At 37.2% G+C, this 72,089-nt stretch overlaps 1 protein-coding gene across 1 annotated transcript; it reads right to left on the bottom strand.

Moving 5' to 3' along the window:
* Window positions 1–25,910: 25,910 nt before the first annotated feature.
* Window positions 25,911–56,533, bottom strand: LOC131042967 (probable ribose-5-phosphate isomerase 3, chloroplastic). The gene is made up of 2 exons (XM_057976315.2): window positions 55,796–56,533; window positions 25,911–26,472 (listed from the first exon to the last, which is right to left on the bottom strand). The coding sequence occupies exons 1-2, from the start codon at window positions 56,369–56,371 to the stop codon at window positions 26,191–26,193; spliced, it is 858 nt and encodes a 285-aa protein (XP_057832298.1). The 5' UTR covers window positions 56,372–56,533; the 3' UTR covers window positions 25,911–26,190.
* Window positions 56,534–72,089: the final 15,556 nt, after the last annotated feature.

Below are 72,089 nucleotides of genomic sequence, written 5' to 3'. Positions count from 1 at the left end.
CGGTTACAAAGGAAAAGACTACCGAGAAAGGAATTCATACTACCGAGAGAGGAGAATCATCAAAGCAAGCTGGAAACAAGAATAACATCAAAAGAAAGAAGCCTATTTGCAACTACTGTGGAAATCAAGGTCACACTGCCAACATGTGTCAAATCAGAAAAGGTAAGCAACCGAATGTCACTAAGTCCAAAGGTTATTGTTACAAGTGCAATAAATATGGTCACACATCTAATCAATGTAGGAAAAAGTCTGTTAACAATTATCAGAAGGCAAAATTCAAAGATTTTTGTAAAAACTGCAATAGATATGGACATAGTACCGAGAAGTGTTGGCTTAAGCAAAAGAACTATATGTGGTCTACACACCAAGAAAATGCTAGAGGTTACCAAACTTACAGAAATCCTTACCGACAATATTCTACAGTACCATGGGATTACAATACAAGGATATGGTGTGAATGTTGTGGAAGATATGGACATATAAGTGCCAACTATTTTATAAGGTTTAGAATGAACAACCGAAGATCATGGAGAAATCCTGGTATGGCATGTTTTCATTGTCACAAAGTTGGACACTTAGCTGGAGATTGCAGAGATCAACCTAGAAAAGACACTGAAGAAATAAAAGAAAAATTGAAGACGATTTGGAAAAAGAAGGAAATTGTGTCAAATGAAGAAGCACCTTACCTACCAAGTTAGGTGCACCTATTCCAAATTAATTGGTAAAGGTATGAAGGGACTGCATTCTCTCAAGGTTAAATCTTAACAATTCCTATTTTATCATGTACTTAATTCAAATCTACATAATTAAGATGTAATAGTAAAGTTTGAAATTATATCAAAGTCTTTTGAAGCACTATACAGGAAAACTATCAAGTCGGTGAATACAAGAAACTTGCCTAGTCGGTGAATGAAGGAAGTTTGGTTACTCGGTTAAAGTGGAAAAAGTGGAACCGAGTGCATTTAATGTTTTTGACCTAACCCGCATAGAGCCCGATAAGGCATATGGTGTACTTAAAAGCATTTTTGTGGTCATTTACACTCACCAAGTTTTCGAGAGAGAAGAGCAAAGCGAATCCAAGGCGATCAAAACCTCCTACAAAGCAAATTCAAGGTATTTACATCAATCTCAATGCATTGTTAAGCTAGTTTACTAATCTTATCTAGTTGCCATTATCTGCCAAGTATAAAGCATCAGTCGTTTGAAAATCCTAAAACCTTGAGGATTCTTTGTTATCTTTTATCTGAAATCTACAATGGTGCCCAAGATCCAAGATCCCATAGTTGTCAAGAATGTAGAGAAGCCCTCACTAAAATACTCTTTGACTCCCAAAGTTGCATCTGAACCAGATGACAAAACCGCCTTTTCACTCATCCCAGATAGAGTGTTGTTAGTCAAGGATGTGAGATTCTTCACCAAATGTCATGTTGAAGAACTCGGTCATGTTGAAATCAGAGACACCTATGATGAGCTATGCATAGATGGTAAATTGAATAGCAAGTATGAGAACATTAAGATCAAGGGATTAACTGAAGCCCTCACCTATCCCCATGTGTTCAAACCCCAGTGGGTCAAGTTTGTTCTGAGCAGAGTTCACGATGATTTCATGTGGCTAGAAGAGCAACCATTTAAGATTACCAAGGAAATCATTCATCTGATTACCGGTTACCCCATTTATGATCATGCTCGGGCCCAAAAGATGATATCACAGAAGGAATTGATTAGTTTAACCAGAGTGGAATTAGATTGCAGAGGATTTAAATTGAACAATGTCACAGATGAAGAACTAAAATTTTCCATTAGGGTAATGGGTTACTGTTTCTTCCAATCGGCAAGGGAAAATAGTGTACCCTATGTAGCAGTAGACCTGGCCTACAAAATTGTGAAAAAGGGAATGAAAATTGATCTATGTGAGGTGTTGCTAAAGAACCTATTTGAAAATTTGAACACCATCAAGAAGCCGAAGAAGAACAACTCGGCTAATACTCTAAAGTTTGGATCATTACTGGTATGCATGTTTTTCTATTTTGAAAAATTCTTTCCATCAGTCGGTAAAGTTGTTTGGGAACTACACCAACCAATCACCCATCAGATTAATGACTTCATTAAGAAGTTAGGTGATAATTTCAATGATATTATGGATGACTACTTTAGTAAATTTCAAGAGAAAATGCATAACAGGTACCAGATTCCACCCCAGCTAGTGGAGAAATACAAAAATGATATATGTTTTGAAGTTGACATCGATTACTATTATGTGAATGTTGTGGAACGGAGGACTTAATCTTTGTCACCGATGGGTTACGAGATTGATTTTGACATCAAACAACAGCAAATTGATGCATTTCTTACATTGCCAAGACATGCTACCGAGCTAAGGTATGGAACCTATGAGGAAGTAAAGGAAAAGGTAAAGATGAACATTGTAGTACCCAAAGCTACAAGAAAGGCAACAAAAATGATAAAGGCATTGTCAGAGAAATTTGAAGAAGACTCTTCCTCTACACCTATCAAAGGCACCATTGCCATTACCGAAGAGGAATCTAAAGCCCAAGAGGCAGCTATAACACTGAGCACTGAATTGCCTAAGGGTAAAGTGTTGAAGAGAAAGAAACAAGACGCATCAAAGGCCTCACCGACTCCACCTCCAAAGCGACCTAACACAAGAGCATCTGCAGCCTCATCGAGTAAGAAAACAAAAAGTGTTACTGCTCCCAAGGTAACAAAGACCTACAAGAAATCTACTTGGAGACTCATTTTGGCAAAAGAGTCTAGTGATATCGAATCAGAGGATGCAAGCAAATTTCAGATTGTCAAGAGCAAGAAGGTAAATATACATAGTGTTGAAAACTTCTATGCTAATCTAAAAGACTATGGAGGATTTGGATCATTTAGATATGTCAAGTATGAAACCAGAAATAATGATGAGAAGAGACAAATTGAAGAAGCTATCATCTGCACACTTCTAAAATTTGGGTTAGCTCCATTGGAACTAGCTAAGTCACTTCTGAATGAACTTTACTTGCATATTGATAATAGGTGGAAGTATGCAATGGACTCAGAGAAAGAAGTCTGGTTCATCTCTTTCCTGACATGTTAGTAGCTGAAATTAAAGAACATCTAACGACCTACAACTCAAAGTTTCTTGTCAAGCAGAGAGCCTTAAAACTGATGAATGAGTTGTATATTGAAGTGGAAAATGAGACAAAAGCAAAGTGGTAGGAATCTTTAAAGTCAAGGATGCCAGTGAGCAAGCTACAGTTGAAATTGTTGATGTCACCGAGCAAGATCCTGATGTTACTGAGAAAGACCCTGCTGACACCATTCAAATAGATAAAGATGTCATGGATATAGAGGCACCGGAATAGGAAATGATAGAAGGCAATGCATATGCAAAACTTGTATCTAGTGAATCAGTCTTGGAACAAGTTCAGCCTTATCCACTGGTCAAGCAACCTGTCTCAACTGAAACCCCTCATGACACGAAGCAAGGCACCAAAGGTCACAAGTCTACAACAGGAGAAGGTACTACTCAAGAACAAACATCTCAAGCACCTTCTAGCACTGAGAATTTTGCAACTGAGACACCGAGTACCAAGACACCAAAGGACTCTACAGAGGCTAAAGAAACTGATCAAAGTGTTGCCTCTACTGAGCAACCTACTGAGGGTCATCAAGCCTCACAAGCCCTTGTCTTAGTTCCATCGGTGAAAGGTAAAGAAAAGAGGATGAAAAAGCATAGTTTTAGAGTTGATTTGTCAAAACCAATAGTGTTGCCCAATGTAGACAAATCAAAATTAAAGGGGCAAGCACTCATTGATTTCGGTGAACTGTGCAAAGCAAAGGCAGAACAAGAGAAGCAAATGGCAATTCAAAAGAAAAATAAAGTACTCCAGAAGGTGAAAGCACTCTTAATAGATATGCTACCTAAAGCTTCAGTATCAACAGATGCAACCATCCACATTCAACTGGATGAACTCCTAACAAAGATAGAAACATCTGGAGTAGATGCATCAGAGTATTTGAGCAAGCTAAAAGACAAAGAGCTCACTGCAAAAATGATAGAAGAGGTACAGAAAGCTATAGATATTCGCAAAGTTAAACTTGTCATTTATTGCTGAGTTGACTCCTCAACTCAAGCATATTCTTTATTTATTTCAGAAACTCTGCACATTTTCTTTATTCATTAAAGACATTAAGAATAAAACAGATGCAATTGAGAAAGAGATCACCGATCTCTCAAGCAAGTTGACCACAAAGCCAAATTCAGTTCAGAATTTTTACACAAAGCTACAATAGCTCATGGCTCAACAATTGGACCTAAGAAATGAAGAACACAAGATCTGGATGGACATAATAACACTTCAGACATTATTCCTTCCCCATCTTTCATCCGTCCAAGAACAGATCAACTGAGCCACCTCCTTATCTACTACACAAGAGGGAAGCACTCTAGATGGCTTAATATCATTATTGGTTGATATTCAAGCACAAAATTCTTTAATGGACAGTGTAAAGAATGCACTCTTTGTTGCTCTCACCAAAGCCTGGATCAAGTACAAATCCATTTTTTATCAGTTACCACCCCCGAATGGTAATTAAGTTTTGATGTTTGTCAAAAAGGGGGAGTAATATGTTACAGTACTAGGGGAGTGATATAGCATTCAAAGCATCAAAGTGTAAAATCAAACAAAAGGAGTATAGTATACTGGAGGAGTATACCGAGTAGAGAAAGCAGAGTATCCAAGAGCAATGCATCGAGCAGTATACAGTACGGTAAGCAAAGCACACCGAACAGATCACCAAGCATGCAAAATCAGTGTTTTGTAAAGTATATTGATAAGGGGAGTATATCTGGATATATTATATTATTGACTATTGTATATACTATCAGTATAGTCAAATTTTGCAAGTATATAGATTATTGAGTTATAACTTTGAAAGTAGTTTTTGTCAAACATCTCAACTAATGTCAAAAGGGGAGATTGTTACTACTTATCAAGTTGCCATTAATTTCATGTCAAAGTTATTCTATATACTCTAGTCAGTTATCTCTACTGAGACATTCAGTCGGCATGCATAGTCTAGTCAGTTACAGAAGAAAGTTGTCTCAGAACATAGTATACACCGAGCTGTCTACCGAGTATCATTTCATATCTACCAAGTAGCAAAGATGACACACCGAGTTGATATACAGTGAGTGAAACATGTTACCAGATTCATTGAACGTGGACATACATATGAAAACATGTTACAAGATCGAGGAACATCTAACCATTATCACATTGGAAATTACACTTTAAGATTGTGTATGATTTTGAGGTCTTCTAGCCAATGAAATAATTTGCATGGTTATTCATTCAATAAATCATATTTGTAAGATCGAAGCAATGAATGGATCACCGTCATAAGAGATCTATTTATACAGCATGATTAAAGATTAAATAGGTGTGTGCATGAGTGTAAGAAGACTGTTACAGAGACACAGAGGTCACCGAGAAGGTTTTTACAAAACAATTAAATAACAGAGTAAACAGAAGGGTTTACCGAGTTACTATATGGGTTACCGAGGTATTCTATAAGCAAGGTAACTTATTCTGAGCACATAGAATCTGCTATAACATTCCAGATGTAAAGTTGCAGATATTTGTAATGATTTTATTATAATATTTTGAAGTTGTAAGAGAAACCTTTAACAGGGTAAAAGACTCTAATCAAGTCTATAAATTGTAAAGCCTCTAACCAGGTGCAACATTTAGTTTAAGTGTTGTAAAATCCTTTAGCAAGGTAGATCTAACAGATCTTGTTACTCCTAACAGGGTAAGCTATCAGAAATAGCTAAACATGTAGCTCTAACTGAGCACTCTTTATTATTGCAGTAGTGAAGTTGTGGGTGCCATCCCCACCATAGTTTTTTCTCTCTAACCAAGAGTTTCTACGTAACCAAAATATATGTGTTATGGAGTGAATCATGTATGATTGTTATCTATTTGTTTTAGCTTTATATTATGTTACTGCACTATTCAGTTTATGCATAACAGTAAAGTTATTATTGAAGAAAAGTTTTGGAGTACTGATTCACCCCTTCCCTCTTAGTACATTAGCTTTCCATATTGTGCCTAACAAGGATCACATAAGACCAAATAGTGTTGCAAGTGGTCTTGTGTGGTCCTAAGGGGTCACGCATGTGTTCTAACACATGGGTGACCCCTTAGGACCACTTAAGACCCCTTGCGACACATGTACACCCATTAGCATCTATTAGGACCACATAAGACCAAATGGTGTCACAAGGGGTCTTAAGTGGTCCTAAGGGGTCACGCATGTGTTCTAACACATGGGTGACCCCTTAGGATCACTTAAGACCCCTTGCGACACATGTGCACCCCTTAGGAACAATTAGGACCACATAAGACCAAATGGTGTCGCAAGGGGTCTTATGTGGTCCTAAAGGGTCACGCATGTGTTCTAACACATGGGTAACCCCTTAGAACCACTTAAGACCCCTTGGGACACATGTGCACCCCTTAGCACCTATTAGGACCACATAAGACCAAATGGTATCGCAAAGGGTCATATGTGGTCCTAAGGGGTCACGCATGTGTTAGAACACATGGGTGACCCCTTAGGGCCACACAAGGCCCCCTTACAACACAGGTGCACCCCTAAGGACCTATTAGGACCACATAAGACCAAATGGTGTCGCAAGGGGTCTTATGTGGTCCTGAGGGGTCACGCATGTGTTAGAACACATGCATGACCCCTCAGGACCACATAAGACGCCTTGCGACACATGTGCACCCCTTAGGACCTATTAGGACCATATAAGACCAAATGGTGTCGCAAGGGGTCATATGTGGTCCTAAGGAGTCACGCATGTGTTAGAACACATGGATGGCCCCTTAGGACCACACAAGGCCCCTTATGACACAGGTGCACCCCTTAGGACCTATTAGGACCACATAAGACCAAATGGTGTTGAAAGGGGTCTTATGTGGTCCTAAGGGGTCACACATGTGTTATAACACATGTGTGACCCCTTAGGACCACATAAGACCCCTTGCGACAAATGTGCACCCCTTAGGATCTATTAGGACCACATAAGACCAAATGGTGTCGCAAGGGGTCTTATGTGGTCCTAAGGGGTCACACATGTGTTCTAACACATGGGTGACCCCTTAGGACCACACAAGGCCCCTTGCAACACATGTGCACCCCTTAGGACCTATTAGGACCACATAAGACCAGATGGTGTCGTAAGGGGCCTTATGTGGTCCTAAGGGGTCACACATGTGTTAGAACACATGTGTGACTTCTTAGGACCACTTAAGGCCCCTTGTGACACACGTGCACCCCTTATGACCTATTAGGACCACATAAGACCAAATGGTGTCGCAAGGGGTCTTATGTGGTCCTAAGGGGTCACGTATGTGTTAGAACACATGTGTGACCCCTTAGGACCACTCAAGGCCCCTTGCGACACATGTGCACCCCTTAGGACCTATTAGGACCACATAAGACCAAATGGTGTCGCAAGGGGTCTTCAGTGGTCCTAAGGGGCCACGCATATGTTCTTACACATGGGTGACCCCTTAGGACCACTTAAGACCCCTTGCAACACATGTGCACCCCTTAGGACTTATTAGGACCACATAAGACCAAATGGTGTTGCAAGGGGTCTTATGTTGTCCTAAGTGGTCACACATGTGTTCTAAAACAAGTGTGACCCCTTAGGACCACACAAGGCCCCTTGCGACACATGTGCACCCCTTAGGACCTATTAGGACTACATCAGACCAAATGGTGTCGCAAGGGGTCTTTTGTGGTCCTAAGGGGTCACGCATGTGTTAGAACACATGCGTGACCCCTCTAACACATGTGTGACCCCTTCAGACCACACAAGACCAACAAATGCATGACCCCTTAGGACCACACAAGACCCCTTGCAACACATGTGCACCCCTTAGGATCTATTAGTACCACAAAAGACCAAATGGTGTCGAAAGGGGTCTTATGTGGTCCTAAGGGGTCACCCATGTTTTCTAACACATGCCTAACCCCTTAGGACCACTTAAGACCCCTTTTGACACATGTGCACCCTTTTGGACCTATTAGGACCACATAAGACCAAATGGTGTCGTGAGGGGTCTTATGTGGTCCTAAGGGGTCACGCATGTGTTAGAAGACATGTGTGACCCCTTACGACCACACAAGACCCCTTGTGACACATGTGCACCCCTTACCACCTATTAGGACCACATAAGACCAAATGGTGTCGTAAGGGGTCTTATGTGGTCGTAAGGGGTCACACATGTGTTCTAACACATGGGTGACCCCTTATGACCACTTAAGACCCCTTGCGACACATGTGCACCCCTTAGAACCTATTAGGACCACATAAGACCAAATGGTGTCGCAAGGGCTCTTTTGTGGTCCTAAGGGGCCACACATGTGTTAGAACACATGCATGACCCCTTAGGACCACACAAGATCCCTTACGACACATGTGTACCCCTTAAGACCTATTAGGACCACATAAGACCAAATGGTGTCGAAAGGGGTCTTATGTGGTCGTAAGGAGTCACACATGTGTTCTAACACATGGGTAACCCCTTAGGACTACTTAAGACACCTTGCGACACATGTGCACCCCTTAGGACCTATTAGGACCACATAAGACCAAATGGTGTCGAAAGGGATATTATATGGTCCTAAGGGGTCATGCATGTGTTCTAACACATGTGTGACACCTTAGGATCACTTAAGACCCCTTGTGATACATGTGCACCCCTTAGGACCTATTAGGACCACACAAGACCAAATGGTATCCAAAGGGGTCTTATGTGGTGCTAATAGGTCCTAAGGGGCGCACATGTATCGCAAGGGGTCTTAAGTGGTCCTAAGGGGTCACCCATGTGTTAGAACACATGCGTGACCCCTTAGGACCACATAAGACCCCTTGCGACACCATTTGGTCTTACATGGTCCTAATAGGTCCTAAGGGGTGCACATGTGTCGCAAGGGGTCTTAAGTGGTCCTAAGGGGTCACGCATGTGTTAGAACACATGCGTGACCCCTTAGGACCACTTAAGACCCCTTGCAGCACCATTTGGTCTTATGTGGTCCTAATAGGTCCTAAGAGGTGCACATGTGTCGCAAGGGGTCTTAAGTGGTCCTAAGGGGTAGAACACATACGTGACCCCTTAGGACCACATAAGACCCCTTGCGGCACCATTTGGTCTTATGTGATCCTAATAGGTCCTAAGGGGTGCACATGTGTCGCAAGGGGTCTTAAGTGGTCCTAGGGGTCACGCATGTGTTCTAACACATGCATGACCCCTTAGGACCACATAAGACCACTTGAGACACCATTTGGTCTTATGTGGTCCTAATAGGTCCTAAGGGGTGCACATAAGACCAAATTAGGACCTATTAATTAAATTGTATATGCAAAATTGTAAATTAATTTGACTTAACTTGGCATCTTAATTTGACTTAATTTGACTAATTTTCAAATTAATTATTGTATATACAAATATATGTAATTGTAAATTAGACATATATTGAAATTTAAAATTAAATTTATAGTTGTTTAAATTTCTTTTGTGCATAGATCTCTAGAAATTTATCTTAAATTTGTCTTTAATTATTGCTTAATGTGTATTGCATATATATATATATATATATATATATATATACACTACCCACTCACATCATGTCTGACGAGCTTCTTCATCATTAGGAGGATTAGAGGAATTACCCGTGTCCTTGTTAAAAAGGCCATTCAAATTAGGTTCCATCTCCTCAGTAATTAAACCTTGGAAAGACTTAATTCTACAGCTTCGTCTAACGGGAATAGTGTAAGTAGGGCTTATTGTTGTAAAACTCATGCACTAGAGAGGGAGAAGATTTTGAATTTAGAGGTAGCAAATTTCAATAAAATCAGCCAATCTCCTAGATTTAAGCTGTTAAATGCAATCACGACAATCTCCCGAAATTTCGAAAAAAATGTCAGGGACCGTGGCGAACAGAGTGCACACGGTCCTCGCAACTTTTTTCAAAATTTTCAGAGATGAAAGTTATGATGATTTTAAAGCTAATCTGAAAAAATTGAGTGATTTTATGATCCGTAGATAGGCCAAATTAAAGTTGCAATCTCAAAATTGAACCCTACCAAGATTGTTGAAAAATGCAAAATTTGAATTTTGAAAAAGAGAGAGAAACTGAAATTTTGAATTTTATGATTTTAGAGGGAATACTAAGAGCAATGCAAGCTTTGAAATTTAAAAGTTGACTCAATTTCACGCAAAATTCAATTTTGAAAGCAGAAATCAAAGTTGTTGCAATTAAACATTTAATTTCAAAAGTCACAAACTGCAAAAATTTGAATAAAGCACTGAAATTTTGAATGAATGCCAACACACTTTTCAGATTTAGGACAATAAGAACACAATTTCGACACAAAATTTCAATTTCAACGATTTTTGAATGATTAGGAGCCTTACTCCAAGCAATCACTAGACCAACTTTGACTTTAATTTTGAAAGTGTTAGAATTGAAGAAATCAGTCAAGATTCTGGATTTTAGCAGAAAAATACAGTAAGATCTAGCTCCCGAAATTTCGAAAAAAATGTCGGGGACGATGGCGCTCGGGGTGCACACGATCCTCGCAACTTTTTTCCAAATTTTCAGGGATGAAAGAGATTATGATTTTGTTGCGGAATCCAAAGTTACAGCCGATTTGGAGGTGTTTTGATCAGTGAAATTATTAGTCAAAGGTTGAATCAAGAGTGTTTTAAAAATTAGGGTTTTGACACTTAACCACTTAATTTTCAGAATTAAAGCACAAATATGAATTGATAGTTTGCAATAGAAGGGTAGATCTGAAACAAGCATTAATAATTAAACATTTCACAAGCTCAATTACTAAAAAGAAAATTTAGGGTTTTCATGCAATTAACCTCTAAAATTTGCAAAAGATCAAACATGGAAATGTAATTAAGGAAGCCAATTTTTCAGATCTAACCATGAATAATCAGAAAGGATGTTCACGTCGGGTTCACCAAAATGTAAAGCGAAAAATCGTGATCGAACCCTAAGTGTTTCCCCCACCACTCCAAGGAGAGAGAAAGGAGGTCACTAGGGTTGACGGTTTTCACTTAGGGGAGACTTTACATTCAAAAGAGGGGTTGAAACCCACAAGATCCAATCCCACACAATGCAAGATTGGATTCTAAATGAGTTTCAAGGGTTAAGACAGCAAGGCTACCCTCTTTTGTAAAGAATGTAGATAGAAGGATTGAGCTAGGAATGCATGTAAAGTGAGAAAGATTCGCTTATAAACAGAGATAGGAATATAGGATGAAGCTGCGGACCTAGAATTAGCAGTAAAATGTCGAGACGGTGCTGTCCTGCAAATTTGAGTGAAAGTTGACAGGACGATGGCGCCCGGCGTGCACACGGTCCTCCAAAAAATTCGCAAAACGAAGGGGGATCTATTCGTCTCTGCACAAGGATTCCAGATCTTCAATTACAGCCGCGTACCTGCAACCTACACACAGAAAAGAGAGGACGATTGGGGGGTTAGGGATTAGGGGTTTGCCTTTAGGTCAAACCCCGGTTTTGGAATTAACCAAGAAATGAGAATGTTGTAAATGTAAATGATTGTAATGTAAACAAGTACTGATACCTTGTTGCAAGAATGTTTTTATTCTTACATGCGAAGGTGTAAATGTTGTTGTATGTTGTATGTTGTATGTGGTATGTGATCTCCTCTTCAATGGTTGAATCCTTGTCTTGAATGCAACACTTAGCCTTGAATGGAGACTTAGAATGCTCAATTGCTTGAAGGAATGCTTGAATGCTTGAATGCTTGAATGTTTGAGTGTTTTAATATCGCTTCCGCGTCTTGCACACATATGTCCTTCCTCCTCTTTCTCCAAAATGGGAGAGGAAATGTAGTTTATATACTTGTCAACTAGGGTTGAAAGACTGATTTTTCCGACCTTAGGCTGACTTAGAAACCTTATTTTCCAATTTTCAAACTTAAAGACCCGAAGCCCCATAAGAGACCGGGCCCAAAATAGGGCCAGGGACCAAGGCGCTGGGTGCCATGGTCCTGAAGGACCAGGGTGTTGGGCGCCATGGTCCCACCTCTAGGGACAGCAGGGTGCAAGGAGGATCAGGCCAAGGTGCTGAAAAATGTAGTTTTTGATGTCATAAACAGGTTTCGGGGTCTCCATTTAGGTTCTGTGTTGCATCACCATCGTGAAGACCCAAATGCAGTCGAAATTGCAAGTGTCACAATTTTAGGACGTTACACTAGTGTATCCCAAATATACCACCTGGTGAAACTCTCTGTAAAGATGGGCCAACATACATGACCCCCATGCAAACCTGCATCATCATGTCCTCTAACACTAGTCCCCATCCCACGGCTAGTCCCTTCAACCTACGGTCGGGACACAAAAATCCACCTATGAACCTTGCTAGTATAGATGGCAGCGGAGCGTAGCCAAAATCCAAAAACTCCTACCATGGGATCTCATACCCATTGATCTGATCATCCTAGAAGATGTGACGGAGAGCCTTTGTCCCACCCTCCTCAGTTTTCTCATACGACAATTAGGCCCCAACTATAGGAATCCGCAGAATCCGATAACAGTCATTTGGTGTGACTGTCATCTCACCTGTAGCCAAGTGAAAGGTGTTCGTATCACTATGCCACCTCTCTACCAAAGCTGTCAACAAACCTCGGTTAATGATATACCGAAGCATGTCTAGTAAAGAGGACAACCTGCATCTCTCAATCACATCTTTGTCAGCCTGTGACAAGCGCATAATCAATGACCATGGTCTCGAAAATCGCTCTCAAGACTGGAGCACACCAAGCTCTTCCTACAAAACAACAAATGTCCATCATTAGTTCCCAAAATCTATCTGATATATCCAATCAAAGAAAATTCAACTTGAAACAACAAAACATCTCAAGAACACATCATACACATATTCACATCAATCCGTGAATAAATCAAATCAAAGAACCATATCAAAAATCAGAGACCCATAACGCAAGCATCAAATCACAGCCTCGTAACAAAAATCACATCAGGACCCATAACACAACCATCAAAACAAGACCCATATCGAGAAATCAATCAAATACTCATATCAAGAAATCCAGCAACATCAAGATCCATATTCGAAATGAAAGAATCAAAGATCTATTTCGAAACCAAATCAAGACTCATATCGAAAATCACATCAGGGCCCATATCGCAAGCAACATATCGAAAGTAACCTCAAATCCATATCACAAGCATCATATCAGGATTCATATCAAAAATCACATCAGGACTCATATCGAATATCAAACCAAACTCATATCAGAAAGAAAAATCAAGATCCATATCAAACTCAAAATTAGGATCCACATCAAAAATCAATCAGCTTGGTATTCCATATCGAAAGCAATTTATATCGACCGCAGCAGACTCAGATTATCCCACACTAGCATATCATAATAAGACATTATCACAAAGCAGGCCTCACATTGGTTTGGGAACCATAACAGAACAATCAACAAACACATATCGACATCTATGACATCTATCTAATCTATTCGACTCATGACGTGTTTTTCACAATCCCTTTTTCATCAACTTTGGACCCTTCATGCTAAACCAGGGCTCCTAAGCGCTAAGTTGCCACTCATGTGCTTTCCTTTTTCATCAAAGTGCTAGAAAGCATATGCTATGCACTAAAAGCCTACCACACGCTAACTGGAACCTCCTAAGCACTATCATGTTAACCCTATGCACTAACCAACCCTAAGCGCTACCCAACATACCCGTCATGCTTCTATTTAGACCCCTATGTGCTAGAACACTCTACGCGCTAACCTATCTTCTATTCGCGCTACCAAAGGCTACTCAAATGCTAACCTACCTAGGTTAACCCTATGCGCTAACATGTCTATCGTATGCACTATGCAATTTAACCTACGCACTAAAATGACAAATTCCGGTGCAAAAATTGAAAAACGTGATCAAAATGCACAAAATCAATCAAAAACGAGGAGAGATTTTGACCACTTACTAGTGGGCCATAAGCTGCGGGTCTCTGGTGTCACCTAACATGCTCAAATTAGTGTGAGTATGGAATCAGCATCATTGTCAGAGCTCCAAATGTCACAATCGCAAAGAGACAAGTGTGGAAATGATTTATCTAATTCACTTTTTACCTTTTTATAGGGTAAAATCAACAAGGTTAATAAGTGGGGCATGTATTTTCCTCCCTTTTTCATTTTTTTAACCTTATCAACATCATTTTTGGGAGATAAATCAATAACATACATTCAACGCAGTCTATATTCTCAAAATATAATTAATCCAAAAATGCTCATCAACTTGACAATTTCACTAAATTCTTGATTCATCTCCCGAGGGGGCATCATCAAATCTAGGGCATCACATCGATCAAATTTTGACAGCATATCCAACAAATTTTTTTTGAATCAACATGTGCACACACGTCACTTCAAAGAGGGGCAAAATGTAGACGTATAAATCTGACCACTTTCCTAAATGAATATTTAATATTTATTTTAACCCCTTTCCTCATATTAATTAAATTTTATTTAATTAATTCCTTCACATTCATCTATTTGATTAAATGAATTACTCAATTCATTTAATTAAATTCACCTAAGCCTTTTCTAACATTTAATTAAATAAATCATTTTATTTAATTAATTCCCCTTTCTCCCTTTTTAATTAAATTTACATTTAATTAAATTGATCCTTGCAAATTAATTAAATTTGCATTTAATTAAATCTCCCACTTGTATTTGTAGTCACATAAATATGTCCACTTAATTAAATGAATATTTACTATTTATTTGATTATTTAACCATCAATAATCAGCTAATTGAATTAACATTTAATTAATTCATCCTCAACTCTTCTCCTATTTATTAAATAAATTATTCAATTTATTTAAATTAATTCATTAAGCCACACTCTAAATCAATTAAATGAATAAAATATATTTATTTAATTTAAACCCCCTTTCCTCTTTTAAATAAATAATTAAAACATGTATTTAATCTGCCCCCCCCACTTGCATTCTCCTACAAATGCAAGTTGCAACCACAATTGAAATAAATTAATTTTATTTTAATTTAAATCCTATTTTCCCTCACCCACCAAACCCACTTGCAATCCTAAATCCCCTTCTAGATTCTTCTAACCACTTTCTAAATTCTTCTAATCATTCCTAATTAGCCTAAACTCATTTCCTAAATATTGTCACATTCCTAAGCAAATTGAAGTCACTTCTCAAAGCCTCCAAAGTCTTTGAAAAGCATTTAATGTTTTATGTATTCAACAAGTTAACCCCTAAAGTCTTCCAAACCACTAATGGCTCTTACATGACCATGACCATTTATGGCTCTTACATAACCATTTATGGTTAACTCAACTCACCCACATGGTTAGAGATTTTCCTTCTAACTCAACCTCTACTTAACCCATGGGTCTCTTCAAGCATTTATTGCTTTGACCATGGTTATCCTCACTAACTCTTGCACAAGAGTTTATCCATTGGATAAAGGCATTATTCATTGGATAATGGCTATATTCATTCAACTTAACACTAACCTTACCTCCCAAGCTAACCTTCATGTCTTCTCAAGCATCTAATGCTTCTTCCCTCTTCTCTCAAGCCATCTCATGTTGACATTTGTCATCTTGGGATTGGGTTGAAAGCCTTCACATGGATCATAAACCCATCAATCCTGATCCTTGTTGAGATTACTCAATCTCAACCATCCATTGCCATATTTTACCTATAAATAGAGCTCTCATTTATCATAATCATTATTATAATGATTTTAGAATTATAATAATAAATAAGAATTAAGATTAAAGTTATAATATAATTAAGAATTATAAATTAAGTTATAATCATTTATTTAAATTATAAACGTAAAATTAATAATAATAATCTTAATTTCAATTAATAATTATTTATGAAAGAAAATTAATATAATTATTAATAACATATTTATTATTATATATTTTTGGTAATGTTATTATTAATAAATTATTTATAATTAATATATTAATCTTTATACAATATTTTACATTATATTATTGCATTATATAGATTTAATATTATATAATAAGGATATATAATAATGTATTTCATTTATGTTATAAATATAATTTAGATTATAATTAAATATGTTAATAATATTTGTCAAAAAATGCATAATATTAAATTATTTATTAAAACCTTAATCTCTAATTTTCTTATATTTTAATAATTTAATATACTTAACCTTACTAATATATTATTATATATAATTTTATTATTCATTGATTATATAATTAACATATTTAATTTTGATTTTATTTTAATATAAAATATATATTTAGCTCTGATATAATAATTTTAATTATATATATATAGACTTATAGTATTTATAATATTTAAATTATTTAATTTTTTATCTAATATTTAATTTAATTATATACTATATAGAAAATATGTATAAGTCTATTTCGGGGCTATTTCGGATCGCTGCGTTCGCTGAGTTCAGAATGATCTTCTAGGGCTGCGTTCAGACTGAGTCCGCTTGGTATCCTGCTGCGTTCGCTTTAAATCAGACTGCGTTCGCTTGGTATTCAACCCTGACTGTGTTCGCTTTCTAGGGCAATGAAGGACGGCTCCAAATTTACGGACACAGGGCAATCCAAAATGGCAAATCTGGTGGCTCGCACAGACGAAGTACAAAATCTGGCTGTCGTTTTTTCCACCCCCGCAAACAGTGACAAGGTGGCACCTGTTGCTGCTATGGAGATCTCCCAAGATGTGCGTTGCAATACTCAAACAGGAGATACTGCTGGCGTCACCAGAAGCAATGGTAATTTTGATGATTCGGCGAATGGACAAGGAATCAGGTGTGATCCACCCTTAATCCCAAACCCTAAATTTAATATGCCTTCTAATTTTTTAGCTGTTTCAGTTCCCCGTAGCAGTAATGTGTCTGCTTCGAAATCAATTGATAACTCTGCTAATAATATGCCTAGACCTAGTTCAAACCCTGGCAACAAGCCGAGATCCTTTCTGGAGGTGATTGCAAATTCATCTCCTGCAATCGCTTCTGGTGCTCGCTTCGCCAAACCTACACAAGATGAAAACACAACAATCGGTAATCCTTCTGCATTTCATGTTACTCCTAACCCTGAAATGTTAAATGAGATTATTAAGGAAAAAGAAAGATTAAGAAATACCGCCATCTTCTTCTCTGCGGTTGAAATTGATAAAGTGCCTGCTAGGAAATTCTTAGATGACTGGTTTTATAATTATTGGAACTTAAAGCTTGGCTATCAAATTTCTTTTTGTAGGCAGATACAGAAAGGATTGTTTGTTGTGTTTTTTATCAATAATGAATCTCAACAGGCTGTGCTAAAAAAAGAATATTGGACAGTTGGAAACACCACATTCAGGGCTCTAGCTTGGAATGCGGAGGCTAACCTTGATGAGGTGGTTGCTCTCTCAGCTCCAAGATGGGTTCTCATTAAACAAATTCCCCCTTTTTTGTGGCGTTTTATTCCTCAGTTGGTTGAACCCCTAGGAAAATTCTTACGAATGGATGACTCTGCTCGTTTAGTCCCTCATTTAGATGCGAGAGTTCTTATTGCTTTGAAGCCTGGGCAGGATTTACCCAAAGAAATTAACATTTCTATAGTTAATGAGCAGGTCTCTTGCCCTGTTGAAACCCTAGGAGGTTTGAACACGTGTTTTTTATGTAGAAAAGAGGGGCATCTTAGGAAAGGTTGCCCGATTATCAGAAATAAAACCCAAAAGAATACTAATCCTTTTAACCTCCCCATTTCTACCCAGTCGGTTCCCCCTTCCTCTGCTAAAACTAATCCTATGCCTTCCCCACTTGCCCCCTCACAATCTCCCCCCTCTCCGCTTCAAGCACCGTTCTCTCAAAATGTATCATTTACTAGCATAGTGGATACAGATGGTTTTCAAACTGTTACAAAAAAAAGGAAAAATCGGTCGAGTAAAAAAGACTCGACTCCAAATATGCCTTTTGTATCCCCTCCTTCTGCAGCTAATATGACTACTAAAGACAATACTAAACCCTCTGTCCCCCCTCTATCTGCTTCTAAGGCTCCCACCAAACTCATTTCTTCAAAACAGAATCCCCCTGTGAAAGATTTTCAAGAGATCTCGGATGATTTCATAGTTGAAGTCATTCCGGCAACCCCTGCTGTTGTTAATAATCAGTCTTCGGTGCTGGAGGCTTCTTCCCCTTCTCTGTCTGATAATGAGGATATCCTCACTACTAGAAGGAAAGGAAGACCTCCGAGATCCAAGAACAAAAACAAGAACAGTAAGAAGCAGAATCAAACTGACTCTGAGGATGTTTCTCCTATGGAGGACATCGTGGGTGTTGAGGCGTCTAATTCTCTAATTCTATCTCAATGAATTGCGTCTCTTGGAATATTAGAGGACTGGAATGTCCTGATAGAAAGTTTGTTATTAAGAATTTTCTCAGCTCTCGAATTAATATTGATATGATTATGCTGCAAGAAATTAAGTCTACTGGATTCAATCTCGAATCCAATCTTAATTTTATCTGGAGAGATGCTATCAAATTCTCCACTAATCACCCTCAGGGTAGAGGGGGAGTGGCGATTTTACTCAGCCCCAAATGGGGACCTAAAATTAAAAGTTTCGGTTTTTCACCTTGTAATAGAGCTATTTGGTTGATCTTTAATCATAATGATATGGATTTTGGTATATGTTCTGTTTATGCTGCCAATGATTATACGGAAAGGAGTATGTTTTGGTCTTGGCTTAGCTCGCTTCCTGACATTCCCTGGATGTTTGGAGGTGATTTCAATATGATTGAGAATCAAGAAGATAAACTAGGAGGTCTCCCTTTCTCTTGGAAAGAGCAGGAAAGACTTACGTGGAATAACTTTAAAAGGACTAAATCCCTTTTTGATCCTTTAAGGGGAAGCAAGAATAATAACCCTGGCCTCTGGTTTACTTGGTGTAATTTTCAGAAGGGTCAGTATAGAATCTACTCTAGACTTGATAGATTCTATCTTGATAGCAATTTCTTTTCTGTGATTTCGGATAAGAATAATAACTTGGTGCTTGTCTCCCCTACCACTCTTTCAGATCACCACCCTATTTCTATATCTCTTAATCTCGGCTGCTCACCTATTTATAGCAATCATTCTAACCGTAAATTCATTCTCAACACTAGCCTTCTGGAGGATAATGACATTCTTGCTGCCATTTCCATTATTAGGCTCATCAATGAGTCTCATTTTCCCTCTTTATCCTATATCCATAGGTGGAGTCTAGATGTCTCTGCCTGGCAGAACTTTTTAAGAACTATTGGTCAAAAGAAGGCCAAAGATTATAGATTTAAGGAATCCTGGCTTAATGATAATCTTTATAATGCTGAAATTGATATCCAAAATAACCCGGATGATCCTTATCTCTGTCACCAGCTTGCCCATGCTAAGAATGCTCTCAGAAAACATCAACATCAAAAAGCTCTAGGGGCGAGAATTCGTTCAAGAGCCCATTGGTTACATTATGGAGATAGAGGTAGTAAATTTTTCTTTAATCTTATTAAACATAAGCAAGCTAAGGAATCTATTGATAAACTGCTTATTGACAATCAATTGATTACTGATATTGATATTATTAAGAGTGAATTTGCTGAATTTTATAAAAATCTTTTTACTTCGGAGGATTCTCAGGAGGCTAGGGCCCTTAGAGATCAATGTATGAATCTTATTCCTAAAAGGATCTCGGCTGAGGATGCTTCTATTCTTGAGCAGCCCTTGTCTCTTGAGGAAATTGAGAAATCTATCAATTCCCTTAATAATGATAGAGCTCCTGGGCCTGACGGGCTACCTGCGGAATTCTACAAGGCTAACAGTAAATGGATCAGCAAAGTCTTAATTAATATTTATAATGAAGCCATCGATACTGGAACCTTGGGTAGGGATATTAATTCTGGTATCATTAAACTCATCCCTAAGGAGGGTGATAAATCCCTTATTAAGAATTGGAGGCCTATAACTCTTTTAAATGTTTCTTATAAAATTTTGGCTAAGATTATGTCAACTAGGCTTGAAGCCATTCTCCCCAAATTTGTTTGCCCTACCCAAACTGGATTTGTGAAGGGTAGATATATATTAGAGAATCTTATTACTAGTTGGGAAGCTCTTAATTGGGCTAAGCATACTAATCAAAATGTTTCTATGTTTTTACTGGATTTTGAGAAGGCTTATGACAGAATTGAATGGAATTTTATTAATATGATGCTCGAGGCTTTTGGTTTCCCATCCTTCTTTTGTGGTATTGTGAAAATGCTTCTCAAGGATGCTCATGCTCAAATTGATGTTAACGGATCCCTGTCTACCATCTTCCCTTTGGGAAGATCGATTAGACAAGGGTGCCCTCTTGCTCCCGCTCTTTTTGTTATTGCTTCTGAAGCTCTTTTTTATATTCTTAGGGACAACACTTTATCCCCTGCTGTTAAAGGCAACATCCTTCCTAATAATAAGGAAATTATAAACTATCAGTTTCTGATGATACTTCTCTGTTTCATGAAGCCTCTGAAGAGAATTTTGTTGCCATGATCAATAAACTTAATTTCTTCTGTAAAATTTCTGGAGCTAGATTATCCCATGCCAAATCTATTTGTCTTGGTTGGGATGATCAACCTCCTGATTGGTTTAGTAAATTTGATTTCCAATGGGGTGGCCCCTCTAAAGTTGTCAGATATTTGGGTATCCCCTTTTCTGTTAATCCCTCTTTAAAAGAGATGTGGGGTTGGGTCAAGGATAAAATCCATAATAAGCTGAACAAGTGGCACAATAGGTCTCTATCTCTTGCTGGAAGAATCCAAGTTTGCCAAAAAATTATGTCTTCTTACAACATATATTATGCCTCTGCTTGGATGTTTAATGACTACCAAGTTTTGGAAATCCAGAAAGCTATTAGAAATTATCTCTGGTCTGATGGGAAGGGAAATAAAAAGCTGCACTCTGTCAATTGGAAATGGTGTCATGTTGATAAGCTCCTTGGGGGCCTAGGGTTGAAAGATCTAAGACTTTGCGGTCTTGCTTTGGCCTCCAAATGGATCTTTCATGCCTTAGAGGGAGATGATCCTTGGAAAGTTTTGATTCGTAATAATATTGAGAGGGGATGTCCTAAAAATGCTAAATTCTGGAAAAATCTTCCTCTCATTGATCTAATTTGTGGTGAATTTCCTATTATAGTTCAAGGCTCGGCGGTTTTTAAATCCATCTGGAAAGCCTGGAACCATGTTAGGCAATTCATCACTAACAAAGACTTCTATGATAATAAAACCCTCCATGGTGAAAGATCCATTTGGTGGAACCTTAAGCTTGGTAATAAACCCCTTGCTCTTACCCAAGGGTGCTCGGCTAAGTATTGGGCTAACCTTGGAATCAAGCAATTCATTGATATCTTTGAAATGGACAAACTTATCCCTTGGGATGAATTAAAGAATAAATTTAAGCTTCCTGATTCTCATAAAAAGACATATAGTATGATTGTTAAAGCTAGTAAAAACTTTCCTACCCTATGTCATGTGGACTCTAATAGTTATTTGAAGATAAAATGGCCTGATGGTATCACCATCTCCAAACTTAAAGCTAAGAATATTTATTCTGTTTTAAATTATAATGTTGACATCATCAATCATATTAACAATATTTGGAATACTGATTTGGATATTTCTTCTTGGAAGAAAGTTTTTAATTATCTTTGGAAAAGTTCTATTGATCCTAAAATTAAATATTTTAAATGGTTACTTATTCTCAATAAGCTGCCTATTAGGAACTCTTTTTCTGATATTAACTATTGCAGCATTTGCAGTACCCCAGAAACGGGGAAGCATATCTTCTTTGAGTGTAGTTTTTCCAAAGAGATTTGGCTAATGTTTGATATTTCTATCCCTTCTAATTTCAATTTTTTTGAAGTTATTACTGGTTTTATCTCTAAAGCTAGAAAAGATGTTAATATGTTTTGGGATATTACCTCATCTAACATTTTATGGCAAATTTGGAAGTGTAGAAATGAAGAAAGATTTCAAAATATCCCTAGAATGCTTACTGAGTCTTTTTGAAGTCTCACATACTTTAAAATTTTTTCGCAGATTCAGATGACCATGAAAATCAACAAGGCTAAATTCAAAAGGCTGCTCAAGGATGGTCATGCTACCTTTTTTACAAATGAGGTTAAAAATGGATATTTCTGGAGGCTGCACCTGGATAATATACATGCTTTCAATCAAACCTTCAGCAGAATTAGCAAGGAGATTAAAAGAAGACCTCACAATGCTAATAGTGAAATGGCTTACACGCTGAAACAAATCCAAGATCAGAAAAGCATGGTTTGGATGGATGGCTCCATGGGATGGGTGGCTTGGGTGGACACCTGAGATGAAGTGCTTTACTAGGTGTCTTGGTTTATGATTTTGTCCTACTGATTCGTTGTATATACTTCTTTTTTTGATGGTGTGAGGCTTGGCCTCTGAACTCTGATACTCTGTGATCTTTTGTATTTTTTATCTCCTTATTTCTAATACAAAAATATGTATTAATATATTTATCAAAAATATATTTTTTATATTATCAAATTGCTTGAAGAATTCGGTAACAAGATGCAAATTATTTGAGCCAATTAGATTGAAGAAAAACAATTTTTGTAATTCTTAACAATTTAAAAATTAAAACAAAACATCGAAAAATCCCTAGATATAATTGATGGAAGTTGAACCGATTGCAATAACAAAAATCAAGTACAACATATTACTAATAAAATTCAATATTTATATTTTATAAATTTATTCAATATAAACTATTTTTCAATTTTACTATAAAAAACATTCAACATTACCATAATATTCAATATTTATATTTTATTCAATATAAACTATTTTTCAATTTTACTATTAAAAACCTTCAGCATTACCATATAATGGTGTTCAACTCTTTTTCCAATTAATATATTTAATTTTATTTAACCATATCCACACAAATGGGAATATGGCCTCATTTTTTTTAATTATAAATTTATATTCAAAGGAGCATGATACCAACGGCAATAATACATTTATCCAATTGAATAATGTTTATCAATAGAAGACAAGCGTTTTACAATACGTGCTAGGTAGCCCCGTTTCCCTATTTTGTTTTAAATTAACACTCTCTATTGAACTACTAGGATATAAAGATTTCCACGGCGCAATTTAAGCATCGTGGCAGCGGCAATTCTGACAAGATTTACAGCCGTGTTAATAATTAATAATTATGACAACTAAATGTAAATGTGATATTTAATTTGATTTTAGAAGAGGGAAAATGACATTGAAGATGTTACAAATTAAAACTACAACTGCCCTTGTAGACATGTATGCAAAATGTCGAAGCATAGACAAGGCATGTTAAATTTGAAACCGCTGTGATCTTGCACAGGCCAAGAAACTATCCAATCAGCTTCTGACTTGAATGCTTTCATCTTTGAGGCCATTAACATTTAATTTTCTTTCAAAACCACGACACTAATGCTTCTCCGCCTTCTCTGGCCTTGAAACCATTGCAATCCTGCGCCGGTCGAAAAATTGGCAAATAAGCAGCTTCTATAAGACAAGCAATTAATATTTATTGCCAACACATCTTTTGTTTCCAGTGATAGCGGCAATAACACTATAAAAAAATTTGCCCAACTAAAAGACATGAAATTTGTTTATTAACATTCTTTAAAAATTGTTTACTTTCAACTATTTAAACATTACAAATCTGAAACTATACTTATGGAAAAAAAATTATGGTTGCAACCTGAAATAAAAAGTCTCTTGACAGCAACTAACAATGGCACTAACTTACACAGGGTCATCAACCAGGTTCAGTCAATAAAAATGGCAGACATGCAAAGGATCCCACAAATGGAACATCTTTATTCATCACAAATTTCTAAGATTTGCCATCTAATCTCATATTCCCATGTAACCCCTTAAAAGGAAAATTTGGAATGTTTTCTTACTTTTGGGGAGCAGCTATTGCTAAATAATTAAAAATGGGCTGTTAATTAAAAGAGGGGCTGGCAATAAACAGCAACTATTTATTAAGAAAAATGACATATGACTTCACCTTTTTTTTCTCTCTTTATTATTAGAAAATATGGGAAAAGTCAGAGAAACTAAATAGAAAATTTGATACGCAATACTATTGCTTCTCTACCTCTTCACATTCGTGCAATACATATATAGATGTTTTTCATAACTTATATTATAGGAAGGTTTTTCCACCTCCTATAACTGCTCCCCTATATGTGTGACTCACAAACAAACACTTATTATAGTTTAATATTACATTGTTTCTCAACAACTTAATATTAACTTACATAATTCTATATTATTAACCATATTAATAATGCTATCCATGTGACCACTAATTTCTAATATTTATTTGCCTTAATTTTAAAATTGGAGAAAATATTATTAAGAAATTCATTTAAAAATATAGGGGAAAGGACCAGTAGTTGAGCACATTCCAATTTTTGTGATAGTAGTTGATTTAGTACCCCCATACTTGCTGATTTAATGTCCAGTTTTTGTACAACATTGCACCAATAGTTGTGACTTTAAAGTTGTTATTGCTATGATGAGTACCAATAATTGAATGAAATATACCATTTGTTGTAAAAAACAACCAATCATGTGATGCCACATCAGCTGCACAAGTATTGGGTCCCTTTTGCACACCTCTTGGTCTCACCTTTTTTTGGGGCTGTTTTGGACACTTTGGCAAAAACCATGCTGATGTGGCGTCATATTTGATGGTGTGGTCTTGAAACCTTAGTTATAAGCAAGGCACTTGCCAAATAAGCTGCTGTAAAAAATTCAGAGTGATTTGAAATTTCCACGTAGGATTTTGAGAAGCACAAAGTTAGGGTGCACAACTACTAGGTCCTCTCCCTTAATTTGAGAGGATTGTTTAAAAACAAACAGCAATTTTTACATCCATGGGCCACCAGCTCCACAAATTACTGCTCAACAAGTGGAGCACCAGCTGCTAGCCAAAATAAGCTAAACAGCTGCATGGACCTGCCTAAGTCCTCCACAAATAGACCCCCTAGAGTATTTTGTTACAACGCTTGGAAACATGGTGAAGAATCCTGCAGCAACAACAACAAATACATTCACATTAAAGAATTAATGGTTAATACTCGGTTGAAAGTTTCACGTTTGATGTATCTCCCGCTTTATTTGAGTTAGTTTGGTGTCTTTCTCACTGCTTTTTAAAGGACATTTGGAGAGGCCATAGCTCTTCAACATCACCAACAACGAATCTAAACCATCTTACCACTCACATTGAGTTAAAACTTTTTAAATTTATAAACTTCTTATGATTGTTTAAATCCAAATTGTTTAGCAAAGAGGTTTGCTACTCATGTTCAGAACTCCAATTAGACTACATAAAGTTTTATTTTATTTAGCAAATGCATAAGAAAAACTTAGGCCCTGTATAACTAAATTAAAAAGAGACTAATTTTTTTAAATATTCCTCACCCTAAAAATGCTTTTGATGCACATAAAACTTTCCTATCATCACTTATATCCAAGTCCTCGTAGCAACTTCTACATAATAGGACTATCAACCAATCTACAAATCAGGATGCTTCTGATATATTTTCAAAGAAGGATGATAAATCAACCTTCAACGATAGATCCAAACATTGACTCGAAATTTAAATACATTTACACAGAAATCAGATTCATAATTGTCATGCAAAGCAGATGTTCTTCAAATATGGCTAATATAGAGGATTGATACACTCAAACAAACAAGTTTCATTTACAATCCACTAAAACTACATTGATAGTGATATATATTCAGTGTGTCCAATTCAATCTAGACCATGAAAACACCAAAAGTAGCCACAGAAGAAATTACATCACAGCAAATTTTCGCAATGGAAGACAAGACAAGTTATATGCTGTCATTCTGCCATCAACCAGCATTGCATCTGTCATTGCGATAAAAAATAGAAATACATAAACATTGACTGTGACATTAGAAGCCTGCAAAATATCTTTAGTTTCTCTCTCACTTTGATTTGACAGAGACACCATCAGATCCAGCAATAATGACAGCTGTAGCCATGTCAAGAAAAAGCCCATGCTCAACCACACCCTCAAATCCTAAAATTGCACGGCTGGCAGCCCTGGCATCCTTGATTGGGGTCTCAAAATACAAATCCACAATATAATTTGAATTATCTGTCACGTAAGGCTTTTCACCATCCATACGCAGCTTGGCCTGGCAACCCTCAGCATCAAAAAGTGCCTGGAGGCGCTGAGCATTGTACTTCCAGCAGAAGGGAACCACCTGTATAAAAGCATTGTGTATTAGGCACTTGACATAAATTAATAACTAGATTGAGTTCAGTGACAAAATCTTCAAACATGAAGAAAAAACATCATCAGACAGAAAAAACCTTTTGTTTTCCTATCAGAGGTAGGGTGTGAAAATTAAAGTCAGCCTGATGGCTTGCACACAAGGTGGTATTCCTCAGCTTTAAAATGGCTCACTCAACTATTATAAGACAGAAATTATTATGCAAACTAGGAGATTACACAGTTAACATGTAGAATAGGGATGGGATGACTGTTTTAGGAAGATCTAAACATCTTTTCCTGGATATACTATTAGTGTTGTACAATCAGAAGTAAAATTGCAATGTCCCCTTTTTGCTGAGCCAACACGTGTGAGACTCATTAGCCCATTTCTATGCTTCTCGATGGGGAAAGGATGATTGCTAGAAAAGTATAAATTGGTGAAGGTTAGTTCCATTGATTTGTCCCTGGTATTCTTATGAGTTTTGGACCATTTTCTATATTTTAGGGGCATTTCCTAAGTCTTAAGAGGTATTTTAATGAATTTTGTACCATTAGTCTCCTCATACAGGGATCACCCAAAGAAACCTCTATACTGTTTATATTTTTCATGCCCTATATGTGCCTTGGGGAAATCTTATTCATATTACTAGAGTTCTTCAGAGGGCTACGTGGACAAGATCATGCCATACAGCCTATTGTTCGGTATGCTTTCTATCTGAAGAAACACCCACACTTATACTGAGAGAGGGGGATGAATCGGTATAATATAACTTTTTCACTTATTTAAACTTTAGCAATCACAGAGCAATAATCAAAAGTAAGATGGAACACAAGATGCACACTTGATTTTACATGGAAACCCTTGCAGGAGAAAGCCATGGCAAAATATTGCTTAGATTTGAATCTTCTTACAACTTCATAAGCACCAACCCACATGACACACCAATCCCCTCCACTGAGCACTGAGTCAGCAAGAGACACAAATCTAAAAACCCTTGCGGGAGATAGCCATGGCAAAATATTGCTTATATTTGAATGTTATTACAATTTCATAGGCACCAACCCACATGACACACCAATCCCCTCCACTAAGCACTGAGTAAACAAGAGACAAATCTCTGTGAGTGCGAGGCACCAACCTTCCCTAAACCACCTTCAGAAATCTGCTCACTTATTCACAAAATTCTGCCTTAAAGCTTTTCTCTCAATTCTCCACTCAGATCTGCAATATAGTCTTCAATACATTCTCATAAATCTGAATTAAATCTTCACACAGATCTGCTATATATCTGCTCCAAGAATGTCTAATGTTTGTTCATAAATCTGCTCTTTTAAAGTCTGATTTTCACTCAAAAATATGCTCTTTTTCTGCTCTAGATGAAATTCTTGTTTTCTAATCCTCAAACAAACCTTCATTTATACCTTTCAAAATACCTCTTCATGAACGGTCATATCCCTTCAAGGTAGGTCGGCCAACAGCAGGTAATAAATATTTATTAATTTTTTATTGCTTTATTCCACCTTCCAAAGTGGGTTGTCCCTCTTGGGGTTATATCAAAAAAATATTTAAAAAACAATTTAAAGCCCTTTCCAAGGGTCAGCTCCTATGATGGGGTCATCACAAAATACAATATAACTTTTACATTTTTTATTTAACTTCAAGCATAACGCCATCATTAAATGCTTGTGCAATTTAAATAATAAATTGCCTTTCTCCTGATCAATGATATCTCAATCTTAGTGCCATATATTTGAAACACGGTAAAATCCACACGCCAATGATTGGCCCTTTGACATCAATGACAATAAATCCAACAATATCAGGTCTTTTGGGCAAGTGGTTCTCAAGTTATGATTAATATGCTAATGAGAGGTCAAGATTTATCAGCTACTTGGGCAATTTAAAGTTATTACACTAATGCCATGATATGTGAGAATTCATTATGAAGTGATATTAATGTCATCTCAAATGAAAATTATCTTTTTTATTTGACATTAAGCCTACACGTGCAGGGTTTGGAGCTTGCCAATGAGTGAATTGAAGCCAGCCAACATTGAAGGGATTATTCTATGCTTATTTCACATAATTGAGACCTAGAGAAAGTGGCTACATCAGGCAGCACTCATCTAACAATCTCATCCAAAGATCATAGGATGAAACCCCTTTTGTTTCTTGTAGGCAATCTCATCCAGGGTTGTATTGAGCTGAAAGCATTCTCTTGTCGTTTGGTAAACTGATTTTGGGGCATCTGGATCAGCAGTATATGATACTATCAGTTCAGATTTGGGAAATATTTTCCTCTATGTGCTTGAGTTCTAATTATTTCCATACTATTATATTGATGTAATCCAACAGGTTTTTTATTATTATTACTCCATTGATATATTCCAGAAGATTTATCAATAAATTACAGCTCTAGGGTAATTGTTAGGGTTTAGTTTGTTTGTGTAGTGCATTGCACCTTGTTGGATATTTTGTCATTGATGTCAAAGGATGATGATTCAAGGTAGGATTTCTCAAAGTAATAGATTGAGCTGCCTGGTTGTTTGCTTGAGGTGCTTGAGCTGTTTGGTTGTGTGTTTCAGCTGCTTGCTTGGTTGGTTGACCGTTGAGGTGCTTGCCTGCTTGGTTGAGCTACTTGCCTGCTTGGTTGAGCTACTTGCTTGCGAGTTTGAGCTACTTGCTTGACAAAGTTAGCGACTTGTTCATTCTTTGTGCCAAGTCATTGACACATCACCAGCTGAATTTCAATAATACGGTGGTCATAATTTAATATTATTTTCATGGTTTCAGATGTTGATGTGATATTAATATGGAATTGTAGAATCTTAAAAGAGTGGACAATACGTGGTATACTGGTGGTTACCTGTGAGAGTCCAGCTGCCTTTTAAAAGATAAAGATGGGATTCGTGTATTATATTCTTAGCAAACATGCAGACATGTTATTAATAGTGCAATACAAATATTGGAATGGAACGCATGGGAGTGATGATGAAAAAAAACGTCTTTCTAACCAAACGGATTTTCCTTTTTGAGAATACATGGGAGGCATGTAACGGTTCTGTTCTGATATATGATGGAAGTCAGATCCAAAATAGAAAAAGTCTCATATACCATCGCAGCTATTAAAGGCTGGGTGTAAAAAGATATCAGAACTTGGAGAGTAAATATTTTTTTTTTTTGCTGTGCTTGAATACATGTGTATGATACACCTTTTCTAGAAAGAAATATATGTACGTTGTGAATTTGAATCAGCTATGTGAGCTGAAGGTATTTTCTGTTTTAAAAGGGATTCTTACACACACCAGTTTGAGTAAAAATAGAAAGTTGCTCCGTTTGGACTCAAATTTTACTGGGAGGTCCTTTGAAGGGTCTTGATTCTAGTTGTATGTTCAGTTTTCCCAAAACCCTAACAGGAACCCCTAAAATCTAGGACAAAAGGCAGAAACCCTAAAAAGGGACAAAACAGGTCCTAGACTTCATAGAATTCGCTCGACAGAGAAACAAATCAACTCTAACTGACCCCCAAACATCCACACAGTGGAGAGATTGACGAGACTGCCACAAAAGACCCCAAAAACAAAGCCAAAAGACCGGAAGGGCCTAAAAAGCTAGGGGGTCCCTATCTGGGATGGGGTGATGTGTGATTAGGTCACAACAAGGTCCTTGATCACACTTGCATTTTTCCATCTTCATGTTTGGGAATCTTCCCTATTGTGATGCATTTCCACTTTCAACCTTTGATTCTTAAAATATTTCCTTCCCTGATGCTCTTCAATCTTGAAATTCCTTACCTTGGACTTGAATTCCCCAGTGGAGTTCTTGAATGTGGAAAATGTTGCAATCACCAAATATGTGTATTTTGACATTCTCTTTAAAGGAGGAACATATCCTTGACGTGATTGACTTTCTTTTAGCATTATCATCTCAATGGTAGCTTTGAATGTTTCTAATCTTGATCCTAGGGATCTTGGATTTCTAAAGGAGATTCAAGATGTTGTGATGTCTTGAGTATCTTGACGTTGTAGGTCTTTTCATCCTCCTTGTCTTGTAATGCAAGTCTTGAATGAGTGACCTTCTTGAACACTTGGACCTTGATGTTGTCCTTTGCACTCGCAATGTTGACATGTTCCTTCCTTGATGCCATATTTGGAACTATCTTGATGTGTTCCTTAGATTTGACTGCACATTTCATCTTCCTCATCGATTGAATGTGTTGATGTTGAACTCCTACATGAGCTTAAAACTTCATATCACCTCCATCTTTGTAGAATAATCCTTGTGCAGCCCTCTCTTCCACATATCTTTTCTTTCATCCTCATGCCCCATGCATTAGACCTGAAAAGAAAACATTTTGAACTTAAGATGATTGTAATAGCAATAAAATGAATTCAATACCATGAAAATAACACAAATTCTTCATCAATTAAATGTCAAAACTCCCCCTTTCAGATCTGGTAATGGATATTTAGGCCAGGAAATTATCCTTAATCAGGTCTGACCTATATCTCTCCTCAAATTCCATCAGATCTGCTCTTTCATATTTCGCCTTGAATTGGACCGGAGTGATGTTTGAAAGATCAAATTTGCCCATTGTTTTATAGGCCTCTCTACCTTTGAATTCAGCTAGGCTGACTTGCATCTTTAAATGTTTAAATTTGAATTCGATTGAATGCAAAATTAAGTTGGATGCCTAAGGATTGTTGATTTGTCTTTAAAAATTTTGAATTTCCCCTTAAAGAGGCCGACTTAGACAACATTCTCCTCTTGAGTGGGTTTTATAAGATCAAGCACACAAGGTAGGGTGCATATGAGATGGTATTGTGCAAAATGTAGGGAGTGCATTTTGATAGTGTTCTTGCAGAAAATATCTAGGGCGTAATTTCATGTATGAGGTGCCTTGTTGAAGGTCAGAATTTTCAAGATCTTGTGCATTGATTGAGGGGATAAGGTCAGGATTTGCAAGTGGTCATGCATAGATTGAAAGCACAATTCTAATGAATGCATGCATTAAACATACTTAGGGTGGAATTTCATCTTGTGTATGCACAAGTATGCCTTGGGTGGGTTTTAGAGGTTGACTTACACAAAGTTGAGTTATGAGTGCATTCATGCACAAGTGCATGTAGAGACCCCCTTGGATTGACACTAATGCATAACTTACCCCAATTGGTTTGACACTAATGCACAACTTACCCCCCTAGATAGACACTAATACATAACTTACCCGCCTTGGATTGACACTAATGCACATCTTACCCCCCTTGGTTTGACACAAAGACAGTTTTTTGGATCATGAGATCAGTTTGGAGGGGTAAAATTGCACAAACTAGAGCACATTTTGGAGTAAGTGTGCAACATACCTAGGTGCAATTCATAGGTGTACATGCACAATCTAGTGTAAGAAAGGGGGGCGAGGGGAGGGGTTGTTCAAGACTTTGGCAAATTATTAGGTTCCATCTCCTCATCCACCTTGAGCGCATCTAAGCTAGCCTGTTGCACAACCTTGCTTGGAGCAGGTTTCGAGGGTGTGCATACACAACTTGGTGTGGCCCTCCTACTTTGATAGAGACAAATTTTCCTCACTCCTACTCTGGAGCACACATTGCATGGTCCATTGCACAAATTTGAGTGCATGCACATGGTGCAAGGGGTTGACTCTTGACTTGGTCAAATTTTCATACTATTCCCCCACCTTGGTCTTGCACATATATGGACTTGAAGTTCATGACCTTAAGACATTGTGCTCCCAATTCCTAACGGAGTTACAAACAAACTTACCACTTCTTGCTCTTATATCTATTCCAAAGAACAAACCCTATGCACCCTGACACATTGTCATTCATTTCATGCAAACCCTACTTATCACTATTTCAAGCAATGACCCCGGATGGATAGGAGATCACCTAATTAGGAGCTAGGAAGCTGAAACTGACTACCAGCTATGCAACCTAAAGCAAACAAGGCCTAGCCTACAAGCAAAAAAGAGGGGTCCCCATTTGCAATGGGGCAGTGTGTGAAAACGTCACAACAGACCGCACTTGTGAGAGCATCACCATTTCCTTATCCTATTTTCAATTATGTTGTCATTACCACAAATATTAAGCTCAGCCCATATATTTATGGGTCAACTGCCAGAATGGCACCAAAAGCCTTTATTGCCATATAATGCGCTAAAACAAACAGTTGTCTTGCATACTGAACTCAGTAAACCTGATTACAAGTGGATTGCCAAGTCTCAGCATACCAAGGGAAGATTGATTACAATGCAAGACTATTTGATGAAACAATTATAAGGCTGCCTCAGCATCGATTTAACTGAGTTAACTATATGCAAACTAGTATGAGAATTGGACTTGGAAATCTTGACAACAGATTGTAAACTTCCACATGGCTGTGTTGAAGATTGTTTAGCAGCAATAACATGGCCTTCCAATGATGACCCTTTCAATATGCTCTTCAAAACCCTTCTAGCTGCTCATACAACTTGGATAATCTTTCACCATTAAGCTCGAACTTGACCTCTAGATGAAGCCAACAGTTAAGCAATCTTCAGCTGATATCTCACAACCTTAGAATGCTGATACAATGAAGAAGCTATGCCCTCCAATGCCGAATATGCAGAAACCCTAAGGTTCCTTCTCCAAGAGAAGAGCTCTCAAAACGTACAAGTATAATGTGATCGAATGATGCCTTTTTTTCATTTCTTTTTGTGCCTTTTATATTCATCTCCAATTAGGTCGATTTCTCTAGAAGGCTCTTTTAAATCATTTAAATGATATTTAATATTTGCCTTTCACTTTAATAAATGCTTTAATACATGGGCGCACAAATAATAATAATAATAAATGCTTTAATACATGGGCGCACAAATAATAATAATAATATTTAATGTACTTTAAATGACCAATTTGAGGGTCATGGCCACATTAGACAAAGTGAATTTAAAACTTAAAAATTGCACTTTATAATCAATTATTAATAAAGTAATCACTTTATTAATAATTAAATAACATAACTCCACAAATAATCATTATTTCTCAATTCCATCTCAACCTAGGAGTTAACCATTGTATCCTCTATGCAACCAACTACCTTACTAAAAATAATAAGGGTCCCTCTCTGACATCCACTGACTTACCATAAATAGTAAGTCCCTCAAAACCAAACCAAAGACCTCTGAATATCAATGCCTCAGAACATATGAAGGGTCTGGAGATGAAAACACCAACAATTGTCCTCTGGAGAGCCAAAAAAACTCCACAACAGGGTTCTCTAATCACCAATATTAGCCTACAAGGACCCAATGATAGGCTAAATCCATCAACTCTGATGCACACTCAAAATGGGGAAATTACAAAAACACCTTGGATTATGATAGCAATTGAAATCCTAAGTTAATGCAATGCAAGAAATTGATATGGAAATGAAAAGGAGAATCTTGCATTCTTAACTCATGTTATGACAATGAACCCAATGGACAAACTTGTGAAACCACACCACAATATCATCAATTCATAGAAATTGTTCTACAAAAGCCTTCCAAAATCTCAAAATAGCAATTTTCACTTGTAAAATCAAGTTTCAGGTCTAGAAATGCATAGTTTCAGGTCAAGCCTGATTGTAATCTGATGTGAATTTACTTGTGATCCGCCTTGTAACTTGCCTCCCTCTTATCAACTACCTGACTTTGAACCTGATTTTCGCCTCTGTTTTCTATGGATCTGATCTGAATTTGCATGTGATTCTGCCTTGATTCGCTTGTTTGTAATCTAAATTGGTTTGATGAAGAGATGATTTGATTATACATTTATATGCATTCTTGGGACTTTCATCCTAAAGAGGTCGGCAAGGTTTTCATTGCATTCTTCTTTTTTCTTCACCCTCAATCCTCTCTAAGTTGGCCAGCCTGATGCATTGAACGCTTGCATTTTATTTTACTTGTTTTGCACACGTTTTGCAAAGTTTTTTCCTTTTAGACCAAGCCGGCTTGCTTTAATTTCTCTCAACACATGCCTAAAATTTCCTACCAAGTCAGCCTTGCCCTATTCCTTGGCGGAATTGCAATGTATATTTTTCCTTTTGACCAAGTCGGCTTGCTTTGATTTCTCTCAACACGTGCCTAAAATTTCCTACCAAGTCAGCCTTGCCCTATTCCTTGGCGGAATTGCAATGTATATATACACCAAGTTTGAGCGCATTTCCACCTTTGTTCTGCATTGTGTGGTGCATTTTAGGGTCTGCCCTGCATTGTAGGGCGCGATTCTGCCTTGTGTATGCACAGCTGAGTGCATTTTGAGGGGTATGTTGCAATGCCGAGAACGAATTAGACCCTGTTCTGCATTGTAGAGCGTGTGTGAGGGGTCCTCCTGCATTGTGTGGCGCATTTGAGACCTATGCATGCATTAAATGGCACGTTTAAGAGGTTGTCTTGAAATTTCCAGTGCATATTAGGGGTTGCTTTGCAATTTTGGGCACAGATCTGACCTTGTTCTACATTGTAAGGCATGCATTTATCTTATGTTTGCTATTTCACTCAAAATTCAAACCTTAACCTTGTATTGCTGGGCGCAATTTATACCTCCTTCCACATTTCCAAGCGGATTTAGAGAGTTGTGCATTCTAGGTCAGAAATTTCACCTAGTCTTGCAATTTCTTAAAGTTGTCTGGACTATTGAATGGATTTTGAAGCTCAACGCAAACTTAAAACATATGTTCTCTTTATCTTGCATCACTTTCACACTTTCATACAAGTCAAGATTTCACACTTTCATCCCTCAATAACCCTCAGGAGTTGACACAATCGAAACTTCATTCCAAGGCTAGAGACTTAGAAATGTTGCCAAACTAAACTAACAAAGCAAAAACACTAAGCTACCAAGCAAAAAGTGGGGGTCCCCATTTGCAATGGGGCGTGTGTATTTAAAAAAGGGTCGGCCCACACTTTGTTCAATTTAATTACCTCAAAGTCAGCCTTTGTGTGATTGTAATTTGACCTAGTTTATCTCCTCTAATTATAATCGCTGCCTTCTATTTGTAATAATGAGGGGTCAGCCATATGAACTTATAAGTGAGTCGGCCATTTATCATATATAACTATATTTTATTATTCATGATATGTTCAGCCAAGAATTAGTTTTCTATATTATAAAGGAGGGCTCCAAAATATGGAAGGTCAGCAACATTTATTTTTTTATCAAACTCAAGTGCTTACATAAGGGAGTCAGCTAGATACAAGAAAATTGTGATGTCTTATAAATAAGACAATTTTCTTATCAGCAATGTATATCAGATTTAAGGAGGTATCAGGGCAGGGGCATGACACCATAGTCCATGCTCCACAAGGAGTAATAGTTAGATATAATATGTATTCAATGTTGATGCCCCTTCTCCTTACTCAATTTCTCTTAGATAACTTTTTCCTCCAATACACATAACCCTATCCTTCACATACCCCTTGATATTATTAATAATAAACTTTAATTATTATATTTTATCTTATTACTTAATCTTTACTTGGTCATAGATTTAGGTTGGCGAGGGGACATTATAGTGTTTGTCCCTATCCAGATTTGTTGTGGGGCCTTTGATGGAAGTGTTCGTCCCTATCTTGGTTCCATGGATAGATGTGTTTGTTTATATCCTTGGATAAAGTTCAATAAGGTGAATCCTACTAAAGAAGGGGAAATGAGTTACTATATTGTTTTATTATAAGTAGATGTAATGTCCCCTTTCTAGTACACGTCATAAGACGACGTCGTTAGCCTATTTCTCCATGGTCTCATAGGCTAACTAGGAAATTTAAGGCATCTTGAGGATATTTGGCCTAGGCAATTTCAGTTGTAAGTGAATCTAATGTGTTTTGACGTGTTTTTGAGATACTATTTATAGTAAGTCATTGGCCAAGCCAGTGATTCAGTATTTTCAGTAAATTCTTGGACGTCACTTATGTCGGTGGTAATGGTTTAATGTTGTTTATAACTAGGTAAGAGGGTTCGGATTGCCTTAAGGCAACATCCGAACCCTCATAGGACTAGGTCCTATCCATAAGGCAACGTGCCCCCCACATAGGACTGGGTCCTATCCTAAAAGGTAACATACCCCAAGGATAAGCCCAGCCCTATCCTAAATACCCCACGCTACAACAAATATTGGCGCCCAAATTAAAGGAGGCCGACTTGCAATAAAACAAAGTTAAAGATGCATATAAAGATAAGACACCTTGCAAGTCAATACAATGAATTCATCATTCAACGAAATAGCTCTGCAATTGAAGGTGCAAAATAAAGGAGCAAATATAGGAGAAGATTGGGCGAACCTGTTCAAGAAGATAGAAGGCATTTGGTATTCCTTGATGAAGACTTGGTGTATTTAGAAGGGCAAATCTGATATGATAAAAGGGATCAGATCAGAAGAGTCAAGCTAAGTATTGTATTTGTGGAATTGAGAGAATATATAATCTGACCTGTGGGTCTTTAATGCTGGGTTTTTTCCTCCTTGGAGGTTTTCCCAGGGTATTTGCATTTGTCTCTTGTTTACTTGTTTCATTTCTGATTTTACTGAATTATGTTGTAATAAAATATTACAGATCTGATTAACAAACCAAGGGCATAATCAAAAGTCATAAACTTGATTACTGATCTAGGGCACAATATTAACATGGTATTAGAGCTAGGTTATACTAACCCTCAGATTTCAGTAAGCTCTTACCTTCAGGTTTCTGTTCATCCTTTATTAAATGACAGGGGAGAAGTTAGAGGGCATCATCGGGTTCTCATCAAGGAGTCATTTTTTAATTCATTGTGGAAATTCGAGTGAAGAACCTCCTTTCAGATTTTCAGATCTCTGGAATGCAAAGTTTATACTGTGGAGTTATTACCTTATTCAGACCTTTAGAGTTGTTGATTTTCAGAATTGGTCTAAACCCTAGATTGCTGACTGTGCTAAGGCACATCAAGAGGAGATTGCGAATTATGGCTCTTGAAGATAGACTGCAAAGATAGTTTCTTTTGGGGAAGCCTTCGGTTCCAGTGTCAATGTTATCTAAACGTCAACAGGTGCATTTTCCTTAATTCTTTATTAACTTCGTGATGAGAGACTTTATAATAATTGAAGGTCAAGTATTCCTGTTAAGTAACTTTGTCAATTTGTTTACATGGGGTTCTTTGTCAAGTTGTAATTGTTGATAAAATTAAATGTTAAATTGGCCTTAAGGCCTTCAACATTTAATTATATATTAGTTAAGCCATAAACCGATTATAAGTGAATCGGTTTATTAGAAACCATCAGGACTCTTGAGAGTAAAGAGTCACAACTTCTCAAGAAGTCGTTTAGTATTATATATCAATATGATACGATGTCATTTGAACAAAGATTGATCATTAATTAATAGATGCAGCGAATGTAACAGGAGTTCAATCAAGTTCCTACAGCAATAAAGATAGAGTCGTGGTTCAACCATACATTAATCAAATCTACAGTTCAATCAGAATATGTCTAGGATTAGAGACAGTCTGTAACACTCGGAAGGATAAATAAATCAAATAATTATCTGTGCATACATCCATGATAGATTGAACCACATTCATCATCGGTGGTATACATTCAAAGGAAAGTGAACATTGACTATTCTCTGCTTGCTGTCTAGTCACTTTCATGGGAACATTGGAATAGTAAAACAGCATAAACTGTATACTCTACTGATAAAATTAAAGAAAACCATATTCCTCCATCTGATCACAAAATCAACTGCAAGTCGATGAGGTTGTTGTCTTTGACCATGAGCATGAGAGGAAAAAGACAACAAGAACATTTGAAGTAGGTCTATGACAGACAATATATGCAATGAACAAGAATGTAATGTTCCCATATAGAAATATAATAAATGCCCCTCTCACCTGCCATACAAAAGAAGATAGTCAGATTTATATCAGCAATACATAAAACAAGATAGATGTTAATTCTGATCCATAAATTTAACAGTAATAATAAGGGTTTCATTTGGGTTTGTGTTTACTTAGTTTTGTAAAACCCTTGTTGGTTTGTGTGAAAGGAAAATGATATTCTCTTTGAATTAACCCGTGTTGGGCCAATCATGTTTTGAGGTTCCTTGTGACAGGTGCTTATCCTTGTAGGTCTGCAAGCAAGTTTGTGCCTGTGTTATCCCGAGTTAACATCCTTAGATCATCCCTGTTGCATTTGAGCTCATTAAATGTTGTGACAAATGCAGTGTCAGTTATCTGTTAAAATAACTGCATGACAGGTTGCTTTCAGTTAAATGGTTATGACGATGCTCTTTCCTACATAGTAAAAGTTAGAATGTATTGTTGATTTCCTAGGATTTTCGATAACATTTATTGGCAATCTTGTTGTATAATCTCTTGATGGAATTTATCCCCATCTTATCTCAACAATTGTGCTATGGGTCCACCTAATTGAAAGATAGATGGACAGGATCCTTGAGATTAATATGAAAGATTGATTGTGCAGGAGGAGCACCTCCTTCTGAGTTGGTATACTCTAACCCATGTTGATTGATTACCTTTTATTATGAGTTTTAGCATGTAATTTTGTTCTTGAGTCAAGCATTTTCAATTTCATCATAGAGTATGATTTCCTATCCAGGAGTACAGCAAATTGATTGGATATTTCAGTGGCTTGGAATGCTTCTGAAACAGGGCACACTAAATCTTCAAGAGAAATTATTGGGATGAGCATACACTCAAAGGAAGTTCAAGTACTTTGGAAGCTGTGATTAGACACAGCTACTGCTGAGAGGGAGTTCCGGCTATTTTGATATGTCTTAAGGGGTTATGAGATTCAGGTGTGCAGATTGAAGAAGGCCCTGTATGGGCTCAAACAGGACTCTCGTGCTTGGTATGAAAGAATACTTGTTAAGTTTAGAATTTTGTAAAATGATGCTGACTCTACCTTAAGTCATCCAATGATGAAATGTTAATTATAGTTCGATATGTGTAAAGATGAACTTATCATTAGATGTAAGAAAGAACTAGCTTCAGAATTTGAAATGAAGAACTTAGGTTTGAATGCATTATTTTCTAGGTCTAGAAGTATGGCAAAGGTCTAACAAAATTTTCTAAGTCAAGGAAAGTATACTATTGATATTTTGAAAAAGATTTAGAATGATGGATTGTAAACCCATGTCTACTCCTATGGAATCTAACTTAAAGAAGTTAAGTGTTTTTGCAGCTAACTTTGATTTTGCAAATCCATCAGAGTACAGGCAGTTGATTGGATCACTGATGTATCTAGTTAACACTAAACTAGACATATGTCTTGCAGTGAATGCTCTCAGTCAGTTTATGAGCTTGCCCAAACATGTTTATCGTGTGGACTGAAGCTGCTTAAGTTCAGATTAGTCAAGAAGTGTTACGGACAAGGAAAACTCTTCAAGCATTCACCCACTGCGATCTCTTGGACCTACAGGGACAGTCTTCAGTGGCATTAAGTAGATAAATACATTGTTGCAAGTGTTGCATCAAGAGAAGCAGTGTGGTTTCTCAAAATTCTTGTTGTGTTATTTTGATTTATTATCAGGGTTATATATTGATGCCTGACAATTCAGTGTTTTATGGCAGGTCAATCCTGTGTTGCAGATGTTCTCTTGAAGCTTGAGATAGACTTGGAGCTGTGGAGAACACCGCCTTGGTTGAGAGGGATTCTCAAACTCTGTGATACATTGTGTTGTATCATCCTCTGCGAGTGATGAAAAGTGGATCCAGTCTATACTTTTGTTCGAGCTGGAAGACTATGTTATGTAGTTCCATTCTATGCTTGTGTGCAAGATGGAAGACTGCAATATTCTGAATATGTCTATTCCATTTCTTGCTTGTGTGCAAGATGGAAGATTATGGTGTTACATTCTTCTTTGAGAGAAGACTGAGGTAGTACAAGGTGGATATTATGGAATACTTGCTCTGATATTCTCTCAGGAGTATTTGAAGTTGTCAGCTAAGTTCGGATTACAACTTAAACATTGTATGTATTACTTAGGGCTAAGCCCTAATCTTGTAACCTGGTTGTAAGATTATCACTTCATTCGGGATATGGTGCAAAGAGGCACCATTTAGCTAAATTATATTAGCACAAATGAACAGGTTGCAGATATTCTTACCAAACCCTTATCCAGAGTGAAGTTCGAATACTTCAAGAGACAGACTTGGTATTGTGGAAAGTGAAACCCTGGTTGAGAGGGAGTTTCAATCTCAGTGACTCTACCTGCAGCGTTTTGATCGTTCTTTGCTTGTGTGCAAGAATGAGAAGTATCCAATCTATGCTTGTATGCTAGATGGAAAATTGTAAATATGTAAAGACCCACTTGTGTATTACACTTTCTATGCTTGTGTGCTAGAACCATCCTATGCTCGTGTGCTAGGTGGAAGATGTAATTCTATGCTTGTGTGCTAGATCCATTCTATGCTTGTGTGCTAGATGGAACTTTAAAGGTTCAGATTATGTATTCTCTTCTTCCCTAGTTAAGAGGGAGTGTTGTTTATAACTAGGTAAGAGGGTTCGGATTGCCTTAAGGCAACATCCGAACCCTCATAGGACTGGGTCCCATCCATAAGGCAATGTGACCCACACATAGAACTGGGTCCTATCCGAAAAGGTAACATACCCCAAGGATAAGCCCAGCCCTATCCTAAATGCCCCACGCTACAACAAATATTGGCGCCCAAATTAAAGGAGGCCGACTTGCAATAAAACAAAGTTAAAGATGCATATAAAGATAAGACACCTTGCAAGTCAATACAATGAATTCATCATTCAGCGAAAGAGCTCTGCAATTGAAGGTGCGAAATAAAGGAGCAAATATAGGAGAAGATTGGGCGAACCTGTTCAAGAAGATAGAAGGCATCTGGTATTCCTTGATGAAGACTTGGTGTATTTAGAAGGGCAAATCTGATATGATAAAAGGGATCAGATCAGAAGAGTCAAGCTAAGTATTGTATTTGTGCAATTGAGAGAATATATAATCTGACTTGTGGGTCTCTAATGCTGGGTTTTTTCCTCCTTGGAGGTTTTCCCAGGGTATTTGCGTTTGTCTCTTGTTTACTTGTTTCATTTTTGAGTTTACTGAATTATGGTGTAATAAAATATTACAGATCTGATTAACAAACCAAGGGCATAATCAAAAGTCATAAACCTGATTACTGATCAAGGGCACAAAATTAACATTTAATAGCAACTAAAAATTTAATAGTTATTTGGTGATATCTATTATTTAACAATAAAGTTGAGTTATAAAGTTAAAATTAAGTTATTAACATTATTGTTATTTAATAACTTTAGTAGGAGACATAAAGTTATGTGTTTTAAATATCAAATGTTCCCTTTCACTTAAAGTACATGGGCACCCATAAAAAGGAGATGAAAATATTAAAATAAAAGGGAACTTCATTTATCCCACATTTGCCAAGCAAGATGAGTCGACCTCTGTACGGTTCAGAAACAGTTTGTACGGCCAGCAAAGACCCAGCAATTACCACGACCAACAAGATAGCACTACAACTAGGGACAGCCAGCAAGTGCGGCGTCACTGTGATGTATAACCCAGCCAAGAAGGGAAGACGTCCAGCAAACAATATGAGCACAGTTGCAACCCCTTTATCACTCAAAATCAACCTTCCCAAACTGGAATAATGCAAAAATAAGCTCAATCGAAGCTGCACTCGCTGGGAATGGGGTCGTACAGTGCTGAGATGTGAAGGCAAGGGTTTATTATTGCTGTTGGTGTATTCTGTGAACATTGTTAAGTCTGGAACAGCATTTTTGTATGCAAATTCAATGTATTATTTCCTTATTTGAACATACTAAAGTAATTTGTTGTTAATGTTTTTCCAAGGCCATTGGTGTTAGAATAGAAGACATATTTGGTTAATATTGTTGTTGATAATATTGCAATCTGCAATACTGTTATTTGCGTCATATTTGTGTTTGTTAAATCTGTTGTACCTTTCCAAGCAAGTATAACTCAGAACCAAACCAAACAAGAAACCGAGTAACCAGCTTGCAAGCAAACTGTTTGACAAAATTACAGTGAGAGGAAAGACTAAGGTTAGCAAGGGGGCATATTACAATGGCATCAAAGTAGAAAATCCTGCCATCCTGAAGGGTTAAACATGAATAAACAATGACATGACTGATTGGAGTGTACAACCATTATCTCATCATTATAACACATGGAGAAATAGGGCTTTGCTTAATACTGGACCAGAAAAACATAGAACTGTAGAAGATTAGAATATTAACAATATGGGTGAAAGAAGGGATCCAGGTGAGGAGAGATTCTTCAATATGATGGAACAATTCATGCAGGGGCAGCAACAGGCGGACCAAAGAGCACAAGAATAGAACCAGCGGATGGACCTGATGTTACAGATGATGGCTAGGCAATTGGGTATTAAATTATTAATGTTAACGCTAATGTTGGGGATGGAAAAGATGGAGGTAATAACAGTGGACAAAATGGAAATGAGGGTAACAGAGGAGGAAATGTGGACAATAACTTTGGACATGTAGCTCAACCCACTATAATGGTGAGCTCTAGGCCTCTTCTACCTACCTTTGTACCTAGGGCACCAGCACAGCATGGGAATGAGCCTCAGATCACCGACTTGCAGGATCGGTTCAGAAGAGATTAGGAGAGTGGAGGACCAAATTTTCAAGCAGCTATATCCCTGCAGGATTACATTGATGTGAGGATGAGACATATGCCTTGTGTCAGAGATGGGAATCAAAATTTCGAATTACAGAAGAAAGTAGGGAAGTTGACTCTACCATATTTTGATGCTTCAAGGAAGACCACAACACGAGCTTGGGTTCAAAAGGTGGACACATATCTTCGACTTAGCCTTATGCCAGAAGAAGATGCCATCAAATACACGGCTATACACCTTAACGACATTGCACATGAGTGGTGGCACCATGGCATGGTTACTATGGAGCGTGACTAGATTACCTCTTATGTAGAATTTACTAAGAGTGATAGAGAGATTCGACAAAAAGGACCCAGAATTGCACTGCAAGGAACTAGCTCAACTCAAACAATGGGGACCACTGGAAACTTATATTTCAAAATTTCAAAGACTCTCGATGTTAGCTACTGACATATCACAAATAGTTATTGACATATCACAGAGGAGGCTCATGGTGTTGTTTATAGATGGTCTAGCTAATCCGTTGAGGGGATGGATTAAGGCTTTCAATCCACCTCCATTGCAGGAAGCCATTAAGAAGGCTAGGGACATGGAGGCTTCTAGTTCGAGGAAAAGGTTTCACTCTGTTGGTTAGCAGATTTGTCACTTAAGTTTTATACTCTCTTGCCCATATCAATGACAATCTGACCAACAGTTGAGTCACTTGCAATGGTATTTGCAAGTGCTCTCTGCTTATTTTACGAGGCACAACTACCTTCGAAAGATATAATCAATCCGTTGTTTCCATGCAAGGACATGCAGCCCTTGGATAATATTCCCTTGTTCACCATTTGGCCAATTTAAGTCAGGATTAACAACTGGCAACTGGTCATCACAAGGCAAAACAATTCTAACAGAGGAAATTCATTATCGATGTTAGTTCGCGTTACTTCAGGCAGCTCAAAGGGTGGTGCAATAAATTTCGTCTGCAAAAGGTGACAATATCAAATGCTATGACTCGTACTACCACCTTTACGTGCCTTCAGCCATTTAATCAACCATTAAAGAGGGTAATTGCAAATCTTCATTCAATTTGTTCCTTGGGAGTTGTGTAATATACAATAATCAGTTGACTTGGGAGTTTATGGAGCATGCAACAAAATAATTTTGAAATCTCCAATACTCCAACATCAGCTTATAAGGGAGTATCAATCATCGGGCATTTTGAGTAGTGCAGATTTTCGGTCGTCGCCCGATCACCCGATAGATAATGGCTCCTTTGGAATCGCAGCATCAAATCAATTTAGAACTCAAGGACTTTTAAGGTTTTACCGATGAAGGCATAACCAATAAAGAAGACCGCTAATAAAACGAAAGTCGAGATTTTAAGTTTGAAAATGGAGGGGGTGCTAACACACTCAAAGGGTTATCCAAAAAAGAAAGACAAAGACAAGAAGAATAACCAAAGTGATTCTCACCCACCCCGAAATGATTCAGGTAAACTTGATAATGACCAGTTGAATGAACTCAAGAGGAAGAAACTTTGTTTTCACCGCAGAGAACCATCGGATCCTTTCCATAAGTGTACTGTTAAAGCAAAGACAAAACAAATTGAGTATTTTTCTGCTGAAGAATCAGCCTCAGAGAAGTCAAAACAGCAATCTGATTCAAAAAGCAATGATGAAGAAAATACATCAAAAGGGAAGTTTGGAGAGGGTAAGACTATTGCACAACTTACTAGCGGCCAAAAGGCAATCACTTTCAAAGTGAGGGGTGTGATACAAGGACAATGAGTAATCTCTTTGATTGATACCAGAGCTACACATAATTTCATTGATGAGAGCTTGGTGACTCAAAAAGGATTGCAAATAGAAGAACATGATGGGTTCAAAGTGATGGTAGCTAGTGGACATAAGCTTCTTTGCACTCGTAAGATTGGATTTCCAATCTGCACATACAGTTGGGTGACTATGAGTTGGTAGATGACTTCTTTGTGGTAGGCATGGGTGATTATGATGTTATACTTGGCATGACATGGATGTCATCATTAGTAGAGTTCACCTTCAATTTGGAAAGGTTGGAAATGAAGTTCAAACATCAAGGAAGGAACGTGGTACTAAGTCACAAGGTTCGAGTTCGTGTTCATGTTCAGCAACAATAAAATTTGGATGAAGTTTGGCAAGGGCAAAAAGTTCGAAAAAAAACTCGTGATTAAATTTGCTTTATATAAATTTGATGTTTTTCAAATATAATTAATATATGTACAAAATTATCAAATACGGGTACCAGTTCATATATATATATATATATATGAACTGGTACCCGTATTTGATAATTTTGTACATATATTAATAAAATAACATCTACTATATATAAATAATAATAAAGAATTAAAGATAATATATAACATTTAAAATAATAGTATCTAAATATATAAAAAACACAATATAAATAAATAATATTAACACACTACAAATAAATAATCTGAATAACATATAAAAAATAACAAAGTTATAAAATAGTGATACACGGCTCAACAATTCTTATTCGATGAATAGATAAACCGTAGAACCCTCTGTTTTCTCCAGGCAAGACAATGCGAATCCTTTGTTCGATGGCACAATACTGGTCAATCCTTTGCTTGACAGCACAGCACATGAATCCTTTGCTCGACAGGTCATTTGTCTGTGGGTAGTCCTTCCCGCCCGTCTAAGAGATGGGAAAACACGACTAGCACAAAAAAGAAAGCGGAAAAAAACCTCTTTGTGCAGGGAACGAAAAATACACAAAAAACCCTAAAAACATTTCTTTTAAAAGACAACGCTATATGCATGTACGAATATTAGCCGAATTTAAACGAATTTTTAGTAGTGTTTTGAAATTCGCCGAATTTCAAACCTCATGGCCAAAATTCGGTGAACCCTGTGACTTAGGTTTCACTTAAGAGGATGGAACGGATATTTAGGCACAATCAAGTGGAGTGGGCAATGGAGTGTCTTGTTATGCCTACAGTTACTGAGCAGCAAGTTAAGAGTTACCACCCTAATATTGAGAAGGTAATATCCAGTCACACCAAAGTCTTTGACAGCATACCCCTTGGAGTCCTCTTGAGAGAAGAATAGAGCATGTCATAGAGTTGGAAGAAGGGGCCAAGCCAGTGATCACTACCCCTTGTCGCCATCCTAAAAAACACAAGGATGAGATTTAAAAGAGGCTATTAAAGAGTTGCTAGAAATGGTACATATTAGGCCAAGTAAGAGTCCTTTTGCTTCAGCAGTGGTATTGGTCCAAAAAAAGGACGGTACAATGAGGATGTGCATTGACTATAGGGCTCTAAATAAGAAAACAATCAAAAATAGATATCCCATTCTGAGGATAGATGAGATAATAGATGAGCTGCATGGAGCCTGTTATTTCTCTAAGATAGACCTGAGGTCAAGATACCATCAGATCAAGATGAGAGCAGAGGTTGTAGAGAAGACAGCATTCAAATGCCATTACGGCCACTTTGAGTTCTTGGTAATGCCATTTGGGCTTACCAACACCCCTACTACATTTCAAAGTTGCATGTGTTCAAGAGGCAATTGAGGAAGTTTTTGTTAATCTTCTTTGATGAAATCTTGGTATTTAGCAGAACTTGGGAGGAACACATGGAGGAGGTTCTGAGTATTTTGGAGAGTGAGTCACTATATGCCAAGGAGTCAAAATGTGAGTTTGGTATGACAAAGCTACTATACCTTGGTCACATCATCAATGCAAAAGGGGTGAGAGTGAACCCGAATAAGATTAAGGCTATCGTTGATTGGCCAACCCCTACTAATCTCACTCAGCTCAAAGGATTTTTCGGGTTATGTGGTTTCTATAGGAGGTTTGTGAAGGGTTTCTCACATACTGCAGCTCCACATATAGATTTGACAAAGAAAGGGGCATTTGAATGGTCTGAAACAGCCTAGTATTGTTTTGAACACTTCAAACAAGTGATGCCTTTATGTCCAGTTCTAGCACTACCTGACTTCACCAAACCACTTGAGTTGTAGTGTGATGCATTAGGGAAGGGGGTTGGTGCAGTTTTAATGCAAGAGAAGCACCCTATTGCATTTGAGAGAAGGAAAGTGGGAGGGGTAGAGAAGAGCTACTCCATTTATAACAGAGAGATGTTGGCCAAATTTAGATCCTATCTGGTAGGGGGAAGATTTGTGATCAAGACGGACCATACTAGCATCAAATATTTTATGAATCAGAGAGATCCTAATGATAGGTGACAAAAATGGGTCACCAAGTTACAGGCCTATGACTTTGACATTATAAGAAAAATGTGGTGGCAGATGCACTCACATGGAGACCTCACGTATGCTCTTTGGTTGAGATATCAACTGATTGGAAGGAGAAAATTGCAATAGAGTATGCAAAAGATTTGTGCGCATCACGATTGATTGGGGGCACACCCATGATGACAAGTATTCAACGATTGATGATTTGATTTTCTATAAGGACAATTTATTTTGTGCCTTCTTCACACTTTAAGGAGTTTGATCCTAAGGACATTCCATGACAGACCATTGGCTGGTCACCCAAGGTTCTTCAAGACTTACAAGCAGATCCGAGAGGTGTTTTGTTGATGTGTCTTTTGTACACAACCAAACACAGAATAAAATACCTAAAGGTACCTTATCCTCTCTTGAACAAAGTTTCCCGACTGCTGAAGATCTCGTCGAAGGATCAATCGGAGTAACTCCAAGGTTCTAATATGTAGGTTCTCTACATGTGGATAAGCTCTTTGCGGTACGATGTGATTTTGTTGGAATCACAAGGGGACTTACATTTGACTGCCTAGGCATCTGATTTACTGGAACTCAAGTCCTATCTAGTGGTTGGAAGATAAAGAAATGGCAAAAGGTACATAGTTTAGAGAGTCTACTCTAAGGCCTACAATGCAAGAAGATGGAGGAACGACAAGGTGGAGTCTCACCATCAAGCTTGAACAATCCGACACCAACTCAGTGCGATCTTCTGAGGGATGCTTCAAATATATTCAAACCAGATAGCATCAGATACTGATCATCATTCACATTAATGCATGAACAATAGACGTTTAACGACTTGAGATTAAGCTCATTCTATGCCAGTTGACCACGCAAGGCGCACTTACAGTCAGCAAGAGGCTAGTGGTTTGGACTAGGGGAATTCCATGCGAGTGCATTCAATAACTTCTTTCATTCATTCTAATCATTTATCATCTACAATGAAGATTCCACAAGAGACCATGCATATTGCAAAGAAACGACACATTTCACCATATCTTCAATGAAAAGGGGGTTCATTTACAATCAAGGCAACAATTTCTTGCCTTCTCTTCCTAATCTACTCTAATTGCTATTCTACTATCTATTCTCTATTGATCAATCTTTGACTATTATCTATTAACCAACTATTAACTATTAACCCTTACAAATGAGGAGCCAAGGCTTTATATAGGGAGCCCTTTACAAACAGACGGCTCTAATTGACTTAGAACCAATGGCCAAGATTACAAGATAAAAACCCTAATTAGGGATTGTTACAACAAACGTCCTCTAGCCAATGAGAAAATTACATTCCAAGAGCGAGGACCAATAGGAAGCAAGGGTAGGTGCCTCGAAGTTTGTGTCGTCCCCAATGAGTCAAGTACATTGAATCTGGACACGCTGAGGTGGACCAATCCAACCAGTGGAATGATGACTTGGATGCCACCTTACCTAATGCTTATGACTTGGCTGATCCTCCTCTGTCTTTGATATGATGAATGATGTACCTCTTTTACTCCCAAGTGCTTGACGAGGCTTTCTTATCGTCAAGTCTTCCTTCTCCGGTAGCATACCTTGCCCTGAAGTACTGGCAAAGCCTTTCTTTGTCATCTTGTGGTAGAATGAGGTCTTGAGGCTAACTTGAACTCCTTGAGCACCCCTAGTCTTCCAACGCTTCAAAGCACCTTGAGTCCTCCCTTTTTGCATGTGGAACGTCCTTGATGATGATGGACTAGAAGAGGTCATCCTTGCCCTGGCCTAGTCTTCTTCCATCTGCAAAACCAACCAAAAGGTGATTAAGGACACATAATGAATTCATTCTAACTTAGCATTTCCTACCTTAAATCATCAACAAGAAGACATTAAAATGAAGTTTGCTCAAGATTCTCCCCAAGGACAGGCCCTATTAGATTTTCACTCTAGACCCTTTGGAAGGGTCAGGAGTGAATTTCTTGTTTAGGCTCAAGTTCTATCACTTCTCCACTCCAAAATATCTTCTAAGGCAAGCATACACTAGTCTTCTCTCCACCAAGGCCTGGGAATCCATCTCTCGACCTTCATCATGAACAAATTAGGTGAAATTGAGAATTTCGCTCTAGACCCTTTGGAAGGGTCAGGAGCAAAATTCAAGTTTTAGACTTATTTCTTTACTTCCTTCACTTCAATTCACCTTACAAGGCAAGAATACCTCACTCCACCTTCAAGCATGCCATAGGAATCAACGTTTTGGCTTCACACAAGGAGAAAATAGGTGCTTTGAGGAATTTCGCTCTGGACCCTCTGGAAGGGTCAGGCTCGAAATTCTTCTTTTAGGTTGATTTCTCTTACTTGGATCCACTCTTCTCACTTTGTTCTACCTTGACTCTCCATTTGGATCCTTCTCTCATGCTTGCAACACTTTGTTTGACCTCAGAATGGCTTGCTAGGACAAATTCGCTAAAAAACATGGCCAAGGACAAGACCTATCTAGGATTTCGCTCTGGACCCTTTGGAAGGGTCAGGAGCGAAATTCTTGATTTAGCCAAAAATCTTCATTTCTGGTGGCCAAAATCCATCCAAGGGCAATCCTATGGGCATCTCCCAACTTCTCTCACCTTGTTCTAGGCTTGGCTTGGCACAAGTTTTGGAAGATAGAATAGGTTTTAGGATTTTCGCTCTGGACCCTTTGGAACGGTCGGGAGTGAAATCCTTGTCCTTGAGCTTATTCCTTCATTCCTCTCACTTCAATTCATCTTCGAAGGCAAGGTCACGCAGGTCATGCCACTTCACACCCATCCAAGCCATAAAAACCAAAGACTTGACTTGAAGGGAAAATAGGTGATTTTAAGAATTTCGCTCAGGACCCTTTGGAAGGGTCAGGAGCGAAATTCATGATTTGTCTCAATTCCTTCAAATTTGATAATCACTAGCAAGTCAAAGTAACACCTAAGGACACTTCCAATCCTAATTCACCTTGAACCACCCTAGACTTGGCATAAAATTGAGGGAAAAGAGTGGTTTTGTGAAATTTCGCTCTGGACCCTTTGGAAGGGTTAGGAGCGAATTTCTCATTCTAGACTTGACTCTTCATCTTTTCAATCCCAATCTTATTTGCAAGGTAAAATTCCATCACTCTTCACCCAAGGAACAAGGTTTGCGGCCTAAGCCTGGAAGCAAATGAGGTCAATAAAGAATTTCGCTTTGGACCCTTTGGAAGGGTCAAGAGCGAAATTCATGTTTTAGGCAAAATCTTCATCTTTCAAAGCGTCCAACTACCTCTCAAGGCAAGAACATACCAATCCACCCTCCAACATGCCAACGCCTAGCCAAAACAAGGAAGAAAATAAGAGCTATAAGGATTTTTGTTCTGGACCCTTTGGAAGGGTCAAGAGCGAAATCCTCTTTCCAGGTTGATTTTGCACTTCATTCATCCAATTCTTCCTCAAACGCAACCAATTCAACTTCCTTTCATCCTAATCAAGGCAATTCACTATCAAACTAGCTCCAAACAAGGTCACTCTAGGGCCTAAGGCAAAAAAGAAGGTCAAATGGAGGATTTCGCTCTGGACCCTTTGGAAGGGTCAAGAGCGAAATTCTCCTTCCAGGTTGATTTCCATCATTTCATCGCCTCAAACCTCCTCTCCAAGGCAAATATGCGTCCAAGTCCTCCAAACCATGCCTTAGAAGTTCCAAACTTGGTCAAGTTAAAGAGCAAAATAGAGGAAATATGAATTTCGCTCTGGACCCTTTGGAAGGGTCAGGAGCGAAATTCTCCTTCTTAGGTCAAAATCTTCATTCCTCAATGCTTTCAATCACTTCCTGAGGCAAGAACATATCAATCTACCCCCATCATGTCCAAGGAACAAGGATGTTAGCCCAAACAAGGGAGAAAATAGTGTCTAGGGAGAATTTCGCTCTGGACCCTTTATAAGGGTCAGGAGCAAAATTCACATTTAGGCTCAAATCTTGACTTCATTTCTCACATTTCTTCATCCAAACAAGTATTTTGCCCTCAATAACGCCTGGGAATGAGTTAGTTCTAAGTTTGGGTCAAAGTAGAATGTCTTATGGAGAATTTTGCTCTGGTCCCTTTGGAAGGGTCAAGAGCGAAATTGAAATTCGCTTTGGACCCTTTGGAAGGGTCAGGATCAAAATTTGACATTTTGGTCTCTCCGTCGGGATTCATATATGGAATATAACATTTAAGTATAAGTCTTATACTTTAAGTTATATTCCATATATACTGTCAGGATGTTTGAGAGTGGTTTCGAACCTCCAGGAGTTATAATGCAAAATCTAGTTTTTGGAGGATTCTTCAATTTTCCAAACTTAGTCAAATTTCAGGATCAGGATGACATTCCAGACAGCCAAATTTCAGGACATTTGAAGATCAAGATGACATTCCAGACTTAGCCAAATTTCAAGACATTTGAAGATCAGATCGACATTCCAGACTTCACCACTCACCAACCTGACCTAACTCAGACCTTCAAAGATGATATTCACTCACCAAGCTTCATTGACCTCCTCAAACTCAAACAAGACACAATTAGCAACAAGAGCAAAACTAGGCCTAAAGGAGACTTTCAAAGAAACCCTAACCTAGAGCACTTGCTGACTCCCGCTGGCTCAAGCAGAGCCTGCCATCCTAGTGATCCCCTTGGCAACACTCAAAATGCAAAAGCTAACAGACAAAACCCTAAAAGACCTAGAAACAAACCCCAGAAAGCAAAAAAGTAGCGGTCCCCATTTGCAATGGGGTGATGTGTGAATACGTCACAACAGGTTCACATGGAAGGGGCTTCAGAATGAAGTCCTGAAATATATTAGGGAGTGTCCAGTTTGCGAACAAAACGAGAATGAGCATAGCTTTCCAATTGGTTTACTTCAGCCCTTACCAATTACAGATCAAAAAATAGGAGAGCATATCGATGGATTTCATTACAAGATTGCCCAGTGTACAGGGTAAGGACTGCATCTATGTGGTGGTTGACACGTTAATGAAATTTGTACATTTCTTTGCAATTGTAGCCACCTATACAGCAGCCCAAGTGGTTGATTTATTCTTTAGGGAGGTGTTTAGGTTCCATGGGGTGCCCAGGATCATTGTGAGTGACAAGGACATCAAGTTCCTAAGTCTATTCTAGCAGGAACTTTTTAGGTTGAGTGGTACTAAGCTCACTCCTAGTACCAACTACCATCCACAAACCGATGGGCAGATGGAGATAGTGAACAAATGGGTTGAAGGTTACCTGCGGAATTGTGTCAAGACAGCAGAAGGCTTGGATCAGATGGTTGCATTTGGGTGAGTATTGTTACGATACCACCTACCACATGACCATTAGGATGACTCCATTCATTGTGATGTATGGATATGAAGCCCCAAACTTCATGGATTTGCTTTTCGGGGACAGCAGGGTGCACAAGACAAAGGATTTATTACACGAAAGTCGGGACATCCTAAGGGCATTAAAGGAGAACATCCAACACATGCAAAACCAGCAGAAGTTATATGTTGATTAGCACTGGGTCGAGTGCAGCTTTGAGGTTGGCAATATGGTTTATCTAAGACTTCAGCCTTATAGACAATCTTCTCTGAAGAAGAGTGGTGCTGAGAAGCTTAAGCCACAATTCTATGGTCCATTCAAAGTCACTCAGCGCATTAGGGAGGTGGCCTATGAGTTAGAATTACCAGCCAATAGTAAGGTGCATAATGTATTTCATGTCTCGTAGCTCAAAAAGGCTCTAGGCCATAATGTAGTTCCATCAGCAAAGTTGCCACCCCTAGATGAGGAGGGGAAACTGATATTAGTTCCAGAGGCAATCATTGATACCAGGGAGAGGACACTTCAAAGAAGGACGATCAAGGAATATTTGGTTAAATGGAAGAATCTATCGGTTGAGAATGCCACATGGGAAAATGAGCAGATCTTGCAGCATCCAGCGATGAAATTGCTTGAGGACAAGCAATTTTGGGAAGGGCGGACTGTAATGTCCCCTTTCTAGTACATGTTTTATGACGTTGTCATTAGCCTATTTCTCCATGGTCTTGCAGGCTAACCAGGACATTTAAGGGATCTTGAGGATATTTGGCCTAGGTAGTTTCAGTTGAAGTGATTCTGATGTATTTTGACATGTTTTTGAGATACTTACTATTTATAGTAAGTCATTGGCCAAGCCAATGATTCAGTATTTTCAGTAAATTCTTGGACGTCACTTATGTCAATGGTATTGGTTTAATACCGACTGGAAATTTAATAGTTATTTGGTGATATTTATTATTTAACAATTAAGTTGAGTTATAAAGTTAAAATTAAGTTATTAACTTTATTGTTATTTAATAACTTTAGTGGGACACATACAGTTATGTGTTGTAAATATCAAATGTTCCCTTTCGCTTAAAGTACATGGGCGTCCATAAAGAGGAGATGAAAATATTAAAATAAAAGGGAACATCATTTATCCCACATTTGCCAAGCAAGATGAGTCGACCTCTTGGGGAAAGAATATAAGGGTCTTTTGTATGCTTTTTACAGCATGCTTGGTTGATATGATATTTTAAGTATTGATTGGAGAGTTCATCTTCAAGGGTTTGCGAGAATGAAATCCCTCATGAATAACATTATTCTCGCTGTTTCAAGATACAGTCAGGGGAATTAGTGGTGTTTCTACTTCAGGAGACACATTGAGCTTGAACTGAAAGGTATTTTCAAGTTACAGGGTATATTGCCAAGATTGAGCTTATTGTTGCATTATTCCAGTTTAGGAAAGTCGATTTTGAGTGACAAAGGGGTTGCGACTGTGCTCATATTGTTTGCTGAACGTCTTCCCTTCTTGGCTGGGTTATACATCATAGTGAAGCCGTACTTGCTGGCTGTCCCTAGTTGGAGCGCTATCTTGCTTGGTCAAGGTAATTGCTGGGTTTTTGCTGGCCATATAAACTGTTTCTGAGCCATATAAGGCTGGAGGAGTACTGTACAGACCTGGAAACATCTAAAGCAGTGTCATACCTGCCTGGGAACATCAGTTAGAAGACCATACGAGTCTCAAACACCTTTATGTGGCACTGTTTGGGACTGAAACCCTTAGCTATGAAGCTGCACTCGCTGGGGATGGGGTCATACAGCGCTGAGATGTGAAGGCAAGGGTTTATTATTGCTGCTGGTGTATTGTTAAGTCTGGAACAGCGTTTTGGTATGCAAATTCAATGTATTATTTCCTTATTTGAAGAAACTAAAGTAATCTAGTGTTAATGTTTTTCCAAGAACATTGGTGTTAGAATAGAAGACATATTTGGTTAATATTGTTGTTCATAATATTGCAATCTGCAATACCGTTATTTGTGTCATATTTGTGTTTGTTAAATCTGCTGTACCTTTCCAAGCAACTATAACTCAGAACCAAACCAAACAAGAAACTCAGTAACCAGCTTGCAAGCAAACTGTTTGACAAAATTACAGTCAGAGGAAAGGCAGAAAAAACTAAGGTTAGCAAGGGGGCATATTACAATAGATGTGTGTATCCCTGCTCTTGCCTTGTGGTTTTTGATGAACTAATGAAATTGTTTATCAAGTGTTGTTAGTCCACCCAGCCCCATTTAGAGAATGATGCATTAAAAAGTGATGCTAGGAATACTACATCATTACATTTGTTACCGTGTTTGTTATGGTTTGTTGATACAAACACTGGAATATCATGTGTGTAATATATTCCAATTAGTTGTACAAGTATTTGTAGAGATTATAACTCGTTCGAACAACTTGTCAATGTAAAGGAGTGATTACAGGAGATATAACAGCTCTCCTATATTAAATCAGTGTTATAGATTATTGTATAATATAATTTAATGAATCGTAACATTTCGGAAATTCAATACTAATTAATTTCAATGTGTGCTGCCCATTTCTCAATTGTCTCATCGTTGGAATAGGAAGCGAACTCAGTACTAGAATCGTCATGGCCTTCAAAGGCTCGGGTTCATGAGCCAAATATCATGATTTTGAATTGTCCACAATTGCTCAATTATTCTCTAAATAGCAAACTATTCACTGCACAATGAGAAATTCATGATTATGTCTATATTTAATTAATCAGTATTTTAAAATATTATATAATCCAGCTTCTTCTTAATTCTTATTGTAGGTAATTCGAGGTTCGAAAAATCCCAGATTTTGTCTATGTTGGTGTATTTTTCCCATTGATTTAAAAAAGCAGCAGAAGTAACACTAAAAACCTATACATTCTTATAAAACCGGAGAAATAAATTTAAAAACTTTATTACGAAAAAATAGAAAAAAATATATTTTTCACAAGATGAAAGTTAAAAAATAGAGTATGAACCTTGGATGAAAGTAAACAAATACATAGACTATAGAGCATTGTGCATCTCACCTCAACGGGCATGGCCAGCTTGCTGCCGCCAAGGCCCTCAACCAACTTCGATTCGTCCACCACAACAACAAATTTGGAGGAGGCAGCTTCGACCATCTTTTCGCGGAGAAGAGCGCCGCCGCGACCCTTGACCAGGTTCAGCTCTGGATCGACCTCGTCGGCACCGTCAATGGCCAGGTCGATTTTCGGGTGGTCGTCCAGAACAGACAGAGGAATTCCCAGCGAGGCCGCCTGCTCTGCCGTCCGCTTTGACGTGGGGATGCCAACTATGTCCTTGAGTGCGCCAGATTTTATTAACTCGCCTATTTTGGCCACCACGAAGGCGGCGGTGGATCCTGTGCCGAGACCCAACACCATGCCGCTTTCCACGTATTCCACGGCCTTGTCAGCCGCCAGTTTCTTCAAGTCGTCCTGCGTGAGGACCTTGCTTGCTGCCATGGCTTTAACTAGCCTCGACCGGCTTGTGGAAATATAACACTGGGATTTGAATGCCCGAAACCCAGTGTTATTATTGGAAATGCATTTGCCGGAGAGGGCGGGCGCGATGGAGAGAGCGTTAAATGCTGCTGCCGCCATGGCAAAGGCGAGAAAGCAAGTGAAGAAAGGAATGGAATATTGCACCTATGAATATTGAGCTGAGTTGGAGGATGATGCCCCTCCATCCACAGTGACGCTATCCCCAATTTCAACGATGGATAGTCCCGGTCCCAATCTTTCGCATCTGCTGTTGGTTGCTTTCGCTTAAAAACTTGTTTTTTAATGAAAGAGCTCTGTTAAGATCTGTGGGTCTTTTCTTTTCCTCTTTTTTTTTTTATATTGTTGTTTTGAGTAAATTATTTTGTTATATTCAATGTCGATGTTTTTTATTTTTAGGTGATTTGTTACTTTTATAAATGATTGTAAATTTAATAATCTAATAGTTATTGTTGGATTTTTGGTTTGGATCCTTCATAGTTCTTTAGTCTTTTCTTAATCATATTACATCTTTAGGTATATTATGTTGAGTCTGATATTTTTCCAAATTATCCTTGAAAATGGTTTATGTTGAAGTCGATATGTATAATGATCTTAAATATTCTATCAACATTCAAATTAGTGAGAAGTGTCTTACTCAAATAATTGTGCATCTCAACTTGTTCAACACATGTTGTAAGGTCAATCCCCTAAGCACAAAATCAAGAATTGTCCCCTTTTCACTTAGTGAGATAAACCAACTCCCAAGCCATCAAGGTAAACTCCTCCTTAAAAGAACTAGACTAAATTACAAATGGGTGTAGGAAGTAAGTGTAGACACCTATAATTGTCTGCATCTTACATTTTCAATGTTATCCCTCTTAAGAATTAATCAAATAAGACCAATCATTTAAGTAACCTCTCCAGTCATCTAGATAACATTAATTAAATAAATTAGAATTCATCGTCTATTTATTTTTCTTTATAATTCATCTTTAATTAAATAAATTCACAATTATTTGATAAATTCACATTTCAAATTCTTATCCTCCTAATAAGTATAAAAATGAGATCCCAACATATGGATGCAAACTAAGATCGCAAATCTCCATAGAATATCATTAGGAACAATAATAAGGTTCAACTACAATCCTTATTATTGTTCCTAAGCATCATTAGTGAGTATCCAAGGATTAATGTTACTTTGTTGCAATGGTTTAGAGATTGTGAATCGTGTGTTCAAGATCTAGGCTAAATGATATGAAAATGATAACTTTAAATAATAAAATTAAACTACATAATAGAAAACCAGCATAGTAGCCAAAGTCTAGAAAGAGGACACATAAAAGAACCTAGGATAGCAAATTGAGCCTAGAAATGTCATACTGGTGTCTTGGGTATCCTAATATGAGGGTGTCTATACAAACAAAAAGGTGTAGATTCACAACCAAGAGGTCATGTAGGTATGTATCTTCAAAATTCAACCAAAAAGTGTTGAAGACATGTGTTGAGTGCTCTAGTCCAAAGATTTTTTCTTGGTCAAAATCTGGGAATGTTTGTCGTTGTCTTCTGTGTGTACTTGTAACACTCTCTACTATCAAATTTGAACCTACACACATGAAAAATAGGGAAGAAGGGTTGTGTTATGTAGGGGCTTGCCTAATTCAAACCTCATGTTGGTGTTCCCACCTCCACAACAACTATGAGTGATGAAAAAGAGATATTGTCCTTGTGAAGACGAGGCTAAAACAATAATGGAAAAATTATACTTGTAGACATATAAATTTGACCACTTTCTTTAAAATAGATATTTAATATTTATTTTAACCCTTCCCTTTATTAATTAAATTTTATTTAATTAATTTCTTCACATTCATCTATTTGATTAAATGAATTACTCAATTTATTTAATTAAGTTCACCTAAACCTTTTCTATCATTTAATTAAATAAATCACTTTATTTAATTAATTCCCCTTTCTCCCTTTTTAATTAAATTTACATTTAATTAAATTGATCCTTGCAAATAAATAAATCTAATTTATTTATTTAAAATTTCCCACTTGTATTTATGCAAGTTGCATCTATTTGGTTGAAATAACGTAATTTTATTTTAATTAAAATCATTTTCCCTCCACTTGCATTTTCCTACATCTCCCACTTGCCTCCTAAAACCCCTTCTAGATTCTTCTAATCCCTTCCAATTTAGCCTAACTCATCTCCTAATTATTGTCACATTCCTAAGCAAAGAGAAGTCACTTCTCAAAGCCTCCAAAGTCTTTGAAATGCATTAAAGGCCTTATGTCCTCAACAAGTTAACCCTCAAAGTCTTCCAAACCATTTAAGGCTCTTACATAACCATTAATGGTTAACTCAACCTTCTTGCATGATTAGAGACTTTCTCTCTAACTCAACCCTCATCTAACTCAAGGGTCTCATCAAGCATTCATAGTTGTAACCTTGGTTATCCCTTTAACCCTTGCACAAGAGTTTACCCCTTGGGGAAAAGCTTTACCCATTGGATAACCCTAACCTAACCTTAACCCTACCTCCTAAGGTAACCTTCATGTCTTCTCAAGTATTTAATGATTCTTTCATCTCCTCTCAAGGAACCTCTTGTTGGCAATTGTCATCATTTCATTGGTGAGAATTGTAAACATGGATTGATAACTTTCAATCATATCCCTTGCTGAGATTATTCAATCTCAACCCTCCATTGCCCTATTTTCCCTATAAATAGAGCTCTCATTCTTCATTTTCAAAAAAAACAAGTCTCTGTGCATCAAACTTATAGTCATGTTACGAAACATTTTAGCCTCTCTTTATTAAATCATCATAATAGCATTTAGAAGCATTTTAATATCATAGAATATCCATGCTAGATTAGTATATCATATTAGGATAAATTTGCTAATCCTTAATCTTATCATCATATGTATGCTAGCTTAATCATCATAGTTTCAATATCATACATATCTTATAATGCATTCGTGCATATAAATTAAACATCACTCATTCTTGGAGTTGTCGTTCCTAAGTCAATTTGCTCAATGATCTGAGAGCAAAACATTGACTTTAGGGATCCTGTGAGATAGAGAACAATGGGACACCCCTTGGAAAGTTGAAATATTTCAAATAGTTCCTATAGAGTCTCATTGGTGTGTGGGTCTTTTGAATCTGACTTTTACATTTCTTGTCGCCCTCATTATTCGCATACAATACTCTTGATAAATTCTAGAGAAGCTAACTTAGATTCTTTCATCAAGACATCAAAGAAACAAGACAATACCAAGTTTGACAAGGCAGTAGCCCCCAAAACTTGGGATCTTATTAATCTACAATATAAAGATAAAAGGCAAGTACAAAGTGAGAAATATTATCAATATTGGTAACACGCATAGAGCATGCAAAACACAAAGGTATGACATCTAGGTCTAGTAAGATCTATAGAAACTTACTAGGAGTCATATAAAAAACACAAGGTATGGCATCTAGGATTAGTAAGATTCTCAAATACTTACTAGGAGTCATTTTATCCATGCACATAAAGCATGGCCTCTATGACTAGTAAGATCCCTAGATACTTACTAGGAGCCATGTCCACAAGAAGACACAATGCTAACAAGTTGTGTTATGCTAGGTAGCTCACGAACAAGTGAAGATCTCACAAGGGCTAGCAAGTTGTGTTATGTTAAATGACCCTCATGCTAATGGAGATTATAGGGCCAAACAAAACTCTTTGTTTATTGGGTAATCTTGGTAGGATACTACAAAAGGATGCTACAGTGGCACAAATAAGTTCATGGTGTGTGATCAAACTGTACAGCCAATCTCATGGTGTGTGCACAAAGTGGAACACATAGAGGAATGTATGTCCCTACCTTAAAGTAAATGTGTATGCCAACCAAAAGCAATTGCTTTAAGGTAGTATACATTCAAATATGATCATGTTACAAAAGTGAAATGCCCCCAAACATTGACAAGTCAAGGCAATATTCACATACAAATATGCAAGAGCACATAAGAGATCCAAAGATAGAGTTAGTATGCACATAATATAATGTATATCAATACGATTGTTTGAATTGACCTCATCCCTCAAATATAATGGAATTGTTCATCATGAAAGAGAGATGGATAACTCTAGCTAGTAATTTAACTAGAACCAAACTCTCTTTCATTAAACATTAGAATACAAACCACAAAAAGTGTCATGCTTGAATAAATCATACTCACAGAGATTCAAGTAACTTGGGCTTTATTTATTTGTTGCATGAAAGATTTCTTGATTTATTTAGATGTGATATAACTAGGCCTAAAGCATGCATAAAATGAGCATATTGATTGATAAAACAAACTGATAGAAAAATATAAAGCTATTGGAAAGTATTGAAATGGAATGGTAACTCAAAAGTGCACTTGTGACAACAAACAAAGCTCAGAATCACATATTAGAGGAGTTAGAAGCTATAGTCCTAACAAGTGTCTAGGTGAAATTGAGTGTCAAATATGGTCTCATGAGCCTTCAAACTATCTATCCTCCAAATTTAAGGTCAAATCACTAGGACTATGGTACTATGCATCATAAGCCAGGCCTTTTCTATTGAATTTTATTTGATAGTCTTTGTCTTTGTTTACATTATGCTCTTGTACCTACAAAATAGGCTTGAACCTATATCTGAACTTGAAAGTGCATAAAATAGGAGTAAAATGGTGTGGTGGCTATAAAGGGTCTTGCCTCAGTCAAGCTCCCTCTTTAATGATTTCTACCTCCATGGATAGCCAAGTTAGATCTGAAACAAAAGTGTGTGGTCTGAACCTCAAGTGTGTCTAAGATTTTGACGAGAATAAACATAAACAAGATTACTAATCAACTATGTTAGAGTGAACCTTAAATGAGACAAACAAAGGTGATGCATATATCAACTCAAGAATACATGAATCACATAAATGAACTTGAAATATAGGATGAATATCATATATGAACCTAAGATGTAGAAATGTAAGAACAACAAGAAATTATACCAAACCATTAGGGAGAGGTACAGGCCAAAAATCATTTAGTCATTCCTTATCATCCTCCAACATTCCTTGAAGCTTCCATCATGATGAACAATAATTGATGAATATTTGATGTTGTTGATCATTCCTCAAATTTGTAGACCTATAAAAATCACTTTTGGCAGTAATTTTGCATCATAAGGATATCATAATAAAAATGTATATCAAAAAGGAGGAAAGCAACTAGCCTATATATGAGTTACAAGCTTAATGTTAATAAAAAACTGACATAAAGTGGTCATATTCAAAAAGTGAAATTGGATTCCATAATGTCAAGGTGGACATGTTAATCCCCCAAAATTTTAAAAAAATTTGCCTAGTCTATGGGGAGGTGCTCCATAATACCAACAAAATAGGTGTTGTTTTTGTGAGAACTAAGCTATTAGAGCCCTAATATTGTATCTAGTCGTAATTTTTGAATTGACAGCAATTAAATGTGAAATAAGATGTCCTGAAGTTTGAAATAGGATAGTACTCATTTTTTGAGTTGAGAATTAAATTCAAGGCTGAAAATGGTCTGAAAATGCTTAGGGGAGTGGAAAACTAAAGCAAGTGCTAAGTAGAGTGTGAAATTGGACTTCTAATTAAAGGAGTATAACTTATGACAGTATATTTAGCCCTCACTTTAGCAATTGTATGAAACTATGTGCATATACAAGCTAGGGTGCATGAAAAGTAAACATTCATGTAAAAAGGATATTCTCAAGGGTGTCAAATGAAGCCCTACTATAGCAACATCTGCAATACAGTGTTGTCAAATGCATTTTTCAAAGCCACTTTGTTAGTGAAAAATCAAAAATCACTTAGAATTCTTACTAAGAGTGATGAAATTTGAGGGTAGATATATGCCCCCGTTTTTGCTTGCTCATTTAGTATGTAGAAATAGGGCATCATGTTTACCACATTGAATTGTGAAAAGAAGTGATGATAAATGCCTCCAATAGGATCAATTATTAGAATGACACCATTTCAAAGAGCATTTGGTAAGGAGGGTTGAATCATAATCCCAATGCAACAAATGGCATTCAAATCATATCTCTCTAGCTCAAGTTATGATGAGATGATTGAATGATGCTAAATTAGGGTTTAGGAAAAAATTATCTCAAATAGTGAAAAATTATAACTTCAACTATTCATTTATCTTATTCAATTTTGTCTCTATCATAGAGGGGTCCACATTATTGTGAGAGTCAAGATGCCACACAAGCAAGAACTTCAGTTGCCCAAGATAAAGGCATTGAGGCCAACATTGCAAAAGACACCCAAATGCATGAGGTAGCCCACACTTTCACCATGTGTTCGATTTTGTAATTTTTTAGTAAGTTCATGTGTAATGTACGCAACCCTTAATTTATATCTCACAAATAAACAATTTCCCATGAGCACATTAAAGTAAATTAACAAAATGTCACATCATTAACATATGTATAAATGTTATAATTATATCTCAAATATATACTTGTGCTTAATCCAAGTATTAGCACAAAATAAGATATACAAATGATAAATATATGGCTCTCTTCGCCATAAGTCAAATTTATGAAGATGTAGTGTTGTAAATTATCATCAGGCCAGTTTACACCTCATGTTTGTGCCCTTACTTTAGTGTGTCTTATCCTCATCACCTGTCTAGGTCCATTTTGTGCCTATTATCTAGTTTTGCTGCCATGAACACCCACTAATGGATTCCCTGGTGGGGTACCCTTCTCCTTGAGGCTACATTTTGGTCCCTTTTTTAGAAGAACCATGGCACCCAGCTCCACGATCCCTCTCAGTGGGGCCCAATTTTGAATTGGGTTAGGGGTCCTATCTCTTTGACAAGAATTCATCTTTGTGGCTCAACATGACCGTTCGAGGTCTACCTAATCAGTAATTTACATAGGAACCCCTATATAAAGATATTTGATCAACCTAATTTCATTCAAACATCATAAGTTGACATATCCTATCACTCTTGCATCCATGAAGCATTCATTATCAAGCACTTTTAGAGATCTTTAATGCTGCATATTATTCATTCAACCATTGTGAAGCAAAATTACATCATTCATATGCAAGCATATGTGTGTGATCAAGGTTTAGTCATGTTCATGCCATTTCATAAAACATATGTGATTACATTCAAAGAACAAAGTATCATCATCAACAATTACAAATCTGAGGTATATCTTTCCAATATTTATTTCAGTATTTGCATTATTTCATTAAAGGTTAATTCCTAAACTGAGGTTTGACTTAGGCAAACCCCTATTTCCAACCATTTTTTCCCTTTTCACTGTGTAGAAACAGGTACAAAGTTGTGTTCAAGAGGATCAACAATATTTATAGAGACGATCAGGATCCCTTTTTTATGGCTAAAAGTTCAATCATGGTGACCACCACCACAGTCCCGACAATTTAGGCCAAATTTTGGGGAGCAAATTTCAATCATATTCCTTAGACCAGATCCAAGTTTATGGCTCCATGCAATGACTGCAGCTCACTGTTTATGCCTGATCTCTTCAATATTCACCCATTTGTAACCCTAATTTCAACATTTTCATAATTCAATTTAGAAAGACAAAATAAAACCCTAACAAAGGAGGATTTAATCGGTATTTTAGAGCTTTCTTCCGTAGAGGGATCAAGCCTAGATCTATTAGGTCCATCCCTCTTTCAATGTAATTGGTCCTTTAAGAAAAAATAGTGGTTTTGCTATCCTATAATGGTGAAACCCTAATTCTCACCACATTAGAAAATATTTAATGTACAATTACATGAATATAATGTTGATATGTGGTGATTGATCAACAAAGTACTGTACCGACATTGTAATAAAACCCTAAAAAGGTCAACTTTGTTTGTTGCCCTAAAAATGCATGTTATAAGTGGCTAGGATTCTTAAGGCATTGTAAGGTTGATGTACTATTTTTGCTGGATAATAAGAAATATTGGACGACTGTGTATGGTGGACGTAACCCATTCTGGGTGAACCACGTTAAATCTTTGTGTTATCTACGTCATGTTTTATTTCTTTATCTTTTGTATTTAAATCTTCATATAATTGTTAGTTCATATTTGCTTTGGATCTGCTTGAAACCCTAACAATTGGTATCAGAGCGAGGTTTTCTGTAAATTGGGAGGACTTTCAAATTTGAGTGGGAGCAATGGAGGATTCCAAATTCAAGGTCGAAAATTTTAATGACCAGAATTATCAGTTATGGAAAATGCAGATGGATGATTACCTGTATCAAAAGGATTTGTTGCGGCCATTGGAAGGAAAGGAAAAGAAAGCGACCACAATGTCAGATGAAGAGTGGGACATTTTAGATAGAAAGGCACTAGGATCCATTTGATTGTGCCTTGCATCGTCTGTAGCATTCAATATAACAGAAGCAAAAATGATTGTAGATTTGATAGTGACATTGGCTAAGTTGTATGAGAAACCCTCAACTTCGAATAAGGTATTTCTTATGAAGCGTTTGTTTAATTTGAAAATGAGTGAGGGAGGATCTGTAGCAGAGCACTTAAATGAATTTAATACAATTACCAGTCAATTGTCTTCAGTAAAAATTACCTTTACAGAAGAGGTTAGGGCTCTCTTGATTTTATGTTCTTTGCTAGAAAGCTAGAATAGCTTGGTTATGGTTGTAAGTAACTCTGTCTCTGGTAAAAATACTTTGATATTTGATGATATTGTTGGTGTTATCCTAAGCGAGGAAATGTGAAGGAAAAGCACATGTGAGACTTCAACATCATCAAGTAGTGTTTTGAATGTGGAGAATAGAGGAAGATCAAAGGAAAGAGGAAAATGCCCTTGGAATGAGAAGTCACGAGGGAAGTCAAAGAAAGGACGCTCTTAATCTAGAGGAAAGAAAGATTGCTGGTACTGTGGAAAGCCTGGTCATCTAAAGAAAGACTGTTGGTCTCGAAAAAACAAAGAAGGAGACAAAAATGAAAATGACAGTAAGGAAGCTAATATTGCAAGTAATACTTTACAAGATGTTTTAATCTTATGTTTGGATAATGTTAATGATTCCTGGGTAATAGATTCTAGGGCTTCATTTCATGCTACAGCCCATAGAAAATATTTTCTAGATTATGTTCAAGGTGATTTTGGACAGGTATATTTGGGTGATGATAAGCCCTATCAATTTATTGGAAAAGGAAAGATAAAGATCAAGTCGCAGAATGGAAATGACTAGTTTCTGCAGGAGGTAAGACATATCCCTAACTTAAGAAGAAATTTAATTTCTGCAGGGCAACTAGGTAGTGAAGGTTGCATAGTTACCTTCTCAGGCAGTATCTGGAAGGTCACTAAAGGATCATTAGCAATAGATAAAGGTGCAAAGGTAGGAACATTATATCTGTGTACTGGTAACACTTACTCTACCTTAGTTGCTACAGATAAAGTTGCTGCAGGGACAACAACAATAGATGTTGCAAGAACAGATTCGATAATGTGGCACCATAGGCTTGGGCACATGAGTGAGAAAGGGATGAAAATCCTTCACTCCAAAAATCTAATGCCAGGACTAAAGAAGATTGATTTAGAGTTCTGTGAAAACTGTGTTTATGGCAAACAGAAAAGAGTCAAATTTCTCAAGGTTGGGAAAGAGAAGAAGAGTGAGAAGTTAGAGCTTGTGCACTCAGATGTATGGGGACCGGCTCAGGTATCATCTCTTGGTGGCTCTTGTTATTATGTTATTTTTATTGATGACTCAACCAGAAAAACATGGGTATATTTCCTAAAACAAAAATCAAATGTTTTTGAAACTTTTAAGAAATGGAAAGCTTTGTTTGAGAATGAGACAGGAAAAAAGTTGAAGTGTCTCAGATCGGATAATGGAGGTGAGTATTGCAGCAAAGCATTTGAATATTACTGCTCCTTAAATGGGATTCGAAAGCAAAAGACAATTCTAGGAACTCCACAGGAAAATGGTGTGTCAGAGAGAATGAATAGGACTATCATGGAACACGCGAGGAGCATGAGATTGCATGTTGGATTGCCCTTACATTTTTGGGCAAATGTTGTACACATTGTTGTCTATTTGATACATAGAGGACCTTCAACCCCTTTGGATGGTGGTATTCTAGAGGAGGCATGGGCTGGTAAAAAGGTAAATTATTCTTTTTTGAAAACCTTTGGTTGTGAAGCTTTTGCCCATGTTGATGAAGAAAACAGAACCAAGCTTGATGCTAAATCTCATAAATGTACCTTCATTGGATATGGGATAAATGAATATGGCTATCGGTTATGGGATTTTGAAAATAAAAAAATAATTAGAAGTAGAGATGTTATATTCAATGAGAAGGTTATGTAGAAAGAACAGATGCAAGAAAAGAAGCATGAACAGGACAAGCAAGAATATGTGGTGTTGGATGAGATTCCTGAAAATGAAATGCCACGGGTACCTGATGCTCAACAACAATAGAATGTCCCACAAACTCCTGCAAGTGTTAGATGTTCTACGAGGTCAAGTAGACCCCCTAAAATATTTTCTCCTTCTTTGTATTCTATATTATTAACTGATTCTGGTGAACCAAAAGAATATGAAGAAGCAATGCAGGTGGATGCCAAACAACAGTGGGAGCTAGGCATGAAAGAGGAGATGGACTCCTTGATGAAAAATAAGACTTGGGACTTAGTCCCTTTACCTGCAGAAAAAAGAGCCTTGCCTAACAAATGGGTTTATCGGTTGAAGGAGGAGGAAGGAGGTCAGAAAAGATATAAAGCCAGACTTGTGGTAAAAGGTTTTGCACAGAAAAAGGGTATATATTATGATGAAATATTTTCTCCAATTGTAAAAATGACTTCAGTTAGAACTGTACTTAGTCTTATGGTTGCAAATGATTTACATCTTGAACAATTAGATGTCAAAACAGCTTTTCTCCATGGAGATTTGGAGGAGGAAATTTACATGTTGCAACCACAGGGATATGAGGTCAAAGGTAAGGAGAACTTGGTGTGCCGGTTGAAGAAAAGTTTGTATGGCCTAAAGCAAGCACCCGGACAATGATATTTAAAATTTGATAGTTTCATGGCTAAACACGGTTATCATAGATGTCATTCTGATCATTGTGTATATTTTAAGAGATTGGATAATGGCAGTTATATTATCCTGTTGCTTTATGTTGATGACATGCTTGTTGTTGGGTCTAACATGCAACATATAAATGATCTTAAATAGAAATTAGCCAGGTCATCTGCTATGAAGGATTTGGGTGCAACTAAGCAAATTTTTAGTATGAGGATTACATGGGACAAGAAAAATAGAACCTTGAATTTGTCCCAAAGTGAGTATATAAAGAAGGTGTAGAAAAGATTTAACATGCAGGATGCAAAAGCAGTTAGTACACCTTTGGCTAGTCATTTCAAATTGACTAAGGAGATGTGCCCAAAGGCACAGGAAGAGGTAAATAAAATGTCTAACATCCCATATTCATCAATTGTTGGCAGTCTGATGTATGCAATGGTATGCACAAGGCTAGATATTGCACATGCAGTGGGAGTTGTGAGCAGGTTTATGAGTAATCCAAGTATGAAACATTGGAATGTTGTGAAATGGATTCTTCGGTATTTGAAAGGAACTACTACGAAGGCATTATGTTTCAAAGGATCTAATGCTTCTCTGAGTGGATTTGTTGACTCTGATTTGGCAGGTGATATTGATTCACAGAGGAGTACTACAGGGTATGTTTTTACTATAGGGGGAACTACAGTCAGTTGGATTTCTAGGCTACAAAAGGTTGTTGCACTTTCAACCACTGAAGCTGAGTATGTTGCCACTACAGAAGCCAGTAAGGAGATGATTTGGTTACAATGTTTTCTGGAGGAATTGGGTCAGACATAGGAGGGTCGCCCATTGTATACCGGTAGCTAGAGTGCCATTCATCTTGCGAAGAACTTTGCTTTTCATTTAAGGACAAAGCACATTCAACTCAGGTACCACTTCATCTGGACTGTTTTGGAGAAGGGTCAGTTACGACTTGAGAAGATTCACACAAGTGAGAATCCTACTGATATGTTTATGAAGGCAGCTCCACAGGAGAAGCTGATTTCTTCATCAGTTTCTGTTGGTCTTCTTGATTGATAATTGTGGAATTTATACCAGTCAAGTCCAAGTGTTTTATCCAATGGATGCTACAATTACAATGGTGTCATCTAGTATCAGTCTCCAAGTGGGAGATTGTTTGGTGTGGAGCCTGATCAGTCTCCAAGTGGGAGATTGTTGATATGTGGTGACTGATCAACAAAGTACTGTACTGACATTGTAATAAAACCCTAAAAAGGCCGCCTTTATTTGTTGCCCTAAAAATGCATGTTATAAGTGGCGGGGATGCTTAAGGCATTGTAAGGTTGATGTACTATTTTTGCTGGATAATAAGAAAGATTGGATGGTTGTGTATGGTGGACGTAACCCATTCTGGGTGAACCATGTTAAATCTTTGTGTTATTTGTGTCCTATTTTATTTCTTTATCTTTTGTATTTAAATCTGCATATAATTGTTAGTTCATATTTGCTTCGGATCTGCTTGAAACCCTAACATATAAAATTAACAAAAAACATAAACATAATCAATGTCACCAACCACCATTAACCCAACTTGGTCATCCTACAAAGCCGAGAGACAATAACACAGTTTAGGTGCTTTTCTACCCAATAATGAAGCTTATGCTTCCCCAGGGTTCTCCCTACTTTGAAGAACACCCAATCTTGCACGAAATGCCTAGCAACATGGAATAATAAGCAAGATGGAAACCCTAATACAACCTGATACATCTACATGCATACATATCCTACTCATGATATGCAATGTCCTAGTATTAGGACATGGCAGAGAAATGCATTCATTCACTAATTATGAGTCATGCATTACATTAGGTATGCATATACCTAATGTAATTAAATTCCTTCTCATTTTCATGCAATGATATGCCTCATGATTCGAATACATTCATTCATGAACTACGAGTCATGCATTATACATGATCTCAATACACATTTCAATGCAGCTAATTCTATATGTCCTCTTTTACATGTTAAGCTTGATACAATGTTTTCATGCAAGTTAGCCTAATCCACTATCATTCATGCATTCAAGAGATCTACATGGGGAAATGTGTTTAATCATCTATTAAGAATGACATGTTTTAACTATTTTTATATGCATATGCCAATCATAATCAATTTATACATGCATGCATAATGAAAAGTTTTTAACAATAGAGTAAGGAAAACTAGCATGTGTTAAACAAATATAGGTGTTCATATGTATGTATGTGGTCATATGCATATATGGGTATATATATGTAATTGCCTACATATATGCATATGGATACATTTTTACATATTACAAGAAAACATTCATGTTCTTTCATACTTTGAATTGCATCAAATTATTTGTTTTCCAGGAAAATCTAATTTATACGTCAAAAAAGAAGTTTAACATGCATTTTAAACCTCATTAGCTAGTATATTTATTCATTAATTGAATACACAAAACAAAATGATATTTCAGATAGAAGTTTTCTTGGGCATTGGGAAGGAAAATTTGGGATTTTCTTCTATATTTTTCCAACAATCTTGAGCACATGTATCAATAGATTGGAGAGATTTCTTGAAGGATTTTGTGGAGTTCTTAGCTTCCGCGTTTGGGGATTTTTATCAACTATTTGTAGAGAATTTGGGGGTTAGGGCATAATCTTTAGGCACCCAACTAAAAAATCCAAACTAATATGGGACTAATTTCTCTCTTATTTTTGTACTTATCTTGAATTTAGTTAATTTGAAATGGAAATTATATGGGTTTTCAATATGAAAACCATATTATAGGTTGTTGTTCATATGATTATTTATCCCAAATTTATGTATATGTGTGCATATGCATGTGTGTGTGTGTGCGCACGCACACACATATGTGTGACGCACACACACACACATGTGTGAATAAATGGATCCAAACACCTTTGTTGTTTCAAACACCATGAAGAGTAATGAAATTCATTAGTTTTTTTTATGGGTCTATTGCATGCTTATGTGGGAGGTCGATCTTTCATGGGGAAGTAAACTCTCCCTCCTCTTCTTTCCCACATTCTTTCCTTGAAATCTATTATTTACAACAATTTCAATGTTGCTCACTATGCCCATGTGTGGGCTCTCATAGCCCGCATGGGCTTTACTAAGCATAAAACAAAGTCTTGAATTTTATGGCCCAAATATTTAGTTGAATACTAGACTTAATTTTTTTATAAAAAATATTCATATGAAAATCATCGAATTCATTTTAGATTGGACTTATTTAAAATAAGCTTTATTTTAGTTTTAAATGAAACTACTCATGTTTTTCTTTTAATTTGATTCTCATTTATTTTATCTCTAACTAAGGTCTGTGCTTTAAAAAGCTCTTAAAATATTATATTTCCTTCATAAAACAAGTGACAACCCTTCCTTGAGGCCTTCTTGAGTTGCATAGCTATTTTTTTTCTAAGCTCAAGAGATCTATAAAATCTATGAATCTCAACATGATTCTCAAATCATCCAAACATATTACAGTCCTATGTTCACAATTCAATATAGACTTGTCTTAAACCAATCAATTTATCCCTAAAATCACATCATATGACCCTAAGGGAGCTACATAAAGGTTGACTTGTGTTTGAGCTCTGGGAAGTTTTTACTTACAAAAAACAAGACACAAATCTACCCTCCTTTCTACCCCATTACCACATTGAATCATTCATGAATGAGCCATATGTCCTAGTCTAAATAGTAATTTAAAAACTACCCTTGAATCAAAAAAGCATTTCGTGGCTCTAGTATCAATCAATATAGAAACAATATGGCCATAGAGCTTACCATTACACCAAATAGGTGTGGCTTGGAATTTGGCTTGTCAATTGTCTACAACTATAGGAATCTATTGTTATGGTGCTCCTTGTTGATTCCCTCACCCCACTGATAATTGAGGAACAAAATATGAAATTTTATACCTTCACATGCTCATAGGGTTTGATCTCCACTATTTCCTATCTTCATTGATCTTGCTTTGATATGTTGGTTGCTCTTAAATTTTATGCATGCACAAGAGCTCAGTAAAGAACAGATTGTGGTTGTGTAGATGCTTGAGTGACTACTTTCTATGACATTAGTTCATTAGGGATGGATAGGGAAAATGATCCTCTTTTATAGAGAGTACCATAGAAATGGAGGGCTCGGATTGAGAGGTGGAAGGATAAACGGTTAGCTCAGATTAAAGGGTAGGTATACAAAATAGGGAAATATTAAGGAGGTGGTTAAAGGTTAATTAAGAGATGAATGACAAGTGTCACAGAGGGAAAAAGCTAGTGAATTAAATAAATAAATAAATAATTATTTAATTAATAGAAGAGGTCAGATCAACTAAATAAATAAAATATTTACTTGATTTAGGGAAAGTATAATTTAAATTAATAAAATATTTATTTAATTAGGGCAGGACAATTTTAGGTGTCTACATTTTGTTCCTCTTTGAAACAATATAGTTTATCGTGTCATTTCAAAGAAAAATAAAGCACTAGTACGATAAGTTGCCCTAGTAAGGAAGACGACATGCCCCCTCGAGAGATTGGGTGATTTTTTTTTGAAAAATTCGGACAATCTCTCCAAAATAAAAAGGCTGGAAAAAGGCTAAGCGAGATGAAAAGGCTAAAGACAGGCAAAAATAGGGTCTCAAGAGATCACGATGACCACCAGAGAGTCACCACGAGTAGCTAGGGTTAGCACCCCTATAAACATGAGTTAGGAAGAGGGACCACCTCAT

Source organism: Cryptomeria japonica, chromosome 3 (assembly GCF_030272615.1).
Source record: "Cryptomeria japonica chromosome 3, Sugi_1.0, whole genome shotgun sequence".
In the NCBI taxonomy this organism is placed as follows: Eukaryota; Viridiplantae; Streptophyta; class Pinopsida; order Cupressales; family Cupressaceae; genus Cryptomeria; species Cryptomeria japonica.
This window is presented reverse-complemented; position numbering and strand designations above follow the sequence as displayed.

Bases quoted from the DNA above. Each gene is read 5' to 3' on its own strand.
- LOC131042967 (XM_057976315.2), bottom strand. From the start codon at position 56,371: ATGGCGGCAGCAGCATTTAACGCTCTCTCCATCGCGCCCGCCCTCTCC. The intron at 26,473-55,795 runs GTGAGATGCACA...GCTTTTATACAG, and splicing joins AGCTGGCCATGCCCGTTGAG to GTGGTTCCCTTCTGCTGGAA.